At 46.2% G+C, this 72,089-nt stretch overlaps 2 protein-coding genes across 2 annotated transcripts; one reads left to right on the plus strand and one right to left on the minus strand.

Moving 5' to 3' along the window:
- The first annotated feature begins 9,286 nt into the window (after positions 1–9,286).
- Positions 9,287–40,171, plus strand: LOC142761774 (aurora kinase A-B-like). The gene is made up of 7 exons (XM_075880168.1): positions 9,287–9,416; positions 10,211–10,328; positions 23,359–23,438; positions 31,663–31,801; positions 32,109–32,257; positions 34,322–34,553; positions 39,759–40,171. Coding segments are annotated over exons 1-7 (825 nt in total). The 5' UTR covers positions 9,287–9,414; the 3' UTR covers positions 39,864–40,171.
- An 11,715-nt stretch (positions 40,172–51,886) lies between these two features.
- Positions 51,887–67,386, minus strand: LOC142775439 (uncharacterized). The gene is made up of 3 exons (XM_075876836.1): positions 67,098–67,386; positions 61,640–62,342; positions 51,887–52,046 (listed from the first exon to the last, which is right to left on the minus strand). The coding sequence occupies exons 1-3, from the start codon at positions 67,384–67,386 to the stop codon at positions 51,887–51,889; spliced, it is 1,152 nt and encodes a 383-aa protein (XP_075732951.1).
- Positions 67,387–72,089: the final 4,703 nt, after the last annotated feature.

Genomic DNA, 72,089 nt, shown 5'->3' on the forward strand with positions numbered 1-72,089 from the left:
ACCTTATAATCTTCCGTCGGCAGATGGGGCAGTCGACTCGCCTTGATGAATTGTCGAGCATTCCGCTCATTCTTCCATTTGATTCCTGGCGCCTTTTCTACAAAGGCATATTTCTCGCTGAGTCGGGCTCCCGGTCGATCTGCGTCTTGGTGCCTTTTCGCATTTCGCACCAGCCTGACCCTTTTCCAAACTCTTCCGGTGGTACATCTTCTCTGTCCACAGGTACGACCTTTATTTCGGCATCAATCGAGCCTTCGAAGAGGAACAGGGGGCCCGGAAAAGCTCCGACGGCATGTTCGGCTGAGCTCTCAACACCACCCTGGCGGTGGAGACACCAGCGTCCAGTTCGCATTCGCTGAGCTTAGCTGCTGCGTTGACATGGCGACTCAAAAAGCACGGTTGTTGCACCAAAAAGATGCAGACCACCTGTGAAAACGTGGTGTTCAGAAGATCTCCAGGACTTTCGTCGTCCACTGGGGTAAAAAATGGAGCTAAGAACTTCGATATCGTGTAAATAATATTTAAAAAAACTGCGGAGCCAGTACGACGTGATTCCGCACTCCGTGGCCCCCAAGCGGCGATCCTGCAGAACTTTGACTTCTTTTTTTCTTTTGTGCTTGCAGGAAATGGAGGCTGCCTTTGGACGCCTAGCTGCCAGCCCACCTCTCTTCTCAAGTGGCCTGAAGCTTCAGGAGGAAGAGGAGCTGCGGCAGTTCGTGGCTTCTGGCGCGTGCAGTTGCGAGGCAGGTCTGTGCGACCGCGAGGACGACCTCTTGGCACTCTGAATGGGAGCACCGTGACAGTGCAACACTGGTGCAACACTGGTACGACAATAACACACAGCAGGATTGACATCTGCATCTGCCGATGCCTCCCGCGGTGGATTTGGCGTCTTGATATGTCAACAGCAAGTGGTGGCATATCTGATAGAGACTGCAGCATTGTGAATTGTTGTGTGTATAATTTGTGCAGTTCGGTGGCCTTATTGCGGTCTGTTTCGAGTGAAGTTAACGGACGCACTTGCACGAGGCTGGGAAAAAAATAAGCACGATACCCCACTGTGGGTGGGTGACACCATGTGTAACCCCACACTATTGCACATAATGAGAAATGTGCCACAACTGACCAGTTTACCAGAGCTTTGTTTCTGTGAGTACAACCCTACATTGATTAACGTGTGCCAGTCTTCTGCCCATCATAATCGCCTTGACATGTCCTCGGGTCTCTTCAGTGACGGTACTGGGCACTGACTCTAACCTTGCTGAAGGAATAATTGCACAAAAGACGTGCTGTCGACATCACCTGTCTCCTGTGTTACACCACATCCAAGAGAGGCCAGTAATAAGCGTTGTTTTAACTAATAAAGCGACCGCTCGTTCTTTTTGCTGCATAATCGTAAATCACTTCTTTGTGCGTCGTTTCCTTTCAGCGTTTGGTTCGCTCCTGTCTGCGCGTGTTTTCAACCATAGATAAGAAAAAGCATATTGCTTGGAAGGTCATCTGGTTGCCACTTTATAGGTTTGAGTGTAAAGCAAATATTTCTTTTTGTGGCCTTTTCTTCACAGCTGTACAATATATTTTAGGGATGCGTCAATAGTGTTACTAGAGGTTCAGTGCAAGCAGAATAGCATGCAAAGGAAATTGAACTGTGTATGTAGAACACCAGCAAACAGTGTTCCAAATTATGGAAGGCCATTTCTACCCCTAATATAAAATGTTCACATCGTGGTGTTCATATATTGCATTAAAACCACGAATCAGGCGTTAGGCTTGAGTAAGTAGGTTTTCTGTGCAAAAACCTTCAGAGTTCATATCGCTGTTTATTTGTGTGCAATCAACGTTCTGAATTGTTAGGACTATTAGAAGCATATTTGTGCTTACGGGTAGCGTACATTCAAAATCTTGGAATATTTGCACCCTTCCACACATCTTGTTTTATTGTTCCAAATGACGTTAACACCTCTGTAGAGTGCAGTTGGTTTGAGCTTGCCAACTAGCACCAAAAGGTAAACGTGGCCAGCTGGTGAGTTTGGCACAATTCAGGCATGTATGGGTGCACCTGTTTGTTGTTTAAGCCGAGATTGATACTATAGCAAGGGTGCAGTACTGTCCCGAGTTGGCCTTTCCAACAGGTCATGCCACCACAATCAGTCTTATGCCCTATGAACGGTGTCTAAAAGTGCCTAATTTTTTTTCGGCGTAGCAAGCCCAGGTTTCATGTGTGTTTTACATAGCACAAGGTTTTGAATAAGTCCGGAGATGTTTATATACGCTGGCTGCTCTAGGAAGCAGTTGTTATGCAAGTAGTTTAGTCTTGAACGCAAGTAACGCTGTTGTATAAGGACAGCAGAGGATGACATCCTCAATTATCGTTAAGCATAGGAAAACTACTGAGGTATCAAAACCATTTTTTCAAACTCTTTGTACTCTCCTCGCATACCTCATGCGTAGCAATTTTTTGCCCGTCTTGGAGGCGGTGGTTTGCAGTGACTGCCGAAGCTGCACATCCGGCTGATTGTTCTGTCATTAGTTAAAACTGAGAGTTATGACTTGAAGGGCTGAGAACAATTGTTTCGTATGGAAATACCAACCTCATCGACTGTTTTTCTCATTAGCTCTTATTTTTTCAAGGATCAAAAAAGTGTTGCGCTTATCCTAGCATGATTGCCTGCTAGGTATTCTTCTTAAATTGCGCTGTGCTGTACATGCATTAATACATCATGGCAGAGCTTTGTTAGTGCTAGCATTTTGGCAGTGTCAGCACTAGTTTTACGACATTTTCGCCATTGTGCATATCACTGTTGGTCATAATTGATGCAAGAATTAAGAGGTGTCCCTTGTGACTTCGGCAAGGTGCCTCAGGTTTCCTGGGGCAAAGTTAGATGCACAACTGAACAAGATCTATGCGAATATTTTAGATAGAAATTGAGTGGGGAGGTCTGTGGTATCTGATATTGGCAGCACACGGTGCCCAAGTGGTACTTAACTTGGGTAGGCCTCATAGCCCCCACTGGTATCAGCTCTGCTTATCTGTGGCTTCCCCCGTCACAGCCTAGCCTGGTAAACTCTCTCTGGAAGTAACGCGCGGCTGTTGAGAAAGCAAATTGTCCTCTGCCACTCTAAAATTCTGAAAGCACAGCGTCTAAGGATGGCCTTGCTTGGCATGTGTCGTACATTCCTTCTTGTCAGGCGAAAGCTCTATGTTGATCAAAGGGTGGCAGTGGAAGCAATAATCTAAACAAAATGTCTTTCACTTACTGACCCTTTGTGTTCTTACATGCCTAAAAGGCAATTTTTGTTTTTCTTGGTGCAATTTTGCATTTTCTTTGTATTCAAGGCGTGTGACTGTTGCATAGTTATTGATGCACCCCGCATGTTTTTCTCTCCCGGTTGTTTTTAAGGTTGTGTTGTTCTGTTTTTACCATGTGATATAGGTAATATTATGACTGTCAACATTGTGCACTGTTTGCTTATTCGACTTTATTATTAATCATTGCAGCCCCGCAGCGGTTGAAGTTCTAGAAGCGTGTTAGCGAAGTTAAGAAGTGCTCATACCTCCGGAACAGCAACGCAAGCTCGTAACATCTGTTGATGGCCACCAGAACTGACGTCTGTTGTTGACATAGTGCTGATAACGCAGAGGGGCACATACCTGAGCTGTAATTTCTGGATTAGTCTTGTTCACACAGCATCTCTGTTGCGAATAAGAGTTAGGACTGCGACTTGCAAGCAAACACTGAATCCATGGGCATGCCAGTGCTAGACAATGCATGTTTGCCCACACACTGGAAAAGAGGTGCCAATTTTAAACCGCTGCACTGTGTCCTCTATGGGGACGGTGTTTCGAAAGTTATGCGTGCTTCCTTTACGATAGCGCTAACTGTTGGCGGGATGAGGATGGCAGTGCACTTAGGTAGTGGTGTTTTTAATAGACCGGAGCTTTGAGTGTTCGGTCTCCACCGCGTCACTAATGCGGGGAGCCAGTGTGGCTCGCTGATGGCTTTTAATGCACAACTTGCATTTGATTCTACTGCTGATACTGAATGCGCTTTGCATTCGTCATTGATGGCGTATGGGGAACAAGTACTATAATGTGATGCTGCTCACAGTGATGTCGGTATTTTGAACATACGCAACACTTAGTTTTGATTTCACGCCAGAGATTTTAACTCGTTCTAGCATCACAGCTGGTTGGAAGTGTGCCTCACGTGAAGAGGCCTTTAAAGTCTGGGATCCATTAGGCCTCTAGATGTTTGTTCGAGAAAGAAAGCTTTCATTCAATGTTGAATGAACTGTACGTTGCTCAAAAGACTGTTTTCTTGCGGCTGTCTGTAAAAATATTGTATTGCATGCGCTGAACGGTATACGATTTTTTTTACTGTGACTTTTATATTTGTCTATATGTGCTTTCTTTAAGAATGACATGACTTTTGCAATCTGGCGGTAATGTTCTGTAGTGTTTGGCCAGTTAGCGATGAATGTTGAAAGTTGTCGTGCGGAGTGAAAAGATGCTGTTTTGTTTGGTTTTACATATAAATGTAAAACAAATATATATTCTATGCACTTACAGTTTGAATTGCTGGGAAGGTTGTGTACCTCAAAGGCATTGCTGTTTTTAGTCAAGCCTACGTATAATTTACCACTCAGTCGTGCGCGGCCTGTTGCAATTTTCGGAAAGAGACGATCTATTGTCAGTTGCAGAGGAGAGTGTGCGATTGCTTTTACATTTAACTAAACTAGATATATAGTGACAATCAGGATATTGCCAATGCATAATGTACGCAGCTTGCCATGTGAGGTACTTCTGGATCAGGCAGTAACGTCTCCATTTTTCATGTTTGTGTTTACTAAGAGTGGACTATTGCAGCACCATTTTTGATGATATTTTCTATTGCCCAATGAGGGAAAAGCAATGAAACGTTTCTATTATAATGAACGCTTCATCTGGATCTAACGTTTCTGCTTTCTTTCCCACTTGGAATGAAAATCTTTATTCTCGCAATTGATGTTTCTGTTGTGGTACTGTTGTGTACGCATCTATATGTTTGTTCCTGTGGGAAAAGCTGTTGTGTTGTGATGAAAGAGAAACTCTTTATCCTTATTCATGTTGTAAAAAGCAGCCCAATGTGTTTTGTATTATGGTTAACATTTCAACTGGTCTATAAACTCTGTTTTGAAGCTTCTTTCGTTTTATCTGCAATGGGCACCTTCCTGAAGCGTTTGCTTTTGTTTAAGGAGGTTTCTTAAACATAATTTGTTTCGCGAGCAGGGCTGAGAGTTTTCGGTACTGGTTTGAACCAACTGTCGAGAGGGATATATTGCTGTACAGTGCATGAACCATTTTCACCATACACCAGTTCGTGAATGCGCCAGTACGTGCATGTATGGTATCATCTTTGCTTTGCTGCCAAATCACGTGTATGTGGACATGATGCATCTTAGCCAACTGTGACTTTTGCATATGTATGCCATATTGAGAAAGAAAAAGATATGGCTTTGCTGCAGTTGGCAGGCTTGTGCTTATCTGGTCTGCGACATTGAATGTATGAATCTATGTGCAAAGGTGTAATACTGTAATAATTACTCAGCTCTCGGAAAGCCTTCGTATGCATGTCTAATGTTGTTTCAGCCCAGGCTGTTGGCACCCAGCAAACATTGCTTTAACGATAAATATTATGCGTGTTTTTCAGTGTTAGCAACACTTAAAGCAGCTAATTTGTATAGGGGCTTAATCTTTGAAATCACTAATTATACACAAATATCCCTTTTCTGATAATGAGGTGTGTTGTAAATCTGAATTTAACAGTATAGGGCATAAGGTAGTGTTCACACCTTTGTGCTGCAAAAAAAGGTGCCTGCTTTGTTTTTTCAGAGTCATACTGACCCGTAAATGGGACATTGAGTGCATGTGTCGGCAGTTGCAAAAATTGTTTTATCACACGCCCGGTGTCGTCACATTGGGTCACAGCTATGTACATGCTGTAGCTTTTTGAATCTCGCTTTCAACTTACTGCTCATTCATTGCTACTTGCTGTCTGCAAACTGAAAGTTAAGTGCATCTGGTTGCTCGGTTGTGAAAATTGCATCGACTCATCCCAGCAAGAGGAGGTGAAGTCGGCGCTAGTTTGAACAAGGGAAAAGGAAAGATGTACGGCCCACTTCTAAACGTGGAGAATGCACATTCAAATTTCTCTCTAGTGATGTTATGAATGGTCTTCGCCATTCAGGTTTACACGTCATGCATTTTTACAGTAACCTCGCCCCCCGTTTCCACAGCTCAGTGTTATAATAGCCACTCTTGTTTTTTGCACATTGTTTAATGCTGTGTTTGTGTAGATATCAAGCGTTCAGCGTCACCATGCCGGCATGCATTAGTACTAGAAAATGCTTTCTCCGCGGTTTTCGCTGAAAAAAACGACATGAAGCTCATGTGATAATATCGCGACAGAGCACCCAATGCCTGTGTAAATAACACATGTAACTTGCTCTAAATTGTGGTAGTTGTGTTGCTTGGTGACGATGGGTAGCATTGCCTTAGGACCTTTAGAAAACAGCATTTTACAATTTTTCTGCACGCAATCGGCCGTGCTACAAAAGATTGTTTAATTATGGAGCGATGTTGATGTTGTAATATTACCAGTAGTGTCGCAGACTCGCCTCGCCCCCTAAAAATAAGTCGCTCACGTCTACCATATCTGAAATTCTGCACTGCAGCACTCTCTTGAGACGGTATTGATATTGCTTTTCATGCCCCTGTGGTAAACATTTGTCAGAACTCTATTAGTTCCTTGCATTTAGTGCTTTTCTTTTACCCATGTTTGATGTTTGTCCTCGTTATTTTTCTTTATGCCCGAGTGAGTTGCGTGCTATTTGCAGAAGCACTGCGGGTGGTTCACCCCGGTTACGGGGGGTTTTTTCGCATGATTTATTTTGCCGTTGAGGTGTAAAAAGTTGAAGATCTGTTTCTTATTATTTTTTTGAATAAAGGTTGAAAAGTTTCATGCCAACTGTGGACTTTCTGCTGATTACTTCACAACGCCATAATTTTTTGTATGGTTACAGATTTACTCATATGTGAGTACAGCCTTTTTATTAAGGCCGTTTTACCGGTTAAGACACAAGTGTGTACTCTGGAAGAACGTTATTGCGGGGAAACTGGAGGCTCAAAAGGTCATTGAGGGGGGATGAAGGGTATTCTCAACGTAACATCAACCGCGTTCAAGTGTCACTTGCACCGTGCTCAAAGTCACCACAGTCACAGAATGCTGACGTCGGTGAGTTTCACGCGGAACATGGACATAGTGGCCAAATGCTGCGTCGGCCGCGTGGCGGAATGCAACCGTAGAAGGCGCACGACCGCTTGTGTTGTCTGTACAGTTGCTGAATTAATGACGTGAAAACACTCACTGTTGTCAGTGCATCTAGCGCGCATTCTCTTGTACTTGCTTCGTTGTCGGTGAGCTGTTACTCGCCGTTAATACTCGGACGAAATTATTTCGCCGAAAGTGACACGCTGGGCCACTGTTGAGCCCTGTTCCATTAATTTCGGATCGTCACGACACGCGCGCGGAGCAGCTCACGTGCTTTCCGAGCCGGAGAGAGATTCGTGCCTTATGTGGTGCAATTATATACAAATTCCAAATCGGCACGGAGTCGGTCTGCTTTACATTCAGATGTAAACAAAAGAAAAGGATTCGCCCAGTCAAAATGGCCGACTTCCGGCTACATCGCGGCTTCACAACAAGTGACGTCAGGGCCTCTCCTACCTTTCTTTCCTCCGTGCTTCCCGCAGTCTATATTTCTCGGCGGCTGGTTGCGAGTGCGTGGCCGTGGCGCATGCTTAAAAAGTTATGTGTTTGGTGACATTCCAGTGCCGTTTCCTATTCAAAAATTATTTTTTATTGCAAATCGCGTGAAAGTGCGTCACAGTTTTGTGTGTTGACGTGGTCAAAAACTGCACACGCTAATTGGCGACAGATGAACCCAATTTTTTAAACTCTCTCAAATCGAAACTGAAACTGATTATTAATGAGGGGCCTGTAAATAATTATTTGTCGCGTGCTTAGGCAAAATGTGTCGTGTCATGACTAACAGGCCTCCAGCAACACATTGCAGCAAAAAATGCGAGGCCAACGTTTTTGTGTCAGTACCTCTTTAAGGATGAACTCTGAAGGTGATGAAAACTCAATCAGTACAATTGGAATGACCAGAGGAGGGCATGCTATAAGGAACACATTCTCGATCACAATTGGCTCTATTCAAGAAAAAGATATGCAATGGGTGCGACAAATTTGATTCTCGTCGCTGCTACGTTGTCTAACCTGAACGGGATGTAGTTATGCGCAGACGTCGATCAAATTGCGATCTCTCGGCCAGATTATGATGCACTTACAACAATATTCTTGATCTCGATCGGACCTGATCGCGATCAAGAGTGACCGCGTAGCCGCACCAGATACGGATCTGCCCTGATCATAATCAAAGCTTCCCTTTGACGATGTGCTGCCCATCACACGATACTAAACAGGTAGAGTGGCACTACAGGCACGGCGCATGTTCTATCGCGATCTAGTCCAATTGTGATTACTTTTCTTAGTCGCGATTGCGTTATTAGTGAAAACACATGAGAGAGGGGAAAGAGAGCTAGTCAGTCCAATCACAGTCGTACAAGTACCGAAAACAAAACTGCATCAAGCCAGAACTTATTTTTACCTATGCAGTTTATTAAAACTATTACATGTTGTTTTTATTGATTTTAGTTAATAATAAATTATGTCCAAAGAGTTATGCCTAATTAATGATACAAACTCGTTGGTACCGACTGGTGCGTCCCCAAGCGTCGACTTTGTGTTCATGGGCGCGGGTGCAGTGGACAGCGGCAGCCGGAAAATTCGATCTCTCTGCGAACTCATATATAACACAAGAAGATTACCTTGCTGAGTCAGCGATCAGCTCACGAATTTTACTAGTCACACTACCACTTCTTCTTTACCTGATACACTGCAATGATTCAACTTTCAGGAGAATTTCATATAACGATTCCACCACAGATATTCAACAAATTCTATTACTTCTCCCACCCCCTTTTTCTTTTTTTTCCTGACATTGCGCCAAATTAATTTCCCCAGTCAAAACACAGTAATCATATTCCCCTAATCTAGAAAATCTATATGTATTTACTTGCATTAACCACCGGCTTCTTGGCCAATCCCCCTTAGTGGGTGAGAGCCACAAAAGAAAGGAACAAGCAAGCAAGCAAGCAAAATTCGATCGAATTGGTTACTCGGTGTTCTGTGGTGGGTCTGCGGCGCATAGCAGTCTTGCTTCACTCGCCCTTCTTACTCGTGACGCCTGTTGCTGCGTCTCGTCGTCTCTCTGCACGTCATCCTTGTGCCAGAAAACGTTCTCACCGTCATGTGAGTACCATTTCGAAGCACTCGGCGAGCTCGCGCTTTCTTTTCGATGTCATCACGAGTTCCGTCGTGATGTCCTCGTTTGAAAAGCTTTCCGAAACTCAGCTGCCTTACAGAGAGAGCCACGACATTGCCTCGTCAAGGAATTGACAAGAGCAGTGTCTTACATAGAAGAAATTTAACGGCGTTTCAAGAACAGCGCGTCCTTACGCCTCGTTCGCGATCTTTGGCATTAGCTTGGTGCCACTTTTTTGCGAGCTACGTCAATTGCTTGAATTGCATCTGAATACGGCTGCGAGCCCAGACGAGATATTGCTTTTTCCAATGTCGACGGTATTCAGAAGTCTTATGTGCTTTGACTCTGCCGAAGCTCTCTCTCTCGCAGCAAGTGGCGCAGTCTGGTGGCATGTGTTTCCCATTTGATCAATTTGCCGGGTGTAGTTGTCGCACCCCAACACTTCACTTGTTCTACTGACGCCTCTGCATGGTTCAGTAGCGGAAAACGTCTGCTAGCTGCTTAGGTCACAATAACTGTCGATATGTGGCTGTTCTGTACGACTTAAATTTGTTCAGATTTCTTCGCTGATGTTGAGGCAGTTTATCGGGAGATTTATGGCTACACGCGTACAATCGCAAGGTGAGGCTACGCGCAAGGTGAGGAATCTGGGGATTTGGTACGTGCGCATAATTCATCGTGTCGCTTTCGGCATATGAAATCTTATCATCGCTGTCATTCAACTTCGTTCATCAATGTCCTACCCCCATCAACTGTACTCACCATTCTGTTATCATTGCAGGTCGGTTAAGAAGTGGTGTCTCCAGGACTTTGAGATTGGTCGGCCACTTGGCAAAGGCAAGTTTGGCAATGTGTACCTCGCACGCGAGAAGACAACCAAGTACGTCGTGGCACTGAAGGTAAGTTTGAAGCTTGTCTGCAGCCGTGTTTTGGCACTGACAAGCATGCCAGCTCAGGAAAGTAATACTTCCTGCATTCTAAAGATGTAGCTGCTAACGAACATGGTCGTCCCAGTTTAATTGCGCACTGCAGGTAATGTAATGATAAAATTGCTCACTAACAAATGTATTTGTTTACTGTGCATGTGTTTATTCTTAAATAGCACCTTCCAAGGTCAATGCATCACGAGCAAAGTAGTATGGTGCATAGATAACACCATAGCTAGAGTGTTTATAACGGCATCAAAGGAGTGCTGACACAAATTTTATATATTTTCAGATTCTTGTTGTAACTAACAACACTGGTGTCGAGTGCCTTAAAAGTAGTGATGTGGTGTTTAAATAGGCGTTGAATATATCAATACCGCTGCTGGTTGTGGAATCGTGGGGGTGATTTCCCAGTAACATGTCATTGCAGTGTGACGTCACAAGGAGACAATAATTCACGAGGCTAGCAGTGGCAGACCTTTCATGTGCTGGAGGTGCATAAAAAAAGAGATAAGTGAATTGTCATGCAGCAACACCAAATGCATGCAAGACACTCAGGCATAGAAAATGGCATTCGGTAGCGAAGGCATTAATTTCCTGAATGAAATTTTTTTTCGGCGGCGCTGTTACACGTCCAAAGCGAATGCCAAAGCTACACCTAGGCCAATGCTTGTCAGATCCACAGCTTAAAGGAAAATGGTGCCTGTCGCATTTATTTTACAGTATCTTCCAGCTGAAGATCTTACAGTATTTTCCGGCTATTGCCAAAACTCAGTTGAATGAGTTTTGGCAATAGCATTAGGTGACGAATGGCATTTGGCCGAATGCCATTTCATTCATCCGTGTGGCACCGCGCGATTGACATTCAATCTTAAGGCATTAAGAGGTAAATGCCATTTTCTCTGCCCGTGTGGCACGGGTATAAGTTCCCAAACTAAGAGAGAATGTGTTGATGGTGATATAGTCATATCGTCTGGATCGGGTTGCCTGTAGTCATTGTGTAGGGTAGTCTCAAACAATATTGTCAGGATGAGTCACAAGTACTGGGGGATTTATTAAACCACCAGGTAGCTAGCACTAGGACGATGCGTCAGTCGTGGCTGGCTCTCGAGCAAAGAAGCACGCGATCTTCTTTTTTCCTCCAGATTGAGAGCCGCTCTTGCTGTCAACCCACTACGTGCTGGTGGCATTATCCCCCCTTCCGAAAAGAAAAAAAAGAAGTACCAAAAAGAGGAAAGGAAAGTACACAGCAGCACCGCGATGCTACTACATAGGCACGTGAAAAAAAATGGAAATTCGGATGAAGTGAAAGTAAAAATTGAAGAGCGTGCCAACATAGGAAACGTCAATGAACGAGAAAGTAAGTTCACAAAATAAACAAAAAACACAAAAAACGCTGTACGGTAAAGGAAAAGTTACGAACAACGCGCAATAAATGGCTTCATGCGCAACACATGAACTACGTCCGGCCTCAGCCGTGTCCTGCTCCGTGCATGGGGTGTTGAGTCCGGAACCACTTCGTAGTTCACGTCACTGACGCGACGTAACACTTTATATGGGCCAAAGTACCGGCTCAGCAACTTTTCACTGAGGCCATGGCGGCGGACGGGCGTCCACACCCAAACTTGATCTCCGGGGCTGTAAAACACTTCTCTGTGGCGGGTATTATAGCGTCGTGCGTCTGCCTGCTGTTGCTGGCCGATGTGCAGTCGCGCGAGCTGCCGGGCTTCCTCGGCACGCTCTGCGAATTCTTCGGCGTCTGTTGCCAACTCGTCTTCGTCCTGACACGGTAGCATTGAGTCTAGCATGGTCTGCACTTCGCGGCCGTAGAGAAGCCGAAATGGCGTGAATCGCGTGGTCTCTTGCACGGCGGTATTATACGCGAAGGTCACGTAAGGCAAGATCCGGTCCCACGTTTTGTGCTGTACGTCGATGTAAATTGAGATCATGTCTGCGAGGGTCTTATTCAGTCGTTCAGTAAGTCCGTTGGTTTGCGGGTGGTACGCAGTTGTCCTTCGGTGTCTGGTGTTGCTCAGTTTGAAAACTTCGTCCGTAAGCTGCGCCGTGAATGCCGTCCCTCTGTCCGTTATTACACTGGAAGGAGCACCGTGTCGTAACACAATGTGGCGCATGAAAAATTGTGCTACCTCAGAAGCCGTGGCTCGTGGGATCGCCTGGGTTTCAGCGTAGCGTGTCAAATAGTCGGTCGCGACGATCACCCATTTGTTGCTGTCCGCAGACATAGGAAATGGCCCCAGAATGTCCATGCCGACTTGGTCGAACGGCGTGCAGGGTGCTTCAATGGGCTGAAGCAAACCAGCTGGCTTAACAGACGGTTGCTTTCGGCGCTGACATTCCCGACAGCTCTTTACGTACTTCTTTACGCTTGCTGAAAGTCCTGGCCAATAGTACCTCTCGCTCACTCTGGCAAGTGTCCTTGAGTAGCCCAGATGACCGGATGTGGGTTCGTCATGGCAAGCGAAGAGGACGTCGTCTCGCATGTCTCGAGGAACCACCAGGAGGTAAGCACGATTGTTCGAACGAGCGTTCTTCTTGTACAGCACACCGTCTCGTAGGCAGAACGACGTCAACGAGCGGGATAAATGACGTGGTATGATTGCGCCCTGGCCCTCTAAATGATCAATGATTGGACGAATCTCTGCAACATCTCGCTGTCGTTTGCTCAAGTCTGATGCACTAACGGCGCCCAGAAAGCCTTCGTCTTCCTCTGCTTCCTGACTGACGACATGAAGGGGTGCGCGTGACAGTGTGTCAGCGTCTTCATGCTTACGGCCGGACTTATGGACGATGGTGACATCAAATTCCTGTAGCCGCAAACTCCACCGTGCTAGCCGACCTGAAGGGTCACGCAGGCTTGCCAACCAAGAGAGCGCGTGATGGTCCGTCACTATCTTGAAGGGACGACCATAAAGGTACGGGCGGAACTTGGTGATTGCCCACACGACTGCGAGGCACTCTTTCTCCGTAGTGGAATAATTCGCCTCGGCACGGGATAGCGAGCGGCTGGCGTAGGCTATCACTCTTTCGATGTCCTCTTGACGTTGAACGAGCACTGAACCGAGCCCAATGTTACTAGCGTCGGTATAGACCTCCGTGTCAGCATCATCGTCGAAATGAGCGAGAACGGGCGCTGATTGCATGCGCTGTCGCAGCTCATCAAAAGCTCCTTGTTGCTCGTTTTCCCAGACAAACGGTGTGTCGTCCCTTGTGAGACGAGTCAGAGGTTCTGCTATCTGTGAAAAGCCATGAATGAATCGGCGATAGTAGGCGCACAAACCAAGTAAGCGCCGGACGGCTTTCTTATCGAAAGGAGCTGGTAATTCGGCAACAGCGGCAAGCTTGTCCGGATCGGGACGGATTCCTTCGGCGCTAACTACATGTCCAAGAAATTTTAGTTCTTTATAGCCGAAGTGGCACTTCTGTGGCTTTAGTGTGAGGTCCGCCGATTGGATAGCCTCCAGCACGCTGCGCAGGCGGTGAAGGTGCTGCTCAAAAGTGGTAGAGAAGACCACCACATCATGAAGGTAGACAAGACAAGTCTGCCACTTGAGCCCTGCGAGGACAGTGTCCATTATTCGCTGGAAAGTTGCCGGTGCTGAACACAAGCCAAAAGGAAGCACTCGAAATTGGTATAGGCCGTCTGGAGTCACAAAGGCTGTTTTCTCACGGTCTCGCTGATCTACTTCAATTTTCCAATACCCGCTTTTGAGATCGAGAGAAGTGAAATAATGGGCACGACGAAGTCTATCCAGTGAATCGTCGATACGTGGCAGCGGATACACATCCTTTTTCGTCACGTTGTTAAGCTTTCGGTAGTCGACGCAGAAGCGTAGCGACCCGTCCTTCTTTTTGACAAGTACGACAAGAGATGACCACGGGCTGTTAGATGGTTCAATAACGCCATCGTCAAGCATCTCGGTGACTTGCGTACGTATTGCTTCACGTTCTTTGGCCGACACGCGGTAGGGGTTCTGGTGTATCGGACGTGCGTCCTCGTACGTGATGATCCTGTTTCGAGTGATGGACGGCTGGCGGATCTTTGAGCAAGTTGCGAAGCAAGACCTGAACTCGAACAAGAGCGCTCGTAGTGCAGTCTGGTTAACGGTGGACAGATCAGGATTGATGTCAATATTACTCATTGACGTGTCGGCGGTATCCACTATTTCCGACGTGAAACAGTTGGTGACGTTTGCTACTTCGTGGGCAAACGCTATCGAAGTGCCACGGAAAAGATGTCGATGCTCGTTGCTAAAGTTGGTTACGAGCAATTCAGATCGACCATCACGAAGGTGTATTACACTTCTAGCTACACAAATGCCTTGCTGCAGGAGGTGTTCTAAATTTGTCTCAGCCACCACATCGCCATCGCCCAAACCACAGCATGTTACGTCGACTAGAACACTTGTTCGTGGAGGAAGCGTCACACTCTGTTCAGAAATACGGAGTACGTCGACACGCCTTCCACCATCCTGCACGTTGATTGCTCGCTGGGCTGAGAACGTGACGCGGCGCTCTTGCAGATCAATGATAGCTCCATTTTCTTGTAGAAAGTCAACTCCCAGAATGACGTCACGGGAACATTCGCGTAGAACAAGGCAGCTTGCTGTACCCTTGAATCTGTATTCTAGTTGTGCAGGCACCCAGTGGAGTAACGACGTGGCCACCAGCTGTCCGAATCTGCGAGTTATGCCACGGCGTTATGACTTTCTTCAGCTGCGTTGTCAGTTTCCCGCTCAGTGTGGAATAGTCTGCGCCGGTGTCCACTAACGCATTAACTGCACAACCATCAATTATCACTACTATGTCGAGTGAAAGTCGGCCATCCTTTGCAGCAGTATGTGATGTCGGGCCGGTTTCTGTACAGTTCTGCGTCAATAGGAGGTCTTCAGCGCTTCGACGTTCAGCGACCCCGCCCCCAGAGGTCGCTTTGGCTAGTTTTCCCGTCGGGGGCTGGGAGACCGTGTGGTGGAATACCGCTGGGGCGTTGATGGATATCGCCTCGGTGATGGCGAGCGCGACTGGCACCCGGCAGATGGTGGTGCATGCTGCTGGGAGAGGTAGTTTTCGATGTCGCGCGGTCTCTGGCCGTAACGGGGTGGCGGTGAGTACGCAGAGAAGCCACAAAGCCCAAGATGGTGATATGGGCACTGGCGGTACAAGTGATCAGCTTCTCCGCAGTGAAAGCACAGAGGCCGGCGATCAGGTGTGCGCCAAACACCAGACTTTCGAGGAGACGTGCGCCGATCGTCGATGTACTGAACTGGTTGCACTGAACGATGGGCGACAGAAGCACCAGAGACAAAGGCCAACGGTGGTGGCGTGTACGTGCCTTCGTAGTACTGTATGTGCTGCGCTGACTGTAGTGAAACAGCAGGAACAGGATGGAAGAATAATGGCGGCGTTGCAGCAGGGCGTTTCAAGGCTTCCGCGTAGGTTGTCTCACGGCGGTATTCAGCAGAAGCTGGCACAGCTGTATCATGAGGCAAGGTGTCCCGGAGGGCCTGGTGCAGCTCATCCTTGATCACAGTTGCAATAGAGTTGACTGTAGGATGAGGTGTTACACCAGCCTTTTGTAACTCTTCACGTACTATATCACGGATGAGTTCACGTAGACAGTCGTTGTTGGTTCTAGTGGCGGTGAAAATGTCGGCAGTAGACATGCCACTGACTTGCCTGTCGTATTGGTTGGATCGCTGCTGCAGCATTTTATCCATTGTCACGGCCTCGGACAAGAACTCCGCGACCGTCTTAGGAGGACTTCGCACGAGGCCGGCAAAAAACTGGTCCTTGACACCGCGCATCAAGTGACGCAACTTCTTGTCCTCCGTCATTCTTGAATCGGCCCGTCGGAGGAGGCGCGTCATGTCTTCGACGAACGTGGTCACAGTTTCGTTTGGCAGCTGGACGCGGGCCAGAATAGCTCGTTCAGCTCGTTCTTGGCGATCAGCGCTGGCATACGTCTGCAGAAGTCTACGAGAGAATTCGGGCCACGTCGTCAGCTGTTCCTCTCGGTTTTGATACCACGTACGTGCCCCGTCTTCGAGATAGAAGTAGACACGACCCAGTTTCGCCGCGTCGTCCCACTGATTCAAGGTGGCTACGCGATCGAAATCCGCCAACCAGTCCTCAACGTCCTCGTGCTCCGAGCCATGGAACGTCGCCGGTGCGCATGGGCTTTCCAACGTGTAGCGGTTCGACGTCGTGCTTCCCGTGCCGGTTGCCGAGGTTTGCACCGAAGCGCTGGTCATGTTTGTCGACGCGGTGGGAGCAGTATCGTCGGCTTCCGGAGGCAATCCCCTAATTTGGCGGCTGGTCCGATGCACGGGAGTATTGACTGGCACTGGACTCGTATCGTGGCTTCCTGGGGGGGTCTGCAGCATCCGTGAGACTACCCAGCACTTCCACCAGTTTGTCACGATGAGTCACAAGTACTGGGGGATTTATTAAACCACCAGGTAGCTAGCACTAGGACGATGCGTCAGTCGTGGCTGGCTCTCGAGCAAAGAAGCACGCGATCTTTTTTTTCCTCCAGATTGAGAGCCGCTTTTGCTGTCAACCCACTACGTGCTGGTGGCAATATTTAAGAAAATAGCAATGCTATAATGTCAAACAAGAACATCTGACAATTTTTCACATGATCAATTTTCTCTTACTGATGTTGGCACCATTACCTGCCCATCCTTGCTCCAGCAATGTGTAAATAACCATTGTGAAACTTTTTAGTTTGCAAATCATGTGAAAGATTGTTAACCCACCCCTCATGTAATATCTGCATCGGGTGACCCTTAAGGTGAATAAACTGAGTTGAATTGATTCGTTGAGGTAATGTTCATTGTGGTGGACTGGCTTGCAGAAAATCAGCGACAAAAACTTGAAGGTCAAAGTAAAATATTTCATGTGTGTTGACTTACTTCGGTGTGTGGAGAGCAATAATTTTGCTTTGTGAGAAAAGGAAAAACGTCCCTTTTGCAATGCCTCAAAATCGCATCTGTGTGGCTTCATGCAAACAGCTGTGTCGTATAGAAACTGTTGAAATGTCAAATCGAATAGCGTGCACCCTTCCAGAGAAAGTTGCAGTTTGAATGAGAGCCGAGATGATATGCTCAATTTCCCTATGCAACGCTCACTGCTTCCGTACAACAAAACAAACTCTGACCTTGACATGGCTTCATCTCATCTGGAACACACAACTGCTTTCCCTGTAAAGGTACCTCAATGAAAAAACGCCAGGCCTGCGCGGAAAGTGCAGCACAGTTACAGCGAAAGCTAGAAAGCGACCTTTCAGAGCCTTTTCTAAACACTCATTGGATAACTGCTGCAAGCACTCTTGCTGGGTACCCACTACAGCATTAATGATAATAATTTCTGGGCAGTAGGCCGGCATTCGCTTTGCTATCCTTCGTCATTCTTCTTAGAAGTTTGGTATCTGCTACACACTTGCAAGGAAATTTGTGCCTATTGTTCATGCAGTGGCTGACGATGACAAGGAATCATGGCTGAAGTGGGTATGCGCCACAGTGAATAGGTGATCAAGAAAAAGATATTGTAGTGGGTTAGAGCATTGGAGGACCCACTCGTTACACTATTGTCATTGTCGGACACCTGGTTGTTCTTTTGCTGTTATAAAACACTTCTTTACTCATTTCAATGCGATTCCTTTCCCGGCGTCAAGACTGTCAAAGGAAAGTTAGTGAACAAGTCTCAAGCACCGGCACGAATGAATGGTAGAACTATGGGCTGCTACGCAACGGACCCTGGTTCGAGCCCCACTGTGTCATTGGTGCTAGATTTTTTAGGGGCGAAGCTCCTTAGGGCGTGGGTCTGTACATCCCATGGGGTTTGTTGTTGGTGAAGTATATGGGCACCAATGGCGGTACTTGTAGTTGATTATGCTTGTATTTGATAAAGTTTAAACTAGATCGCGATACTTGTGGTTTATAAGCTTAAAACATAATAAATTTAAAACTACATGGCGGTTCTTGTAGTTGATGATGAAAGGTGTGAGATGTTGTAATTTGAATTCTGTCACATGAAGAACGTATCATTGGTGGAGTGCATTTGTTCGGCGACGTACGCTAGGGGAGCTTTTTAATGAAATTTTTTCGCTGTTGGCGCGCGCTCAGAGTCGTTGAGTGATTCTAGAAGAAGAAAGAAGGCACCTAATTTCTGTCTGCATCATGAGCCACATGGCGCAGTGCCTACACGCTCGGAGTCATTGGATGGACACGGCTGCGGAGCGTAAATCGCTCAAGGTTGCTGCGGCGCTTGCTCGCAGGTAGAATTCTAATGTGTGAACTCGCGAGGCAGGTGAGCAGTTCCTATACAGGAACCGGTCACTCTTCATTTCAAGGACCATAAAGCCATCATAATGAAGGGACATCGCAAGCCATTCATCGTCTCTAAGAACAAATAAAAGTTGATTTCTATATATACACACACAGTGTTTCTCACGATCTACTTATATCATGATCGACTGGGCGAATTACACACGGAAAATTCACGGCTTTACTGATGATACTCTCCGAAGCTTTGCCCACTCGTCATCATTCACCCCGTGGATATGCTGTGATTTTTTTGGTCTTTTTTCCTGCGAAGTGGTTACGGACACCGGCGGGAGAGGCGAACAAAGAACTACGGCACCACCCGTGACCCGAGTTGTGATCTCATAACAGCTTCCGCTTTAAATGAAAGTGGTGGTCCGCTGGGGTGGTATGGTGGTTGCACTGCTCAGCTGCCGACTCGAAAGTCGGTGGTTCGATGTTAGCTGCAGTGGTTGCCTTTCTACGGAGGCGAAATGCTAAAGACTCGTGCAACGTGTGACATCTATACACATTAAGGTTGAGCAAGACTTCGTTTTGTCGGAAAACTTGATTTTGAGATTTCTCAATCGTCTGACGCAGAATTTTTTTATCTCTCAGAAAATTTGTCACCCTTGAGTGCTCGCGGTTCCAAAAATCATTTTTGGGCCTTCTTCTTTGAAAGTGTGACAGAAAATGTGGGTGTACCTCTACGTTGTTTCCGAGTTTGAGTACCTTTTTCTGGGGAGCTTCATGACATAAACAAAGATTCTCCCACATGTTTCTTAGCGGTACTTACATAACTAAAACTGAAGCCTAGGCACTGCATTTATATATTTTTTATTATAAAAGTTAACCTTCATATGTGGCAACTGTGATGCAGTGACAAGTCTAAAAAAGCAGTTTTCGTAGTCTGCTCGCAATTTTAGTTCCACTTCAATAAACCTTCGATAGCTGCCCTTGTGCGAAATTGCAGTGATCTGCAGGTAGTGTATATTAACAAGAAGAACAAGAAAAACTAAAACAGTATACAGAACACCATCTACAATTTAAAAATATTTTTGGGTTGTAATGCAACCCGCGTGTATTTTAAAAATGTTTTGCAGAATTTATAGCCATAGCTTTTTAAAATCTGCTGTACAGTCAAATAATAAAACTCTCTAAGTCTCGCTCCATGTTAAGAGGAACATTAGATGGTGTAAATTTGTGGGGCCCTCTTCTGTGGAGTCACTCATAATGGGGCGGGGGGGGGGTATATGCTACACATCGTGAATGAATGAGAAACCATCACAGACGACGTAGGCGATCACGCTTGTGTTGTTGTGATCGCTTCGGCAGGAGCGGGCCCCTGGCTTGCCATGGTGGAAAAAACCAAACCTCGGCCACTTCGAAGTTTACTCATGTCATGTTGTTGCCAACATCTCCGCCAAATGTCGCGGGGTTGAGAGTATGAATGAAAGATATATATATATTTACAAAATATAAAGGTAGAATTTCGGGAAGCTGCAGGCAAAATGGCGGGACAACAACACAAGTGAAATCACCTTCGTTGTCTCCATCGTCCGTCTGATGGTTCCTCATTCGTTCCTAATGTCACACAACAATATTGTGGTTTTGGTGCGAAACCGTACAAATGATTTAATATTAAAGGGGCCCTGCAACACTTTTTGAGCATGCTCATAAAACACTGCCGATCAGTAGTAGAGGCTCCTGACAACACTTGAGCAAAATATTATGGCGCACATATGGCCTGGAATTCACAGTGAATTATCAAGGTCAGCTAAAAATTGCTTTCTTTTATGTCGTCAATTGACGGAAGATGCTCAAAAATCACTCGTAGTAAGCCCACCTATCAGCCATTAGCTGATTTGAACGTGGTACACTCGGTTGTTACAGAGATCGTCGCGATATGCTGCGCGATCACACTGAAAAAGCCGCAAATTCAAAAAAAGAAATTAAAAAATTCCTCAAGGTCACGACGCGTCACGTGACATATTTTGTTTGCCTTGGCCATCCCTCTGTGCTTAGCTTGTAGCGCTTTTGTCGGGACGAGAGGAGAGATAATGTAATTGTAGCATACAGCAAATTTTTGTAACTCCACTCGCACTGGACGGATTCTTAGAAATTTTCTGGCGTTGAATTTGTGAGGCAATAAACATTTCCTGTGAATTCGTTCCATGGTTACTTTAAAAAGTGTTTCAGGGCCCCTTTAAAAGCAAGTGCTGTGGTTCGGTGCGGGAATGTGTCATGAGTGCTAGGATCTGGCGCATGGGAGAATGCTGAGAATGAGCAGCGCTTCAGGGCACTGATCGTTGAGAAGTCTGTAAAGAGTAAAACTAGTCTCTGTGTGATGTGCCTACTTTTGATACTTCATGAATATTTTGAAAACTGCTGATTTACACTGCGGGATCTGCTAGGTTGCTAAAGAAAGCTAAAAATGGATGATAGTGGCCTTGACAGGCTTTCATTAGGGCTATGCTACCAAGTTTAAATGAGCAGTGGTAACGTACGGTTATTTTGTGTAAAAGTACAGTGCAAGCTGCATAAAAACTCATTTGCATATATTATAACGCTCAAGTGACCGTGACAGCTTTTGCAATGAACAATACGATTTACTAACATAATGTAGTAAGATAACATGATATGTGATGCCAACAGGCAAAAAATATTCCACGCTTGCTGTAATACCTGCTGACTGCGCTGACTGACACTCTCGTGTTTAAATGCACGCACACACCCCATAAAGTGGATGGAGGGATGACCGCTGGTGTAGCTCATTAGGTAGAGCATCAGATGCATTATTCTAAAGTCAAAGGTTTGGTCCCTGCTCGTGGCGAGTTATCTCTTCATCTGCTTTTCTTTCTCAACATGTAAATTTCAATTATTTCTAATAACATTTCATGTTAGGCTTGTGCGAGTAGTAAATTCTAGGTTCAAAGTGAATAGTGATCTTAGTAGAATAATTTTGAAGAGAATTCGAATAGTATATATGATATACAAAGAAAAATGGACATATTTATCGTCACCTAACTAACCTGTACATTATTTCTTCAAAATTGAAATAGGACCTCTATTTCTTTTGTTCAAAGAAAGTCAAAATAACTTTGAGTAGTAGCAGGATTTAACTTTCAGTAGGGTGTGAGTGATGACCTGTAAAATACGTAAGATATCAAAATTTATTTACTTACGAGCATATAAGCAGTCATAACAAGCTTTTAGGCTTAATTAAATGATAAATTGATTTGAGGGTAATATGCTTATTGAAAAGTGCCTTGCAACACTTGTTCAAGTAGCCATGGAATGGCTTCAGTAACGAAGCTTATTGCCTCGTGAATTCACCACAGCAAAAATTTTTAGAATTTGTCCAGTACAAGCGGAGTTGCAAAGATTTGTTTCCCACTGCAGTTGCATTCTCTTCTCTCGTCCTGACAAAAGAGGAGGAAGCTAAGCAAGGAGGGATGGCACTGGGAAAGAAGATCACGCTCTTTTTTTCTTTTCTTCGAATACGCAACCTTTCAATGTTATCCCGCACGTTCATGTAGACAAGTTGCGGCTGTCTGCAGCAACCCCTAGTAATGACTGAGCGCACCATGCTCAAATCAGCCAGTGGCTGATACAATGGTTGTGACGAGTGATTGTTGAGCTTGTGGTATCATTTGCTGAGAGAAGAGAGCAGTTTTTAGCTGACTGAGAATTTATTGTGAATTCAAGGCCGTGTACTGCGCTATAAAATTTGGCTTGCGTGTTCTCGTTAGCCTCGAGTGCTGATTGGCAGCATTTTCTGACCATGCTCAAGAAATGTTGCGGGAAACTTTAAATTTGAGGGGGAGGGGGGCTTCGCGGCAGAGCGGATTTCTCCTGGACAGGTACTTTTTTGGCTTAGCATTATTACACTACAGAAAAGTTGCTTTTAAAGGCAGTTGCGTGCGGAATAATATACTATACATTTATTGGTTCATTGCGAATACGTTGAAATGTTCAATAATTTGAATTTGAATACACTACTATCATTCACACAAGCCTATCTCATTTGCTTTCTTTGGCATCGTTATCTATTACCTTGTATTATTATAATTATAACGTCAAGCAGTAACTACTGACTCAGTGGAATAAAGCTTCTTTGATGCCCCGTTACGGATGTCTAGTGGCTAAGGTACTCGGCTGCTGACCCGCAGGTCGCGAGTTCAAATCACGGTTGAAGTGGCTGCATTTCGGATGGAGGCGGAAATGTTGTAGGCCCGTGTACTCAGATTTGGGTGCACGTTAAAGAATCTCAGGTGGTCAAAATTTCCGGAGCCCTCTACTACGGCGTCTCTCATAATCAAATAGTTGTTTTGAGACGTTAAAACCCACAAATCAATCAAATCAATCAAAGCTTCTTTGATGTTTTCCCCTATTCTATATATAGTGAAAGAAGCACATTTGATCTCATAAGATGAACATCACAAATTGGAGTTGTAAAACTTGTGAACATAGAAATGATTGCTGGCGCTTCGGTATTCTCAAAGGTGCATGAGCAGCGGCAATCGCTATTACTTGGTGACACTTGTGTAAATGACAGATCGGCTCATCTCGAGACGTACAGTATTGTCAAATTTTACTGCACTGTTGTGTGCATATGACCACTGTTGTTTCCTAAAGTCCATCGAATGAGAACCAAACTGAGCGTGATGCTCTTTGCTCAGGTCATGTTCAAGTCTCAGCTTCAGAAGAGCGGAATGGAGCATCAACTTCGACGGGAGATTGAGATCCAGTCTCATCTCAGGTGAGCTTAATTTTTGACGCTGAATGTAGTGCGGCTATCCTACACAATGAGACGTTGGCAGGCTTGTTACGCCATCCAATGTACGTTCTTCCGTAACAGCGATGACCGCGCCACTGTTTTTCTTTTTATCTCTAATTATGACAGCTTACGGCAGATATCTGTTTTCCTCGCCTGCGTTGTTAAGGTACGAGGCCAAGAGTCAAAAATGTTTTTTAAGGCAATAATCATTACAGAATATTAGTCTGCAATATAAAGCACACCATTTTAGGCACATGTGAGCATTATAAACAATCCCATTTTTTGTAACCTTTTCATAATTAAAAAGATTTTTTAAAGGTAGGCCTTACACCAATACTTGTAACTCAAGTTTTACTTGTAACTCAGAATATTATTTTTGTAGGGACATAGGGAAATAAAAAAGCTTTAGCCTGTGCAGTGAACCAAAACAAATGAGATCTGGTGAATATTTTGAAAAAATTCTTTTTGAATGAATACCCAGAAATTATCTACTAGTACTAAAGGCACATAAGTATAACAGGCAGCCATATTTAAGGGGGGAGGTGGCATTGAAAAAAACTTTTGGTTTGTTGACCTACAGCAATGAAATTTGGCATGCATATTCATAAGTGTCTCGAATTGGGAAATATGCAGTTTCATCATGATATCTTCAGCAGTTCTCAAGTTACATAATGCTGCACGATACAAATACATGGTCTGCTCGTGGAAAGGCCAGGAAGCTGCTGGCCTTTCCTGGCATGAAAACATGCCAGGAAGCTGCGAATGGTGTTGATCTTTACTCAAAAGAAAGCTACAGGGTATGACACTCTCAGAAGTTTTTATTAAGTACTCTTTTTTTAGAGATCATCATGGCTGCCGACATACATTGTCAGAAACAGTGGCAGGAACAAATCATCGTCTAGAAAAATAACAGGGCCATAAAACAGAAAGTCAAGATTGCTGTACCCACAAGCAGTGTTCAGGAATTCAGGGGAAAAAACAGAATCAAAATCGGTCTAATTTTTCCCGTGCTAATTTTTCCACGAGCAATGCACAATGTCCAAAATACACTTGTGAGAAAAAGCCTGTCGAAGTTTTCGACAGGCGTTTTTCAATGAACTTTTTTGTTTCTCGTTGAATATTGATGAAAATTGGCACCGACACTAACAATGACCTCACAATGCTTTCAAAAAAATTTTGAAGTGATACCACAAATATTTTACGAGAAACAAATTATTTCTTCATTGAACCATGTGGAGGGGCTGAGCATAATGTCAAAAAAAAACAGTATTGAGAAAGCTGCGCTTAAAGTTTCAACTTTCTTTACGTCTCTAAGACACCTAAAAATTGTGATCTCTGGTTTGTCTTGAGATATTTGACTTCTTTTCACGATTTACTCCTTTTCATGATTTACAAAGAACAAGTATGGATTTCAAACCAAGTTCTTTGCATGAAGCAGTGGTGTGATAGGTATGACACAAAAGATTGTCAATTGAATAAAACCATATACTGAAATTATTACACATACTTTTTGTGCTGAAATTGTAATTAGTGTAATTAGGTACTTGATTACAAATATTCACTGAACTTTTCTTTATTTGGAGAGAGGCTTATTGCATCAGAAATAAGGATCACATCATGACGGCCTACGCCTTCTTTCTCAATAACAAAATTATGGGCAGAAGACTGGTGGCACGGGGATTTCTAGCACAATAATTAATGACACAAAATAGGCATATAAAAATTCGTGCTCCTGATTCATACATGCTCTTTCGCCGCTCTTGCTGTAAAACGCATCATCATACAGCCGGTCGCGGAAACTCTAATCTACAGCAATTCATTAACCTCGGAACATTCATGGACGTTCATGGCGATATCAAGCACGCCTCCAAGCACGTCAGAACTTCATCACAAAAGCTTATTGACAGCACTCCATATGATCGTGGGGTGCGCGGCCGCGTGGACAGTGCAACCGGCACGTGATGCACTTGCCGGCGGCGTTCGATGACGATGCGCGAATTGTGTAACTACGAAGACTAAAAAGTCGGCACGCACTGCACTTGGCATCTCATTTTCGAATGACGACGCGCGAAATTGCTAGCCGCTGTTCTGAGCGACCCTTGGCAGTGAAGGGTTGGGGGGGGGGGACGAGCTTGACTGCGTTGTCCGCGGCCGATGCGTAAAATGCCCGTACGTGATTCAGAGGAGCTAGCGAGTGATGTGGTACATTCCTTGCGAAAAAGCATGTCTCCAAGAGTGCGCTTGCGCGTCGTTTCTGCCCGCAGTCTCGCTGTCAGCGGAGTTAAGCCTATAGCCGACTCCGTTGACGCGCCGCACTCGTAGACCGCCGCGCGCCCGCTCGTAGTAATCTGATTGTGCATCCGGTGCGGCCACTCGTAGTAATCAGATTGTGCCGCCGCTTTCAGCTTCGTTGCTTGCGAAGAAGCACGTCGCCGCGAATGCGCTAGCGCGCCGTTCCTGCCCGCAGCTTCACTGTCGGCGTAGTCAGGGCTAAAGAAGACTCCGATGACGCGCGGCGCTTGTAGAGTGCGCTCCCGTTCGTAGTAACCTGATCCCGCATCCGCTTACTGCTCGTAACTAAAGCGTGGTTATATCTCAAGTGATTATCAAGCCGTTAACACGTCACAAAGTGGCGATTTTCGAGAGTCATGTCCTCGCGACGCACAAGCAGCAGACGACGATCTCCCGGAGCGAGCATCGGGCCAATGGCGATGCGAGCTGAGGCAACATGGCGGCCACGGCCAATCAAGGGCCTCAAAACGACCTTCAAACATTTGCTTTTTGCTCGCTTGTTGTTAAAAAAAGGAGTCAGCTGAGGCGGGAAAATTAAAGACAGAGAAATGCTATTTCCGATGAGCTCAAGAAGCCGGCTCCCGGCCCAAGCATCGCGAAGCTAAAATTTTTTGAAAAACGCCGTTTTCTTGCCATTTACAAAAAAATTTTCCCTTCCTAGGAGGGTGAAACGAATTTTCCAAAGCACTTCTGCGCGGTTTTCAGTGTAGGTATTTTCGAACCAGATAGAAAAAGGTTCCAGAAACTGAAAACTTGAGTTTCAAACAATCAATTTTTTTGCCATTTTTCGCGATCCCAAAGCCGCGTCCCCCCCTTAATATTGTAGCATGGTGTTTGCTCATTAAGGTTCATTGCGTTGCAAGAATCGAGGCTAGTCCGTCGCCTCTTTCTGCGTTCTCATGTCCCGGCATTACTCTCCTCTCCTCCGCGGTGTGCCGCGTTGGGAGAGTGGGGAGGGACGTTTAACTCCTCTCACCCGGTTGCGGATATTGACTGTGGCACCATGCGTGGAGTCTCTCGGGACGTTTCGCGCACGTGCGTCGGGAGTGAGAGAGAACCTCTCCGAGACGACATAAGGTAAGCACGCATTTCTTTTTCGTCCGTCGACTGGTTTTGTTTGGGGCTCATCGGGACTTCACCAACAGCGCCTTGCGCCTGCAGAGGACGCTCGCCTTTATCTGAAGCCAATGCGCACGGAGTTTATGCCCTCGTTTGAGCAACCGGGCCCTTTGTCCTGGTGTCACCGTGAATCACATTTGCCCACGGAGACGAGCTCGTGGCACCCCTGTGTAGTACTTCTCGCCCGTGGCATGGATAAGCCCATTTGCTTTCCCGCTGCAGCTTTGCAACGGGCTCTGTACGGTTTTTTGATGTTGCTGCAGACAATCAAGTATTACGACCTTTAGCAGTACCGTGTTTTCGCCACAGCGACGGTTATCGCGTGCCCGGCGGCTTGCTAAGACTGAACCCCCGCTAGTGGCCGTACGCCTTTGGGATACTTGTACACTACACGGGTGCCCAACCTGCAATCAAGCGATGGGGCACTAAAGCATGCATACTAGTTTGATAAGGAATTGTGTCAAGTTTTACTCAAAACTATTTATTAGCAAAAGAGTTATGACTGTTCCCGTACGGAAAAATAGCAGGAATGTAAGTTCTGAGAATGTCGACAAAATAGACGGGAACAAGCAGATCACTTTCACCAGATAATAATCATTATCATCATAATCAGCCTGACTACGTCCACTGCAAGACAAAGGCCTCTCCAATGTTCCGCCACTCATCTCGGTCCTCTGCTTGCTGCTGCCAATCTATACCCGCAAATTTCTTAATCACATCTGTCCGCCTAATCTTATGTCTCCCCCTAACCTACTTGCCTTTTCTGGGAATCTAGTTAGTTACCCTAATGACCAGATGTTATCCTGTCTACGTGCTATGTGCCCGGCCCATGTCTATTTCCTCTTCTTGATTTCAACTATAATATCCTTAACGCCGGTTTGTTTCCTGATGCAATCTGCTCTCTTCTTGTCTCTTAAGGTTACACCTACCATTTTTCTTTCCATTGCTCGCTGCGTCATCCTCGATTTAAGCTTAACTCTTATTGTAAGTCTCCAGGTTTCTGCTCTTTAGCTAAGTGCCGGCAGGGTGCAGATGTTATATACCTTCCTCTTCAGGTATAGTGGCAAACTACCTGTCATGATTTGAGAGTGCTTGCCAAATGGGCTCCATCCCATTTTTATTCTTCTAGTTACTTCAATCTCGTGGTTCTGCTCCGCTGTTACTACCTGTCCTAAGTAGACACAGTCTTTCACAAATTCAAGTGCACTATTACCTATCTCGAAGAGCTGCACTCTTGCGAGATTGGTGTACATTACTTTCATTTTCTGCAGATAAATTTAAGACCTACTTTTCTGCTCTCGGTGTCTCACTCCGTAATCATGAATTGGGATTCGTCCCCTGAGTTACTGAGCAATGCAATGTCATCGGCAAAGGGCAGCTTATAAGGTACTCTCCATTAACACTTATGCCAAACATTTCCCATTCTAGGCCTCTGAAAACCTCCCTTAAGCCCGTGTTAAACATCATTGGGGAGATTGTGTCCCCCTGCCTTACACACTTGTTAATTGTTATTTTGTTGCTTTCTTTATAAAGCACTACTGTAGCAGTTGATCCCATGTAGATTTCTTGCAGGATGTTTATATATGCTTCGTCGATGCCCTGATTCCGCAGTGTCTGCATAACTGCTGATATTTCTACTACATAAAATGCCCTCTCGTATTCTATGAAACCTATGTGTAGTGGCTGGCTGTATTTTGAACATTTCTCTCTTAGCAGATTGGTAGCATGAATGTGTTTGATTGTTGATTAGCCTGTTCTAAATCCTGCTTGTTCCTTTGGTTGATTGAATTTTAATGTTTTCTTAATTTTGTTAGAAATTACCTTTGTAAATAGCTTGTATCCTATGGAGAGCAAGCTGATCAGCCTGTATTCTTCAAGTCCTTGTTATCTCCTTTCTTATGTATTAGGATGATGTTAGCATTCTTCCAAGATGATCAGGAGTCCTGAAATTTTTAATATTTGCAGCCACTTTTGTCGCGGACTTTACTGCTGTGCGCCCTCGCTCGAGTGGCAACTCTGCATTTTCGTTTTGTAGCTGACATTGTATGGTCAGTACAAGAACCACGGTGTTTTCAGGCTGAGGTGCTAATTAATATTGAGGCAAGCTTTTGCAGTGCAGAGACCAGGCTTGATTCAGATTTGCTTATAATATCAAATGTTCTTCTTCTGTCATTATTGAAATGACACGCAGCGTCAACCAGAGCAAATTTGATGGTTGACAAGTTCACATATCAGTGCTTGAGCACGAACAACACATGTAACATGTTATATGTTTATTTAGTTAGACGTTTATGATTTTTATGATAAAAAATGAGGGGTGGACAAAGCTTTTAGAGCACTGTTACGTTAGCACTTGATATCATAGCTAAATAACGAAGAAAATACTACATAACAAGCTAATCTTATGATGCAGACGAAGCTCGCAGTTTCAGTTTCGTGGGTGATCGGTGGTCTCACATTTTTGCCTGTAACTCTTCATAAAAAAACAAAAAACTAGGCGGAAGCTTTCTGCAGCTAAATGTTGGGCGAAAAAGTGCACATTTCTCATGATAGAAAACCAAAAAATTGACATTTAGAAAAAAATCAGTTTTTTCCTTGAAGTAATATGCATTAACAAAAACATTTCACAAAACATTCCCTTATGAATCGATCGCCCTTAGATTCTTTGGAATCTGTGAAGTATCAGCAAAGTCGAACATTTCTTGCACACTAAATTGCTTTCTCTCTTCTCTTGTCTCGACAAGGACGGTGGAAGCAAAGCAGGCAGGGTTGGCATGGTAGAAACAAGTTACGTCACGCAAATCAGGACCTTGAGCACATTTTCTTTTTTTCTCTTCGAACACGCAACTTACCTTCAATGTGGTCACGCACACGGCCGCGTGTCTGTCTTCTACGGTGACCTCCGTAACTGTGCAGCTAACAATGCTCAAATCGGCCAGTGACTATAAATTTGGGCATAGAGCATCATTTGTACAAAGAAAAAGGAACGATTTCTAGCCTACGTTGTGAGTTAGTTCTAAATTTCTGGCTGCATGCCGAGCTATATCGTTTGCCTCACGTGTTCATCATAGTCTTGATTACTGGATAGCAGCGTTTTCTAAGCCTGCTGATAAGGTGTTGCAGGTCCTCTTTTCATTCCCACTGAGGCATGTGCCGCAACTGTGCAGCGAGCAGTTCTCCAATCAGCCAGTGAACATAAATTTCGGTATGTGGCATAATTTGTAGAAAAAGTAGGGAACGAACTCTAGCTAAAGTTTCGAGTGAATATGCTGCGATTTTTGTTTCCTTCCCCAGCTGTTACACCCACTGTGGTAGCTAAACAGTCCGGCGCATAGCCAGAAATTTTTTTCAGGGGGTGAAAGGGGGGCCACCAATTTTATTTTGGGAGGGGCACCCTCTTGCAAGGGTTATTTTTCACTTTCTGTGCCTTGGTGAAAAAAACAATTTGGGGGGGCAGTGGTCTTGTGTGCCACCCCCTGTGTAGGTCTCTGGGTCATGTTGGTGATATTTTGAACACAGATGTGACTTTTGGCCATGGTTTTCTAGTTTCAGGAAGGATGGAACTTGAAAGGGGTGAGGGCCATGGATATGTAAATGGCATGTATGTGAACTTAAATTTAGGAGTATCTTGGATAATCTCACGAAATTGATTTGCTCTCCTTGTTATGGCGTATCTCGGTTTCGACATGTAAAACCCCTAACTTCATCTAAAGCCTGTGACCGTGCCTGTGTTGTTGGGAACACTTTGCTGAAGACTGTCAATAGTGTCATATTGCAAAGACAACTGGCATTTTACAAAGACCTGCGATAATACTCTTCATGCCTTTGTGGAACTTAGCCTGATGGCTTATGAATTTGAAGCTTGCTGAACGTGTGCTTTTTTGTATCTCTCAAAAGGTTTTGATTTGCTGGTTTATTGACATTTGCTCCTAATTTTTGCTGCCATATGCTCCTGCTCCTGTATTCGACTAATAAGCAAACTCAATGTAATAATATGCATTCGAACCTGTGGAACCATGTTCCTTAGTTTTCTTGCCATGGTAGCCCAACAGGCTGAGGCATCTTGCTGCTACACTGATGAACGGCAATGTGATTTCTGGCCACTGGCTAGGTTTCAGTGGAGGTGCAATGAAAGAATACCAACATACTTAGCATGCAGCATGACCACCATTCGTGCGCATGCGCCAAGTATCTCCTTACGCGTGCGCGAGGAAAGGGGAGAGTTGGCGCATAAACAGTGGGGGAGAGAACAGTCGCCAAGGGCCCCCTCTTCATGTGAGTGCAACGTAGGAGAAGGTGGCTCAGTGCTGCTTCCGCTTTGTTTCTCTTCTCCCGTTTATCTCTTTGCCACAGCTGTGCGCTCATATACTGCTGCACATGCTCGCTCCGTTGCCCTCTCCTAGAAGCGCTGGGTGTTCACTTTGTGGCACTCACACACACACATTAATTCACACAAATGGGGGGGGGCAACATAAGCGGTACACAACATGTACACAACTCCACACACAAATGAAACCTACACGGACACATACAAATGGAAACGCAAGTGAACACCAGTGCTGCTTCGCATACCCACATGGTTCCCTTTAGTGGGAGACGATGTAATTATTTTTCTGTAGTTTATTTTATGAAATGCAATAGAGGGATTTTACAGTCTCTAAAGAATTATGCGGTGAAATGTCACGTCTGCGTAAACTTGGAGCGATAGCAGAGTTAAAAAGCTTGAGCTGGCAGATCCGTGTGCACTCGTCATTTCAGCAGCATGTCTTGTCTGTTGTTGCAAAATGTTTTTCAGGCACCCGAACATCCTGTGCCTGTTCAACTGGTTCCACGATGAGACGAGGGTCTATCTGATCCTGGAATATGCGCCTCAGGGCGAACTCTACAAGCAGCTTACTTCGGCCAGGCGTTTCACTGACAAGAGAGCTGCCACTGTAAGAACATAGCCGAGCCTTTCGGTTGTGAATTTGCAGACGGGTGTGTCACGTGTCATTTCATGCTGTGGTAGGCAGAACTTTTGGGAGGGTGATATGCCAAAGTCTCTTATCCCTGGGCTGATAGTTACTGGAAGATAATGAAGTAAAATACTAAAGACTTCAAACAGCCCCTGGAAAAAACGAGTTTGTACATGGGTCCTGGTTCAGTTTCTTTATTGTCAATTAAAAAGTGACACAAGAAATTCCTATCTAAAGTGTTCACCTTATGATGTGGTTTCTCTTTTCTCACTATTCTTGTGTTCAGTACATCTACCAGCTCTGCGATGCGCTCAAGGTCTGCCATGCACAAAACGTCATCCACCGCGACATCAAGCCGGAAAATCTTCTCGTCGGCATTAATGGCGAGATTAAGATTGCAGACTTCGGCTGGTCCGTGCATGCACCTTCATCCAGGTGCGTTCGTCTGACTGTTAAATTCTTTTACACTGCGATAGGATGTACAGCAGTCTATCGAGAATTGCTTGGTGGCAATTTATCACAGAAATGGCGTCAGTAAAATTGTGCACAAACTGGTCAAAAAAGGAAAACTGTGCTTAAGCGCTTGACCAGGTAATCAAAGCTACAGTGCGTTACTCTGTGGAGACAGACGCCAGGCACTCCAGCCACTATGCCGTCAGCACACGCACCCAGTGTGATGGGAATGTGTTTAGCCATGTTCCTCATATTGGTATCGACTCATTGAGTGGAAACGCTAGACAACCCTATCGGAAAAATTGCCATGGTGGATACTGGAAAACATGGTGGGAGTAGTGGAAATAATAGTGGGCATGGTGGAAATAATAGTGGGCATGGTGGAAATTATGATGGCTATGGTGGGACGTAGTGGAAAATATGGTGGTTATGCTGGGGCATACTGGGTGGTATGGTGTACAGATGATGGGTAAAGTGGAAATGATGGTGGAAAGCACAGGTTAGATAGTGGGCAATAATGGGACACTCTTCCCACCATTGCGATAATGCTGGGAAGCCCTAAGCATATGGTGGGTGGTGCTTATTATGGTGGGCTACATGGTGTACCAAGTTGAAAAACTCTTGCCACCATTGCGATAATGCTGGGAAGCACTAAGCAGATGATGGGTGCTGCTTGTTATGATGGGCCACATGGTGTACCAAGCTGAGAAGCTCTGCCCACCATCGCGATAATACTGGGAAGCAGTAAGCAGATGATGGGTGGGCTTATAATGGCGTGCAATTTATATAGTGTACAAAGCTGGGATCTGTACACTACATGTTCTACCACCATGATTTCCACCAAAGGTTAGGCCTACTGACCGAGCCCGTACAATTATGTTATCCGTGCTTCCGGGTTTCAAAATACATGATTACGACGATTATAAGTATGACAATACAGCGCAGCCATATGGCATCAATTAACCTAAATGAAGCATTTTTCTTTGTGTATGGTGTCCGCTCAAGAAGCAACAAACATCGATGCGACGCAATTAAAGCACTCCCAGAGAACGTAATTAAGTGTCTTCTCACCGACAGCCGCCGGTCACACTCGCCGGCACTTCTCTAGCTTTTGTGCGAGAACTCAGACGTGGCAATTCGTATGCTTGGGGAACCAATATGATAGCGTAATGTTTCCGGCACACTGCATTCGTTTTGGCCAAGCCGTTATGTAGTTGTTGCTTTAGCGAAAGAGCTACAGCATTGCGCTGGCGCGACCGCCCTCTACATTGCGCGAAAAGCATCCCAATACTCAATCAAATAAATTAGGCGGGCGTATCTATGGAATGAGCCTAGAAGCGTCATAAAGCGTGAGCAGATGTCGCCCTTTAGAACGAGCGCAAAATGGATATTAAACTTGGCAGACCCCGCCGGTAAACTGTCGCTGCTCCCCAGTTCACTTGTTTTTTTTTCTTGAAGTTGTGAATTGCAAAAAAAATAGCACTAGTGTCATTAACATAGTGGCAATCGTTACAGGCCGCAGTTGCTTGTGTTTAATAAATGTGCAATATTTAAAAGCAGGTGTAGATCTTGTCTATGTTGTGTACACGACAAACATAACCAAGTTGAACCTTAAGTTTGTATGGCAACTAAGTATTTAACACGCATTCAACATCATGTTGGTGTGGTGCAGTGGTTAGCGTCTTCGAATGGTAATCCGCAGGTTGCACGTTCGATCCTCCGTGGCGCCTTGTTTTTTTTTTACGGGACGGGTGTTTTTTATACTGTTTTTATAGAATTCTTTTTTATTTTTTGTGGCAGCTCGTCACGGTGATTCTGACGTCATTTCGCGCTCAAGTGTTGCCGGCACTGCAGCACCCACCATACCCACCATGCGCCATGGTGGGCGTTTCCCACCATTCACCCACTACATTAATCCACTATAATGGTGGGTGGTGGTTTCCACCATGCCCACCATTGGTTTTTTTCCGACAGGGAAAAGACGAAGGAGAGAACAAATGTGCGGCTGCGTTAGCCTAAATGTGAAAGCATGCGTTTATGCCGCAGGCGGGCCACAATGTGCGGCACGCTGGATTACCTGCCACCTGAGATGATTGAAGCTGCCCCCTACAACGAGAAGGTGGACCACTGGGCCCTCGGCATTCTCATCTACGAGTTCTTGGTGGGCAAGCCCCCCTTTGAGTCGCCCACGATGCACGAGACGTACCGGCGCATACGCGAGTGCAAGGTGCAGTTCCCTCCGTACGTAAGCGCCGAGGCACGGGACCTAATTGGCAAGGTGAGCACCATTCAGTGTGAATAAACAGTGGTCATCCTCATATTCAAGTAAGAGCATTGCATGGCGAGTCAGTTGAGAAGCAATAATGTTTGGCGTTATGAACACGAATGTCTAGGGACATTAACAAAGGATGCAGCCCGTGAAAGCCAGAAATCTACCCAAAAACTGTTTTCAAACTTGTGCCTCAGAATGGGTCTGTGAATTCTTGCTTTGTCTATTTTATAGTTTACACTGATCAGAATGGCAACAACGTGTTCTTGAACATTATAGTAGTTTTATTGCTCTAACCACTATCTTGAGGATTTCTGTTCGGATGGTAATTTCCCTTTGAGCAAGAAAGCAAACTTAGACAGTGACGTTAGAGCATGCTATAAATTATTTTTTCTGCCATAAAAGTAGTTCCTTTTTGGAATCAAAAGGTGAGAATACAAACGCTGTTAAAATATTGTTCACATCTGTTCATGAATCAGTTCTATTGAGCATAGTTTCCCCTCTTAATGAGTGGCATCATAGAGATGCTGTAGTACCTTGAGGAATAATTAATGTGAATTCAGTGAATCGAAACTGAGCCGATGTGTGCTAAAGTGAATTGAGACACTGACTTTTAATTCACGTAGGTCGAAACGAATCAAATGCATAAATTTAAATCAATGTACGTTGAAGTGAATAACGCCTTCAGGCATGAATTACTGTATTTACTCGCCTAATGAACGCACTCGCACAATAAACCCACCCGCATCTTCAGTCGTCAAAATTTAGAATTTTTCCCCACGTAATAAACGCACCCCCTAAATTCATCCGCTGCAGTTTCACTAACCACACCTGGCGCCTCCTTACCTGTTGCTTCCTTCCGCTTTTTATTATTATGCCAATTTCCCTCGGCCACCTCTGCTCGCTGCCTCCTCCCCTTCGCCCGTTGCTGCGCGCCGTATTGTTTTTTCTTTCTATCTGTGTGCGGCACGTCCCCTGTCTTTTTTATCTGTGCATTACAGCGGGGTTCATGAACGGTGTGAGTGTAGAGACGTCGCAGCTGATAAGCAGACGGCAAGCGAAGGTAATGAAACTTCCCGTGCCAACCGACGGTCGCTTCGTGCAAGTATGAAACTTTAAGGCCCAACGACGTGCACGCGATTTTATAGCGACGGCAACAGGACTTATTGTCGCTATCGCGTCGCAGGTTTTCAGATAACCTGAAAAAATTGTTTGTCGCTCAAATAAGATCTTGACAATTTCCACAACATGGTAGCACCCTCAATTCTCACTTTGCTTGTTCTCTGCACGTACAGGAACTTCTCAAGTAGAAGCGAGGTGGCAGCTGTCATTTGTAATTATTATTGTTATGAACTGTTTGTTTTGATGCTTTGGGGTAGCTTCTTGCAATGTTAGTTACTTGCTACAATGTGAACGGCATCATTGTGGTTGTCGTGCGAGGCTGCCATGATGTTGTCAGAGTGCGCGTCGTAGCGCACGCTTCTGGGTGCCCCTTGAGATCAAAGCAGATACCACTGTTACGGTTAAATGATTGCAAAATAAGATGGTCGCAAAACGCTTTTATGGCATGCGTGGGCGATGCGGGTACAGCTTGCACAAGATGGCGTCGTCAACCACCGAAGATGCATAAAATGCAACAAAGAGGCTGTTTCGGAACAGTGTATGTGTACATCAATTGCGAAAGGCTCAGTGGCCTAAATTTTTTTGCATGACTGGATTCTTTGCTCATCCCAAAAAAGTTTTAATAAAAGTATCCCCGCAATATAAACGCACCCCCAACTTTGCTTTGATTTCTCGAGAAAAAAAGTGCGTTAATTACGCGAGTAAATACGGTACGATGCTCTGTTTACGTATGTCTCAAATTATCACAGCATAATTCTGAGGCACTTAATCTTACAATCCAAGAAAGAAAATGAAGCAATGTGTTGTTTTGCATGAGTTTGTCTTTTACTGTTAATAGTGTGTAATTAAATATTTAATTAATTTTTCTGCAGTAACTTGCTTTCTAACGTTACATGAAAATAACGAATTGTCTTGTTCCAATTGTGTGTGTAAGTTGTTTTTAGTTGTGCACACTCATTTTGAGGAAAGGAAAGTAGTAGTTTGGCTTGGGTCCTGAAGTGTGGTGTGCTGAACGACTAGTCGCAGCACCTACACCAAAAAGATCGATCAGTCATACGCAGCACACTGTAGTACAAGACATTCTGAATCAAATGTAAACGTTTTGCAGAAGCGCACTAGGTTGGCATAAAATGTTGAAGAGAAAACTCCAACCAAATTTACATCATTAAGTCAAGACATACTGGATATGGATAAGGTTCAGTTCATTCAATGAGACGTGCATCTAGCTCTCTTTTCCCTACAAGTTGACACAACTAGCATAAACGAGTTGCGTACACAAGCATAGTCACCACCGCTGAATGTGATGAAGGGAAGTTAGTGCTTTGCAGAGCAATAACCTTTGCTTGTGATTTGCTTAGAGTTAGCTTAAAGTTGCCATGACACCAAATTTTCAATCATAATCTGCGTCATGTGGGTAAGTCTCTAGGTATTCCCTTATAAGCTGGTTTAGCTTTAGTGCATTTCTTCAGGTACTCAATTTTAAATTTGATATTATAAGCACGCGAGCTGCCTGTGAGTCGGGCTACACCGGGGCACACGCCAGCTTTAATGTAAGGAGCAGTTGACTAAGCGAGTGCCTGCATTCGGCAGCTGATGTTGTTCCATGGTAAGCTGCGCGTCAAATCAAGATATTCTATCTTTCTTCAGTTTGGTGCTGAAATTGAAAAATTCGTAACGGTTGAAACTTCAATAGGAGGCGACGGCTCTGCTCCTTCCAACTTGTGACGTCACAGGTGCCATAGCAAAAGAGCAGTCACTGGCGGTGGGCGGGGTTTAGAGCTGGCCTCATCTCGGGCTTGTTTTGCCCTGAAATATTCTTTTACAGCCCACTTTTTAGACCTGTGTATGTATAATAGGCTCTCTACCAATAGTTTTTGCTGAAAAACACAAATTCTTGGATGACCATGCAATGGCCTCTTAAGGAACCTCGTTGCTTTGTCTTACCAGAAGCTGGAGATGGGGGAAGGCAGGCTGTACAGTTGAAGAGTAGTATAGTACAATTCCAATGGCTGTCTGATGTGGTGAACTCGCCAGGGTACAATAAACTTGACAATTGGACTACTAGCCGCAGTAGCTCTTTGGCTATGGCACTGCGCTACTGAGCTCACTTGTGGGTTTAATACTGAGTGTTGTAGCTGCATTCTGATGTGCTTGAGAATATCAGAAGGAGCATATAGTTTGCAAGATAGTGCTTAGCAATGTACATAGGCAATGGCAAGCAGTCCTAAATGTTGCGCCAAGTTAAAAACACATCACTTATCAGTCTTTGTTATTAGCACTACATGTTATCCAAATTGTTTCCTTGTTTGAGGATAAATGAAATTAGGGGACCCTAAAGCTTCACCTTTAGGAGTTAGACGATAGCAACTACCTGTTCCTAGTGTGCATTTCAGACACTTAGTTCATGAAACCTTTCTGAATTTGCTATGCACCCACTATGCATGGCCTTAAGGGAATAGGTGCAGTAGCATGTGTGCCTTTTGTAGTGGCGTACCGGCTTTCAACCACGGAGCCATTTTATTAACCACATATTCTGATGCCCTGATGCCCGTGGCTTATACCACGCATTATTACTGCAATATTACATATTGTATTGTGAAGAATTTAACAAGGACGCGTGTGTTTGTGGAGCATGTAAACTACTCTCAATGCATTTCCAAGCAGAGGAAGTTCTCACTGTTTTCAGAAACAGAAGTTTGGCTGTGTGGTCGAACATCTGCTTGCCACACAAACGACCCGATTTCAATTCCAACTCGGACCCAAATGGCTCTGGTTTAGGCCCCACTCTGCTTCACGAATATTTAATATATTTATTTTATTTCTGTCGTTTCATATTTTTTCGTCATGCATAAGATGATGAATTTTCGCTCACAACCAACGACGCCGACACTGGAATTTCTGCGAAACGAGCTCTTTAACGCTATCACATTAGTTTGTTAGTGTATGTAGATCCCGCAAAAGGCACTTTAGCCGGGGCAAGTGTTCAAGACATAATGGCTGAATACCTTTTTATGTACGTATTATTTTCTAGATGCGTAGTAGCTCTTCGACTAGCCTGTGTAACGCTGTCCCTCCGTACGAACGCGCTGCACGGTCCAGGTGCTGGCACGGTGCCAAGTAGGTCCCGCTGCTGCTGCGCGTTGATGTCACGCTCCCCTCACAGTGTGCACTGACAACACTTTCTTTCTCGCCTGCCGTGCGCTCGCTCGGCGCCTGGAGCTGCCATCTCGTCCGTTTGCTTGTGACTGCCGCTTGCTACGCCGCGAACTCATCAGTTCAAGCTCAATAAAGCTGACATACGCCTAACGTACGCGTTGAAACATTTCTGTACGTGTCACCTACAAGACGTACGCTAGCCATCGCTTCAAACGAATCTTCCAGTGCCCACTGGAGCACGCGCATTCGCGCAATTCAAGCCGTTACGTCACTCGTGTGCAACGCTGCTGCTTTGTATCCCATCAGGGTTCCCTTCGAGAAGATGGTTCAAGCTTTTTTTGTGTGGGTAAAGTGAAAACACTTCCCCTCTAAACTCTAGAAGCATACTGCTACAAAAGCCCTAGCTGTTGCATTTTCGGTGGAGTCTAAAATGTGTGAGGTCCATGTACTTAAATTTCGGTGCATGGTAAAGAACCCATGGTGTTCGAAATTGGGCAGTTGCGGCAGTTGGGCAGTGCCTGAAAAAGTACTGTTATGTGGGAGCACGATATAGAATTGTACCGCCATGCCCTTGTTCTTTCGATTGCCCCTTATGATGCTATTTGTTGTAACAAGTGATGTTGCAGCAAAACTGGTAGAGCAGTTAGAGCATGCCTCAGAAATAAAATAAAAAGTGACTGTGGCAAGGTTCTAACATATTGTTTAGGGTGCTCTATGATTTTAGATGTGCTAAACTACCATTACACGCAGTAGACGGAGAGAAAAAGGGTATCATTAGCCTTCTGAAAAAAAAGTTGATGCGCCCTCTCTATAGATGTAGAGATCACTCAACCTTTAGAAATCTTTGATTTCTTGCATGTGCCAGTGATATATAAGTATAATCTTAGTTCTCTCAATGAACTGTCTGTGAACTGTGCTTGTTTTTGATCACAACAGCTTCTGAGAAAATGCCCGTCTGAGCGCATATCCCTGGACGAAGTCAAGGTCCACCCGTGGGTTGTGAACAACGCAGACACTACAGTCGTGTGCAAGACCTTGTAGGAACGGACGACTGTGGCAAATGCATGTATATAAACATGTACAGGCACACCCGGGGCTTCTTGTCACTCTACTCCTGTAAAATTCCTTCAGACATTAGGTACATTTCACCATGTGTGACTTGGACCTCATCAATGTGAAGCTAACTTCAAGGCGTAGTAACACTTCAAGAACTAGATGCACTGCACATTAGAGTGTGCGTCTCACTTTTTTAGCCACTTTTATTCTACACATGTTGATCATTCAAACTTTGCAAGCTTTTATTTGATATACATTGGTTCAGCATGTATAAATGTTTTGAAAGTTTTCAACTTTGTTTCTTCATTGACACGTGCATGACACTACAGGTATGAATGTGAAATATAACTAATACACCGACATTGAGTCACACTTCGAGGTGGAAGAAATATTACGAACGTACCTGCAGTAAACAACCCAGGGTAGACTATTTGTGTCGCAATAATTGCATATTGTGTAATCTGAGGAAGCTGCCGCTTGAATTGTACAAATAAGTGCTGCGGCAAGGAAGTTGCAGGCTATAGAACCCATATCGGCTGATTTGGATTTCTCACTCTGCCTTCTCACCCTTCTAGTTTGCGAAAGAAGGTAGGTTTAGGCTGTTGTTGTGACAACTCTTTTTTTTTGGCTGCGCGATCTCAACAATGTCGTGGGTGCGCTGTTATGCCTGCGAGTCCACAGCGGACATCCGTGCCTCTGAAAAGGCAATCTGTGTCAAGGCCAGCCCGCCTGACGCGAACAACTCAACGGCGTAAACACGCGCGGCGCCTTTCTGCCGCCCACGTGCAGTGAGTCACCTCAGCAAGCGAGCCCGTCGAGTAAACAACTGGCGCCTTCCTGTCTGGCGGGTCTGACGCAATGCCTTGCGACGTCACTCGTCCTTGGGTGCAGCCACCTGCAGGGCAGCCTCTCCAGATTTGAGGAGAAAGAAGGACGCGGCCCAGCGGCGACCTCATTGAAGAATTCGGACCTCGCGACCAGCGGCGCTTCAGGTTGGACGTTTGGTTGGACCCGGGGCATATAAAAGAAGCCCTGCAGCGCGTCGAGAGAGACCCCCTTTTTACAGCGGATCCATTTTAGAGCAGACCTATGTGTTAGAGAGGACAGCTCGGCTCTTCGAGTCTCTGTCGGTCCCAGTGCCGAATTTGTAACGCCTCCGTATATATGCTGTACATAAACCTTGTTTAACTCACCGTCGTCTCGTCCGCTCATCTATCAGCTCTGCGCAGAAGCAGTCGCGAGCTGAGAAACCTACGCTACCAAACGGCTGGTGACCTTCCCGGTGGAGTTCGAAGCAGTGGCGCCTTCTGGACCGTGTTGGCGTCGCCGTCTTTCGAAACAGTGGTTGCAGCGGTGAGATTTCTAGGCGCCCTTCGTAACGTCGTCGGAGGTGCGCTTCGCAACAGCGGTGGCATCGGCGGGATTGGCCGGCGTCGCAACAGTGGTTGGCAGCTGCGGGATCGGCCGGCGTCAGCGACATCGATGCGGTGAGTGCCTGATGTTTTCCGCTCAGTTCACCAGACTACTCTTGCTCAGGTTATAGTAGTTTAGAGAAGGGCTGTGTGAAGCATTAGAGTGAGTTTTGATCGTTTCAAGCCAAGTCGACGCGCTTTGAAACCAAAGGTAATGCGGAGGGTGTAAACACAGGAGTGTTTAAAATTGCTTGCGCGTCTTGCTAGTAGGCTTATAGTGGGTACGGCAAGTAAATTGTTAACAGGGGCAAACAGCAAGAGGCTAGTGCGAACGATGGATAACCTTAAAGTGAAGGAACTCATCGAAATTTGTGAGGAACTCGGCATTACTTTGGGCCGTGCGAAACGAAAGCAAGCGATCCTTGAGATCATGAAGGATGAGGGAGTGTCGGCTGAGGAAGTCGATGAGGCCTGGGTGGATATCAAAGCACGCCGCGAGGAGGCTGGAGGGCGAGAAGCTCGCGAACGTGAAGAGGCTGAAAGGCGAGAAGCTCGCGAACGTGAAGAAGCTGAAAGGCGAGAAGCTCGCGAACGTGAAGAAGCTGAAAGGTGAGAAGCTCGCAAACATGAAGAAAGGCCAGAAGCTCGCGAACGTGAAGAAGCTGAAAGGCGAGAACGCCGCGAGGAGGCCGAGAGACAGGAGCGCCTCGAGTTGAAACGAATAGAATTGGCAATCCTACAGTGTTCGCAGGCGCCTAGCGTAGCTTCTCCGACGATTCAGGTCAGTGGTTTTAGAATTCGGGACCAACTGCCACCATTCGTAGTAGGCAAAGACATGGCGAAGTATCTCGTCAAGTTTGAACACGTGTGTGAGCGAAACGCTTTGAAGCAGTCTCTTTGGGCGCAGAACCTGTTAGCTCTTCTTCCCGGCGAAGTGTCCGACGCGACAACTTGCTTGTCGAGGGAAGCGTTTGAGAGCTATGTCGAGGTTAAGGAAGTGCTCTTGAGACGTTATAAGTTGTCTCGCGAGGCTTTCAGGCAAAGGTTCCGGTATGCTAAAAAGGGGAATGAGTCACACGTTGACTTCGCGTTTCGTCTTAAAGCTGATTTATTTGAATGGCTCAAGGGCAAAGGTGCTTATGACGACCGCGATAAAGTGGTGAAATGCGTTGCATTGGAGCAATTCTACCACTGCATCGAGGAGGATGTCAAACTTTGGCTGCAGGACAAACTTGGTGAAATACAGCTAAACAAGGCAGCAGAGTTAGCTGAGGAGTATTATACTCGTCAAAAGTTGCATAGCAGGCAGTGCGCGTTGAGAAGGATGAAAGGAAAAAGGGCTTTTCGAAGAAACCTGATCAACGAAAACCCGCTCCGCACCGTAATTTCAAGAAGGACCCGTCTCTTACGAAGTAGGGCAAGGGCAAACAGAAGCGGAGAAATCGAGTGAGGTTCCTAAACAACGCACTAATACCACACGGGCGTTTGAATCACGGAAGCCACTCATCTGCTACAACTGCAAAAAGGAAGGGCGCATTGCGATAAACTGTCAGGAAAAGTTTGCTTTCGCAACAATCCGAGAATCAGAAAAAAACATGCGGTTGTTGGAGCCGTATCTCCAAGAAATTAGAGGAATGGGTAAACGTGTCGAGCACTTAGAGACTCAGGGGCAACCATGGACGTTGTCCATCCTTCACTGGTGTCTCCGGATGACTTTACAGGAGAACGCGCGTGAATCAGGCAGGTCGCCGAGGAGCAGAATGCTTGCTTACCAATAGCTAGGGTTGTCATTGAAGGCCCGTTCGGTAAGCTTCGCACCAAAGCGGCTGTGTCTGCCACGCTTCCCGATCGTTTTCCTTATCTTTTCTCTAACAACTCAGAGCAGCTTCTCAAAGAACAGGGTAAATCGTTCTTCCCCAACTTAGCGTACATGGCCCTCACGCCATCGCAAGCGCGGAAGCTTTCGCAGGGGCCTGATCTGGTTCAATGCGGTGAACTCTCAAGTGACCTTGTCGGCGGGTCGACGGAACCTCAGAGAGGAAATTTTCCGCGTGAGTCATGTGAGCAGTCACGCGAGCGGCCCGTCGCCGAAGTGACCGGCGTGGTTTCCGTAGCAAGGGGAGACGACATGGCGCCATTAGGTCAGAGCGAGAGGGCTGCCACGCTCTCGCCTGTAGCGGAAAGTTGGAGCGAGCTGTCGAGGGTTGATCGAGAGACGCTTATTCAAGAGCAGCGTGAGGACCTCTCGATTAAAGCGCTAGAGGAAAGCCACATGAAAGCTTCACAAATGTTGTCGAAGGAGTACTATGACAAATCGGTGAAGAAGCGCGTTTTTGAAGTAGGAAGTCAGGTAATGCTGCTGCAGCCGTTCAAAAAGAACAAAGTTGAGGTTTAATGGAAAGGGCCCGCCAAAGTAATATCTAAGCTTTTCGATACGAATTATGAAGTGAAATTGGGAAGGCGGCCGAACAAAATTTACGACAGTAACTCGAAAGCAGTCGTAAATCTGCATTTGAATGCTTCAGAGGAAGAGGGAGCAGAAATTTGAAGTTTTAGTTGTAATCGAAAGGGGATCGGAGGTAATTTTGAAGCAGTTGAACCTAGAGCCTAGGTTAAGTGAAGTCCAAAAGGAGGACCCGAGAAAGATTGTTTCCAAGATTGGAGACGTTTGTTCGGACTGTCCCGGAGACACGACGGTGATCGAACACGATATAGAGCTAACTTGTGAGGAGCCGATCCCTAGCAAACCGTATCGTTGTTACCCTCTGCAACGTCGCAAGTATGAGCCGCTCTAGGTACCGCATAGGTATCGTCGCCTAAAAGTGACCGGTTATTGAGATGGAGCGTGATACTCGGAGAGCGCAACTTTGACGTTCGCTAAAGAAAAAAAGGAAAGCTAAACGGTATTTCAGGTGCATTTAGCAGTGCGTTCTAGCTAGTACCTTCTCAACCTTTCGGATTCTCGCTGGCGATTGGGGGCAAACTTTTGACCTCATCACGACCTGAGCTGAGCGCTCTCGTCCAGAGTGGGCTCAAGGGGCCAACTTTATGTTGTATTTTAATTCGTTGCGTTGTTGCAAGTGGGAAAATTCGAGTTCTTATTTTAAGAGTCTTGTGTCCCACATGTGCCTCTTGATGTAGAGGGAACGAAATTCCGATAGACACGTAGCTAGGTATATGTTGTACTATACTTTGTCTGGTGTTCTGTCGGGTGAGCGAGGGCACTTTCTTGTGTCATGTGTTGTCTGTTGTCGAACCGTTCTTGACAAGTTGCAAAACCATCGACAAGTGCTGAAACCAAAGATTGTCAGAAGAGACGAGCGAAGCTGGTCAACAAGTTGTGGCGACAAGCCAGCGGAGCTGGGATTCGTCCTCAAGAATGGGATGTGTTCCCGGAACGGAGTCTGGAGCTGCATTCTCCCCATAGCCCTGGAGGCGAACCTGGAAGGACCTGGCAAACGAGCGCGCCTGTCATCCGAGCCACGTGGAAGCAGCTCGTCTTTTCGGCGCATTGTCTGGCGGCGGGGGTGCTGTAATGCCTGCGAGTTCACAGCGGACGTCCGTGCCTCTGAAAAGGCAATCTGTGTCAAGGCCAGCCGGCCTGACGTGAACAACTCAACGGCGTAAACACGCGTGGCGCCTTTCTGTCGCCCACGTGCAGTGAGTCACCTCAGCAAGCGAGCCCGTCGAGTAAACAACTGGCGCCTTCCTGTCTGGCGGGTCTGACGCAATGCCTTGCGACGTCACTCGTCCTTGGGTGCAGCCACCTGCAGCACAGCCTCTCCAGATTTGAGGAGAAAGAAGGACGCGGCCCAGCGGCGACCTCAATGGAGGATTCGGACCTCACGACCAGCGGCGCTTCGGGTCGGACGTTTGGGTTGGACCCGGGGCATATAAAAGAAGCCCTGCGGCGCGTCAAGAGAGACCCCCTTTTTACAGCGGACCCATTTTAGAGCAGACCTATGCGTTAGAGAGGAGAGCTCGGCTCTTCGAGTCTCTGTCGGCCCCAGTGCGAATTTGTAACGCCTGTGTATATATGTTGTACATAAACCTTGTTTAACTCACCGTCGTCTCGTCCGCTCGTCTATCAGCTCTGCGCAGAAGCAGTCGCGAGCTGAGAAACCTACGCTACCAAACAGCAGGTGACCTTCCCGGTGGAGTTCGAAGCAGTGGCGCCTTCGGGACCATGTTGGCGTCACCGTCTTTCGAAACAATGGTTGCAGCGGTGAGATTTCGAGGCGCCCTTCGTAACGTCGTCGGAGGTGCGCTTCGCAACAGTGGTGGCATCGGCGGGATCGGCCCGCGTCGCAACAGCGCCCTCAAGAGCCGAACGAGGCATCCTCTTTGTATTGAGAGTGACATGGGGAAGAGGCACGGTGCAAGGCTTTGGCAAACTAGGTGGTGCATATCAATTATTGGTGGCGAAAGTTTTCTTTAGGTTGCTTTTAGATTGTTGCTAGCCTTCAGCTAGGTGATGCTAGGTTGTTTTTGTGTTGATTTTCAGCACAAAGAGGTTTGAGTGAAAGAGGAGACAGTTGAATTCAACACTGATGTCAAACTGCAGAAATAGAAGCTTGCGATGAAACGGAGCATTTGCAAATCTCTTGCACTTTATGGGCACATCATCATTGCTGTAGACCGTCTATTGCATCGGGGTCTCGTCGCAGCCATCGTTGCCTGTCTCAGCCCCCCAGTACGTTTGATGACTATAGTTCATTCTTTGTGGACCATCGGTCAGGCGCAGAAATAATTTAATTTCTATGGCATATACCCCATTGTGATGATGGTTTTCTGTTAGACTACACAATGGGACATAATCGTTTGATGATGATAGTTCAATTTTAGTGAACCACTGGCGAGTTGTGGGATTTAGCCAACTTCTGTGGCACATATTTGTTTATGAGGTAACTAGGAAATCACTAACATGAAAGAGTTGAAACTACAAGTTTAGTGGTGCACCGCCGAGGTGGTCTAGTGGCTAAGGTACTCGCTCGGCGGCTGCATTTTCGATGGAGGTGAAAATGTTGTAGGCCCGTGAGCTCAGATTTGGGTGTACGTTAAAGAACCCCAGGTGGTCAAAATTTCCAAAGCCCTCCACTATGGCGTCTCTCGTAATAATATGGTGGTTTTGGGACGTTAAACACCACATATCAATCAATCAATCAAGCTTTCAGCTTAGCTGAGCTACAAACATCACTAAACTCCTGCAGTAGTTTTGCTCCGGTTCTGATCATGTGGTGCATAAAATGTTATAAAACCTACCAATGGAAACACAAAAAACCTTACTTGTTTTGTACAATGCTGTCTGGTTCTCTGGTGCTATCCCTACTTCCTGGAAAGAGGCTATTGTTGTTCCAATTTTGAAACAGGGCAAGTGCCCTCCTTCAGTTTCGAGTTATAGGCCTTTTGCATTAGCAAGCTGCCTGTGCAAACTTTTAGACAGAAATAATAAAATGCCAACTTGTACATTTCCTTGAAACAAACCATTTGCTCGACCAATTCCAAAGCGGGTTTCAAGAGGGTAGATCCACCACCGACCACTTTGTTTGTGTCGAGGCACAGATCAGAAACACTTTCGCTCATAAACAATACTTTCTGTCGGTGTTCCTCGATATCGAAAAGGCATATGATAGAACATGGCGCTTTAAATTAATAGGAGACCTGCCCCATCTTGACACGCTTGGCAGATTGTTTACTATAATCGAAAGTTACTTGCCAAACCAGACATCCCGTGTTCGAGTGGGCAGCGTTCTTTCCCAAACATTTGTCCAAGAAACAGGCGTGCCACCTGGTGGTTTACTTATTTGCACACTTTTTCTTATCAAAATGAACTATTTGCGTTTGTCTATCTGTTGCATTATGTTTTTTTGTACATATGTCAAGGGCATCCAGCTCGGCTTTAGATCTTGCAATCTGGCCATGTGTGAGTGGCAGGTTCAGCTTGGTTTGAACAATGTCTCCGAATCAGCAGAAGAAAACAGGTTCTGACTGAATACACAGAAAAGCACGTGCGTTTTCTTCTCCAGGAAGAGAGGCATTTATCTTGAACCCGGTATTCAACTGCATGGGCAACGTCTTTCTGTTAATACCGAACACAAATTCCTAGGTCTAATCTTTGACATCAAGCTAACCTTCATACCTCACATCCAGTATTTAAAAAAACAAGTGCATTAAAGACAATAACATTCTAAAAGTGTTGTCAAGCACTACGTGGGGAATTGACAAGAAGTGTCTAAAAAATTTATATAAAAGCCTCATGCGTACCCGCCTACACTATGGGGCAAGAGCATATCAGTCTGCGACACCTACTGCCCTTAAAATGCTTCAAGCTGTTCATCATATACACATCCACCTCTCGACGGGTGCTTTTCCCACTAGCCCTGTGGAAAGCCTGTACGTGGAATCAAACGAATGGTCGCTTCACCTACAGAGATGTTACATGTCTTTTAAATATTATCTTGTGAATGCAGACAAGGATCGTACATCACATTCGAGAATTAATGACACGTCAAGTTTTGCTGTCTGAAAAACGGTCTTCTATGAGACAGCCCTATTCACTCCTTGCAAGGGGCCTAGCGAAGGAAACCGGTGTGCCACTTCAACACCGTTTGATGGCTCCCACAGCATGCCTGCCATCGTGGCAGTGGCAGGTGATAGATTGCGACGTGTCTTTCTTGAAGGTTAGGAAGCACACACCGATTGCACATATTCAGACATACTTTCAAGAACTACAACAGAAATACTCAAGTTCTTAGTTCTTTACGAATGCCTCAAAGACCAACACTTTTCTCTCGTATGCAGCCGTTGGCCCATCCTTTTCAAAAGCCGGCGTTCTGCACCCTGATACAAGCATTTTCCCTGGCGAAGCTTATGCGATACTTGCGGCTGTTAAACACAATAAACAAATAAAACTACAGAAGGCAATAATATATACAGATTCCCTAAGCGTAGTAAAAACTCAGGAAACTCTTAAAAAGCACCGAAACCCCGTCCTTGTCTCACTTTACTCACTTTTATGCCAAGTCTACTAATCTAAACAGCATGTTGCAGTCTGCTGGGTGCCAGGGTACCGCAAAATACAAGGTAACGTTTTGGTATTCCAGCTAGCTGGAAATTCCAACGAAGCCGCTACCACTACATAGATACCAATTCCTGCACTTGACTTGAAACCTTTTCTAAAACGAAAGCTGAGGGGTTATTGGCAGAGCACATGGCACACACACACAGGTAATAAACTGCATGTTATCAAGCCGCATCTTGGACACTGGCCACCAGTATCAAAATCACGCCACAGAGAAGTAATACTTGGAAGGTTAAAAACAGGACATACATACACTACACATTCATTTCTTTGGTATGGTGGTGATCCACTTTTGTGTGACAGATGTGGAGACGTACTCACCGTACTTCACATAATCCAGTGTAAAGAATAAGACAAGATAAGAAGACAACACTTTCCGTAACCCTACTGACAACAGATACCATTTCACCTTGCAATGTTCAAGGGTAGGGAAGCATTTTTCACACATAAAACGTTAGCTTTTTCGAGAGATGTACGTACCTTTCACGTGATATATCCGGGCATTCCGTAGAACGACCTCTCCAGAGAGGTTTCCGCTGCGATGACTACACTGAACAACGCACTTGCCTCGCGGCCCTTGGACGCAAGGGTTAGAATGATCAAGGCATTTGCACAGCGCAAGACTAGTAGTAGTTACGACGTACCCACAGAAGAAGAGACAAGGACAGAAAGACCGCTACAAAAGAAGAGACAAGGACAGAAAGACCGCTCTTTCTGTCCTTGTCTCTTCGCTCTTTCTGTCCTTGTCTCTTCATCTGTAGTTACGTCGTAACTACTCGTAGTCTTGCGCTGTGCAAATATATTGCTTCCCTATCACCAACCAGCCCAAGCATCTGTCTTATCAACGATCAAGGCACTTGTGCGGATGCCATACATGCCCACCATGGTTTTTATTAACATAAACTTTCGCCATCCATTGACACCACACATATTTCAAACATAGTCATGATTTGATTGCTTCTATGTTTTTACCTGCCTTAGTGTGAGGAGTTTTAAGGCCCTTATACAGCCGCTTATCACAATCATTGTGCACATTTCTAGTCCCATGAACTGGCGCTCTTTGCCCCATGAAATGGCCCTTGAGCCACAAAACACCAAACGTCGTCATCATCATCATGAGATAACTTATAGGATATACTTGTATGTGCACACGTATTATGTACGAAATGCCAACACGTAAAATAGCCTAGATTTGGTGGTTGCCAACCGTTTAAAACAGAAGGCATAGCTGCATGAAGCCGACACACGGGGGCGGTGCGAAGAATTGGGATGGGGGAGGTTAAATCAAGAAACTTCAGCACAGCGCCAAGCGAAAGTGTCGCGTTGCCCTGTTAAGCGCGGCCATCTTGTTATTTGCAGCGAAAGCTGTTATTACATCAGAACACAGGTCACGTGCGGTGCCGTGTTCAGACACCACTGCCAGTGTCTGTAACCTATATCGCAGGAAACAAGAGAAAAAGTCTCAGAATATCTACTGGCTGAATGATGATGATGATGAGTGGGGCAAAGCGCTGGAGGGTTTCATCGCTAAACCATGAGCAATTCACCAATATCGCCCACTAAATCATGAAAGACGTCACAAACACTGTATATATTTATTCAATAAATTTTATTTTTCGTAAGTGCTAGCTATATGTTGCTTCCGTTTCCCTTTAATTATAACAGCTTTATGGTTAGCGAAGTGGTGGATCAGTCATGGGGCGTAGTGGGATGTTTGCAAGGATGAAGTAATGGGCAGTTTACAAAGGTGGAACTATAGGTGGTCACGTACTAACAAGGGATAGACACAGTGGAACAACCTAAGGTTCTTTAACGCGCACCTGGATACAAGTAAATGACCATAATGCATTCCATATTGGCAACTTCTCAATAGTATTTACTTTATGGACTGTGAAGTGGTGGATCGGTAATGAGGCATAATGGGATGTTTTAAAGGACGAAGTAGTGGGCAGTCGGAAAAGGTGGAACTATAGGTGGTCACGTGCATACCTACAAGGAATGGACAGACCCACGCCAATAGGAGCTTCGTCCCTAAAAAACTCGGTAGAAAAAAAACATTTAGGTTCACAATGGGACTCAAACCCGAGTTCACTGCGTGCCAGTCAAGTATCCTACCGCTGAGACACGCCGGCGCTGGGATCTGATTTTAAAACAAGCTGTAGGCACGCTTAATGTTTTAGAACATCAGAGGTACAACCAGGTGTCACAGATTGCGAATTGCATAAAGAGTGGGTCACCCAGTGATCCAACCCATTACAAAAGCTTGTTCACCTATTAACTTCGGTGCATACCCACTTCAGGCATATTTCGTCGTCAGCCACTGAATAAAATTTTTGCACAATATTTCTAGAAGGTGTGTTGTGGATACCACGCTTCTCTGGCATAGTGAATGCCAGAATACTACACAATTATTTATGACATAGTGGGTACCCAGCAAGTGTGCTTCTAGCAGTTACTCCGAAAGTTGAGAGAAGGCTCTGAAAAGCTGCTCTTCGAGATTTCGCTGTGACAATGTTGCGCGTTCCACTCAGACCTGGAGTTTTTTTTGACGATGGTTACCAGCACGCCGGCAAGCAGGCCGGCAAGGAGAGAGGTTTTACGTTACGAAAAGAGGGTGGCGCTGGGGTGGGGTGTGGAGAGGGGACTGACGAAAGAGTCGCCAAACTCTACCGAAGAGTATCCATGGCTCTGGGTCACCCCTAACGGTGGCGGCGCGGTGGCCTCCTGGTGCACTATGCTCGTTACGCCGTGTCCATTCCATGCAGAAAGCCTCACCACGAGTTTTCATCGAGTGGACATAACAAGTGGTGGTAAGAAAAGTAAGAGGGAAAAGGTGGAGAGAGGGCAGTACAGAAGTAAAGAAACTAGAGAAAGGTGAACTGAATGTGCTTTCGCCTGGCAATGTCGCTTGCTTTTCCAAAAGCTTGCTTTTCCAAAAGGCTTATCCAAAATCTCACGAAGGACCGCTCGCTCTGAGGGCAGCCGGGGTAGAGTCCCTCGAAATCGAGTGAGTTATTGACAGTCACCGGCGGCCAGAGGCGCACGACAGTTGACGCGAGCTGCCGCTTGAAGAACTGCCTGGCGGCGTCGTCCAGCCAAGACATCCTGCTCACACCGTCGATGGCCTTCTGTTTGAGAGTCCCTAACAGGGAGGCCGCTAGCGCCTCTCCCTTCTGCGTGATCCGAGAAGACATGTAGAGCTTTGCTAAGACCGGGTTGTAGACGGCCTCGACCTGCGCCGCGCACAGCAGAGCCAAGTAGCTCGCCGCGTACGTGCCGCTTCTCAGGACGTCTTCGAGCAGCTTCTTGTCGAGGGCAAGCACGTACTACTGAACGAATTCCCAGGACACTAGCATGAGGGTTGCGACGTCGCCGAGGTGCTCGACGTAGCCTTTGGTGACGAACAGGGCCGCCGAATAGGCGACTAGCACGTCGTCGCCGGCGGCCACCGACTGGTCAATTTCTCTGAGCGCCTCCAACCACATGTCCACGCTTCCGTGGGAGGACGCGTTGGTTTAGCGGATCAGTGAGGCATTCGTGTAAGACCTCAGCATGGCCATCGGTATGAGTATGGCGACCACGTCGCCTTGGGATTCGGCGCTTTCTTTGATGACCATCTCGTACTCGGGACCAGGTTGCTGACCCATAAAGAAATGGTAGATGAGACCCCAGTACCTGGGCATACATAACTTCCACAGCAAAAGCGTGAAGTGCAATCAGAGCGTGTATATAGCGAATAACCCGAGCTATGTATCTATTTACTTATATCCCCCGTTTGCAATGTCAAGTCGGCAGGTCCTTTGGAAGATTGAAATGAATAAATAAAGCTAATTTTTGGAAGGCGTTGGGTAAGTTGCTCGCATTAAAATAACAAGGAAAGCCTGAGGCTGAAGCCAATGTTTCAAGAAATGTTTCGACCGAATAACCAAAAGTAGAAATCTAGCGTGGGTCGTTAGCCACACAGCACATACGCAGCGTGGCTATTAACATGACATGGCCTGCGTCTAGCTCAATCCTAATTCGGCGACGTGTGACGCATTGTGCATTTGCGACTACTGTGAAATGCTGTTGGTCTTTCGAACACGCACACTCAAAGTGACTTGAGAAACCAGTGTTCTGAGCTCCCAATTCCAGAACCCTCGAAGCGCGGAGTGACGACCTTTAAAACATGCCCTTCTAGTAATCTAGGGTGATACTGAGGCCCATCCAGGCTTTTCTTATCACCTGCGGTAAATGGTGCATATGATTAGCTCGTCGTTAGTACGCTAAAGGCTGTATGCTGCGTGGTCGAATTGTCTAACGCGGGGCTCTGTCTGCAGAGCAAGTGTTTGTAGGTGCGCTTCACTAAATTCCTATTTTGAAATATTTTGTTTATGATATATATATATGTATATATATATATATATATATATATATATATATATATATATATATATATATATATAGGAGATATGGGATATATATGGGACATTACGGAATTGATATAGCATAGTAAAAGAAGCGCAAACGCAACAGATGGAAATCTCAGATTTCTTTTAAACGGGTAGTTGCAGGATTCAACGTTTTGTCATAAGTGTGATTCTACGTAAGGTCCAACAAAGCAGTGTTGCTTCTTCATGAGTGGAAAGAAGAGATCCGTAATTGGTTTTACCGAAAAAAAATGTTGAGGCACAGGCAATCAATAATTTCAAAGAGGTGGGGTGCCACACTTACCTGCTCTGCTGTTTTTCGACCGTGGCGAATAATTACACAAAATATAATAAAGCGACATACCTCGAATTCGTTTAGCTAATTATTGGTGGATTTGCGCTCATGTTTATATATTTTTCTCTTCTATGGGTATACAGTGTAGATGTTTTTATTAAAAAATATCAAAATTGAGCCAGCAAACATTCTTTTGCTATTTTGCAGACCTTTATTTCAAAAAGGGGCTTCGACAGATTGGTCAAATGTTCCCTTTTCCTTTCTGAGATGCTCATTTGTAAAACAGCGAAAGTTTATATTATTAACACTTTTCAATAAACAGATAGAATTACGCCAACTTCAAGAAAACAGCATGCAAAATAAATTTCCAACGATGATAAAAAACATTTTTGACATTTTTAAAACGTTCCCCTTATTATATAGCACGTCAGCTTTCACAATCAATAAACACATGCTGCATAATACATGGTTTCACATGCAGTTACGCCACGTCAAATAATGCCTGTGTGCAAAGATAGCAAATCGTAGAATGAAGTCCTATACTTCAGTTTCTCAAAAGGAAAGCAGCCTTGTAATGGCTGTCGACTCCACTGAGGACCCCAATTTTGAAATGATTTTGTCACTGGAGCGGCCATTACCGCAGAAAGAATTAACAAGCAAGCAAGCAAGCGCAGTCCGGCGCATTCCGGTGTAAAGAGGGCTCGTTTTCGTGTAATCAGACGGATAGATTGCGACACTGCGGGGCGTAAATTCCACGAATGTGCGTAGGAGTGTCGCGATTTTATCCGCCCTTTGCTCGCATCACAGCCATGCGCTGCTAACACGTCATATCAGAAATGCAGACGTAGCAGAGATCGATTTGTATTTAAAAACTATAGTCTTTCTTGGGGATCTTTGGCGCAAAAACTTTGGTCTGTCTGTCTGTCTGTCTGTCTGTCTGTCTGTCTGTCTGTCTGTCTGTCTGTCTGTCTGTCTGTACATTTGTCTGTCCACCGTTACCGCGAACCGGGTAGTCTAAACAGCACCTGCCGATACCTCGAACGGCCAACCCCGTCCCCAGCGCCCACTAATGTTGCTCAAGGATGAGTGTTCATACGTGTGTGATTGTCAATAAAAAAGCAATTATTGCGCATATCTGAGGTACCATAACAACACGTACATAGTCTGCATGTTCGCATTTTACTAGAAAAGGCATACATAGGTAATTTTAAGGACCGTAGCACTCGTCACGCTGCAGTGACCATGCAACGCTTGCACGGAAAGGCGAGCGCTTCAAACGCTTAGCTAAGACGACATGGTGGTGGCCTCTGCCCGTCGCCTTGCGTTCTACACCTTATCACCTCTGAGACGGACGCGCACGCCCGTCTGTCTAACGCAGTGCCGCCAGAATAGCATTCACGTATTTTCTTGCCCAGAACATCAAATAAATGTTTTGTTCAAGCTCTCGAGACGCAACACTATCGTCTTTCGACGACATTTGCATTCTAACATGCAGATACGGGGCCAATTTTTTTTTGTGTGTGTGTATGTGTTTAAAGGAAACACACACACAAAAAACGCGTCTACAATGCGTATACTTACATATTCAAATAAAAGCTTCCCGAGGTGACTGATGTGGCATGGTGGAATTTCAGCGCACGTTATCGGCGCGTAAACAGAGGCAGTCGGCTACAGTCAGATTCGCCGTCTGTAGCTAAGGTTCCCCGACCGCATCCGGCGTCCACAAAAGAAACGCTTCAAGGCGTCGACGGAGAAGTTGAAATTCGCCTGTGTTCCCTCAATGGGAAGTACCATGAAAATTCTCGTCGGGAAGCTGCGAGCGCTCGCTTCTCACAAGCGGGTGACACCGCTTTCGCCAAAGAAACTGCGCTGCGTGAATTGATCTCACTGAAATGCCGTGAAAGTGACGCCCCAGGAGACAAATACAAATGGAACAAACGAAAAAAATATGGACAACCGAATCCGCCTGCCCATCTAAGATGACGTCGGCAGATGACTTTTGCTGGCCGTGCTAGAATGACCTAAGGTCACTCTAGACGTGCGCACAGTCCGCTGCTCACACTTCATCTGATTCCGACAGTGCTCTTGGTTTTCTCTGCTCCTGTGCGTTTCATGGCGATAAATTATACCCCTTAACAAAATTATTGTTCAGACTACCATTCGAAGCACAAGAAACTCATTTCAAAGAAACAATATTTTCGAGGAGTTGCCAACTCATACGTCACAGCTTGATGTCACAGTGCCTCAAGGAAGGCCACGAGTACAACAATCATTTCTAATCATTCACTATACCGTGTTTATAACTGCTAATTTGCAGTGGCAAGAAGTAATTACTCAATACGATATCATGCCAAATTTCGGAGTCCTACGCACTCACAAACAATTTTCAGACCCACATGTTAATTGTGCCCAGTCTTGCACAAGATGGCTGTCTTCACACCGGAAGACGCCGGACTATGCGCACTTGTTCGGTAATTCCGCACTCATGACCGCTTCCGTGACGAAAAAATCTCAGAATTGGCGTCCTCAGTGCAGTCAAGATCTATTTCAGTGCTGCGCTTTTTTTTAAACTGAAATATTGGCCTCGAGATCGGACTGGTGTGCTCTCGCGTGTGACGTCAGTTTGTGGACTCCCCTCTCAGCCGCGCTGCAGCAGGCGCTGCTCTTCTGTGCGGGTCGTCTGGTTCGGGAAAAAACTTTGTCGAACGAACAGCCTCGCGAAGGTGAACTAACGCCCTAAAAAAATGTTTTTGAGTGAAATTATCCATTTGTTCAATTGTAGCCCAATCTAAAGCGCCAAACTCCTCCCAGATGGCCGATAAGCGTGCCGATGCCGCCAACCACATTGCTGGTCAGAAAGTGAAACTGTGTATGTCTTCGCTCGTCATCTGTAGTTTCCGCGGTGTGATACTCGTTATTTCGGGTGTGCAGCATCTCTTTTTGCGCTCAAAACTGAGCTGCGCTTAAAGCAATATTTTAACATGGCTCGCCCAGTAAGCAGTACTTGTGGATTTCTTCCTTAGCTTCGGGTCTCTAAGATAGTTGTGAAAGTTAACGTCACGGGTGGGTGATCACATAGAGGCACATAGCAGTACTCCATCATTGCGCAGCACACGCCGAGACAAGCGGCCGCAGTTTTAAGCAATAAAGCACTGCGCTTTTAAAATGACCGTTGAAAGCGGACATCCACCGTTGTCGGAACAGCGTCAGTAGACACCACTCACTAGATAACCAGTTGAACTGCGTCTCTGCCGAGTTTTACCACGACGGTGCCTCAAGAGCGCGCGAACACTCGAACTGACGTAATACTACAGTGTCTAGAAATATACTGCCTAGTGTGTTGAGCGCGGGCTAGGAGACGGCCCCGCAGCTGATGACTGCCGGCGGCGCCCGCATGGCGCGCTGCTGTGCGAGTGGGTGCATTCGCGTTCAATGCTTGCGCTCTGAAAGCGCTGCGAAGCTTTCAGGAGGCAGAGCCGCGCGAGGCCAACTATTTTCCTACCTTTTCGGAGTGTTTTTTACACAAGGCTTTATTGTACATGAACTCCTCGATTGCTTTCACAGTTTTGGCGCTTTGCAATACCAAATGAAGATCAGTTCGTGGCGTACATTTCGCCATCCTCTACTGCCAGCAAAAAAAAAGAGGCAGATCCCACGTAACTTGGGAATCAATGCTGATTGAAGGCGACTCTGTTGTAATTTTTTATTAAGCGAAACATTACGAAGTGGCGCTAAATATATCCGAGAAATTGGAGAGTCAACCCTGAAACCTGCATTGGCGTTTCACGAACATTTGGCTCTTCTTGCAAAGTATTTCGAAGACCTGGCGTGGCTCTGCAACAGAATACTTAGTTTCCATGCAGATTGCTTGGCTTCGATTCCTGTAGTATGACACCAACGTTTGTTATTTGCATTCGTAGGGTCAATGTTGCCAATGCCAGCTCAACGCTCACGCATTAAAAAACATGTGGCGAGAAAGGTTTGATGGCGTACGTGACGGGATTGTGAATTATTCATGTCAGGACCAGCGAGTCATATTCATTGAATCATCTTACCCACCCGCACTAATTTTGGTTTACCCTAAGTTAAGGGGGTGATCGTGAGGGCACTCAAAAACATATCTATAGATAGATAGATAGATAGATAGATAGATAGATAGATAGATAGATAGATAGATAGATAGATAGATAGATAGATAGATAGATAGATAGATAGATAGATAGATAGATAGATAGATAGATAGACCGACAGGTGCTCAAAGTGGTGCAAAGAAATTAATTTTAAAAATCACTGACAGGATAACCACCAGAGTCATTTTTAAAAATGTGCCTTGTTCTTGAGAGCAGGAATTATCACAGAAGATCCCAAAACCTTTACCTCTTAGCCTGCATTTCATTAGGATTAGAGCAAAAACAAAGAATCATAACATGCTAATGAAGAATCTGACACTCGCAGGATATATTAATACGTTGTTGGAAAGGGAGTCTGACGTTGAAATTGGGGAATGGGGGGAGGGGAAGTGTGTGAAAGAAATTTGAAAGGGCATTTTCAAATTTTAGGATAAATACTGATATTTGAAATTATGCTTATAAGGCGAATTCGTTCCCGACACCGTTCACCCTAACCCGAAAAGATAGTTCGATAGAGTCACTCTCAAAATGCTTTTCTCACACGACAGCGTTTGGCTTCGGCCTTCTGTCTGCCCTCTTGATCCTACTTTTTCATTCACGAAACCGTGCTGGATCCGTTAGTGCGGGGAAAAAGACTTTTCCTTGTTCGACCGATAACTTTTTTGACACAGTGGCACAATACACGTCCGTTATTTGCATTGTCGCTTAGATTTTAACACCTCAGGGTGTTGCAGTGCACTTTAGGCGCCGTCCAACTTCACAGTAAATCAGATGGGAGCTCTCACTCTCTGATTTTAAACGTGGCGAGGCTCCGGCAGCAACAGGACAAGGACACTCAGGGCACTCAGATGCCAACAGGTTACTCAGATGCCACAAGCAGCGCTGCGTGTCGAGAGGGTGCACAAACGCGCGAAATTCCTCTCGTCCTGTTGCTGCCGGAGCCTCGCGACGTTTGAAATCAGTGTGTAGCAGCTGCCATCTGATTTACTGTGAAGTTCGACGGCTCCTAATGTGCACTGCAACACTCTGAGGTGTTGAAAGCTAAGTGGCAACGCAAATAAAGGACGTGTATTGTGCCGCCGTGTCAAAGAAGTTATCGGTTGAACAGGGAAAAGGTGTCCTGTTCCCCACACTAACAGATCCAGCACGGTTTCCTGAATGAAAAAGTAGGATCAAGGGAGAAGAATCCGAAGGCTGTCGTGTGAGAAAAGCATTCTGAGAGTGACCCCACCAAGCTATTTTTTCGGATTAGGGTGAACGGTGTCGGGAATGAAATCGCTGTTTAGGCGAAATTTCAAATATTCATATTTATCTCAAAAATTAAAAATACCCTTTCGAATTTCATTCACACAGTTTTTCTCCCATGTCAACGTCGGACTCTCTTTCCAACAACATTTTGAGTATCATATGCGTCGAGTGTCAAATTATTAATTAGCATGTTATCAGTCTTTGTTTTCACTCAAATTCTAATGGAATGCAGGCTAAGAGGTAAAGGTTCAAAGGTCTTCTGTGATAATTATTGCTCTCAAGAACAAAGCACATTAAAAAATAACTCTGGTGGTTATACTGTCATTAGTTTTTAAAATAATTTGCTTTGCGCACTGTAAGCACTTTGAGCATCCATCTATCTATCTATCTGCCCGTTCGTCTGTCCATCCGTCTGTCCGTCCGTCTGTCTCTCTGTCCACCTGTCTGTGTCTGTCCATCTGCCTGTCTATCCGTCCGTTCATCCGTCTGTGTGTCCGTACGTCTGTCTGTCTATCTATCTATCTATCTATCTATCTATCTATCTATCAATCTATCTAATCATCTACGTCTACTTAGGGTCTTCGAAATACTTTGCAAGAAGAGCCAAATGTTCGTGAAACGCCAATGCTGGCTCCTGTGTTGAATATGCAATTTATTGCATTTATTTAGCGCCACTTCATAATGTTTCACCCAATAAAAAATTACAACAGAGTCACCTTTCTTAGCATTGATTCCCAAATTATGTGGCATCCGCGTCTTTTTTTTTGTGGGCAGTAGCAGATGGCGAAATGTATGCCACGAAATGATCTTCATCTGGTGTTGCGAAGCGCCAGTACTGTGAAAACAATCGAGTAGTACCTATACAATAAAGCATTATGCAAAAAACACTCCGAAATTGCAGGAAAATAATACTTGGCCTCGCGCAGCTCGTCCCCCTGCAGGGTTTGCAGCGCTTGCGGAGCGCAACGATTGAACGCAAGCCCCGCCGCGGTGGTCTAGTGCAGGGCTAAGGTACTCGGGTGCTGACCCGTAGGTCACGGGATCGAATCCCGGCTATGGCGGCGGCATTTCCGATGGAGGCGGAATTGGTGTAGGCCCGTGTGCTCAGATTTGGGTGCACTTTAAAGAACCCCAGGTGGACTAAATTTCCGGAGCCCTCCACTACAGCGTCTCTCATAATCATATGGTGGTTTTTGGGACGTTAAACCCCACATATCAATCAACGATTGAACGCAAATGCACCCACCCGCACAGCAGCGCACCATGCGGATGCTTCCGGCAGTCATCAGCTGCGGGGCCATCTCTTAGCCGGCGCTCAGCACACTAGGCAGTATATTTCTATACACTGTACTGTAGCAAGCGTGCACATGGTTTGCAGCGCGACGCCATCGGTCGCACACTTTGACGGGTCGTAACTGCAAGCGAAACCACATTATGTAACATTTTTTTATTGATTGTGAAAGGTGATGTGCAAGAAAATAAGTGTAGAAAGTTTACGAATATCAAAAGTGTTTTTTTATTGTTGCCTTAGGTTTCCTTTGCATGCTGGTTTCTGGACGTTCGCGTGATCGTGCCTTTTGTTGGAAACTGTTATCAATATAACCTTTGTCAGTTCCATGAATAAGCATGCTGAGAAAGTAATGCGGAATTTTCACCATTCTGTCGTCAGCCCTTTTTGAAAGTCCTGTAATGTAGGCAAAGGACGTTTTCTGGGTGAAATTTGACAATAAAAGAAATATCTGCGCTATCCAGATAAGCGAAAAATAATTTAACATCAGCACTAATACGCCTATTTTTACCTAAATGAGATTGAGATAGGTAGATTTTTATATTTTGTGTAATTCAACGCCAAAGTCGAAAAAACAACAGCACAGCAGGTAAGCGTGGCACTCCATTTCTTCGTCATTATAGATTTACTGTGCTTCAAAGAAAAATTTTTTTTGGCAAAACCAATTGCGGATCTCTTCTTTTCACTCATTGGGCAGTAATATATAAAAGTGTGAGAAAAATTTAAGGGGTCGACTGGTCATGCATTGTTCGATCTTACGTGGAATCACCCATACTTCGCTTTTTTTTCAAGACCACCACGTCATGTTGCAGTCTTGATGAAGACAAGCGCGCTTGCCAAAATGCTGCTCCAGTGGCTCTCCGCATTTAACAATTTTCTATCTTATCGAGCTTACATGTTTCCATGGGTTTCTGTAGTTTCTGTATGCACGCCGTAGGTCGGAAGAAATCGTGAACTGATACAGACTCACTCATGAAATATATTTTACACTTTGGACTCAATCGTGTTCAGACTCACTAAAATATGCCTGAGCCCCACCCACTGAGACTCAAATTCACGAAAGTCCTACTCATTGGAGTCAGATTCTCAGCTCAAACTGAGTTCGAGTTCCAGAGATCGACTCACGAGTCCGTTAGCCTATAACTAGCTTGTCTGACTGTGGTGTCAATACGCTTTAGTCGGTCTGTCATTTATAAATCTTACACAATAAAATATTGTTATAGAAAATTATACAGGTTCCTATTACCGAAGACTGCAGCGGGACCCTGCAGTGGAACACAGATATTTAACGTAATCGATTCTCGTCTGGGTACCTTTTGATATAGTTGCTTGGAATACGAGTTCCGTGTGGTCGCATAGAATTATAAAGACATTTTTGACCAAGATGACAACATCTCATATGTTTATCAAGAACTTCCCTAAAGAGTTGGCAGGGGGGGATGTCAAGGAACCCCTTCAACGTAATTCACGCATCTGACGAGTAAATGTCGAAATGGTGTATGAACGATGTTGCTCTTTAATGCGTTAGAATAGGTATGAGTACAAATGTGAATTCACGTATGACTTATAATAATGCTGAAGATGAGTAGGCGCGACAATAGGTCGATAAAAAATGCGGAACTCACTCGGACTCACTTAAGAATTGCATCTTGTTCTTTGGGCTCACTCGGAGTTAGGCTCGTCAAATTTTCTTCAGCCGAACTCACTCAGACCCGCCAAAATATTAGTAATTCGGACCCTCTCAGACTCAGGCTCATGGTTTGATCCAACGTTTTTAGATACTAAAAACGTTGGTTTGATCTGAGTGCGTCCGATTGAGTCGACTCAAGAATGAGTTCGCCAGCCTATGACGTCGCACGCATAACGTTATGATACAAGTAAAATCAAGATATATGTACCTTGCGTAGTCGCCTGTAGACATGACGTACTCGTGCAACGCTGCGAACAGCCGCACGTCGCTCCTCCGACCAGGTAGTAGAAGGAACCGCCGTGCACCGGGCGTGAACGGATGCTTCAACACGCGGACGCGCATCCACAACGCCATCTCCCAATTCATGGCTAAGTCAACGAACACGGTAGGCGCACGCACGCCGCCACGTGGTTTGTCGGGCCAGGCCAATTTGCGATCCCTGAGAAACTCGAGAAACAAACCCTTGTCCGCCTCGCTGGCGCCACTGTTCTCCACGCACGAGGAGTACATGGCCAGTGGTTTAGCGGCCAGCGACGCAACCTTGGCTCCCTCTTCGAGCAGCTCAGGCAAGCCGTCCAGCCAGGAGATGCTGAGGTCACCCAGCAATGTCTGGGACACCCGGGGAAACCGGTCGTCAGGTTTCCACGTGGAACAGACGTACGCGTCGAAGTCGTGGCACGGGTCAACGCTGCGGTTAAGCTTGTGCGCGAGCAACGTCACATCTGGCGACCGTCGCTGGTGTCGCACCAGCGTGACACGTCTCCCTGCGGCCTGGTTGACGGTAGCAGAAACGACAGGATTGTGAAGGCGCACACCATGGCCAGTGCCAGCGTGGTGATCGTGATGAGCCTCTTGGTGTCGTCGGGCCGTATGTGGGCGGGGCCGTGCCGGGCAGAGCCGTCGTGCGCATGCTGCGTGAACAATCCGACGGCCGCACGACGAAACAGAATATCATGGCTCAAATGAACACCAACGGCAACAGTAATTTACTTGCGAAGTCCTGTTGCACGCTTCTAAAGTAGCAGAGTAGTAGCGAGAGGGGAATATTCGAAATGGAATGAGATTTTTTTAGCACATATACGCCTTAACCGGTAAACTTGCGCTGCACGACCGATGCACACGCATAACTCTTCTATGCGCAGTTTTTGTGCAGTACATATGATGAAATATATATTGCGAAAGTGGCACTATTTGCGTGATACTGCGGACATTTGTGCTCTTAAATGATTATTTCAACATGAAACAGTTTTATATTTCCGTTATGGAAACGACGTTGGTAAATTGACACTAGCGAATGAGAAAGAATGAAAACTAGAAGAAAAATTTCTGCCGCTGGGAATCAAACCCGCATCTCTCGGTCAGTGATGATAGGCGCACGGCGCTCTGTCAACTACGCCACCGAAGTATAAGCGCGAAGTTTCGCAAGATGCGTTTTATATCTCTCATATTTTTTCTCCCGCATGAGCCGAATTTCCGAGCACGAGCCCGGCCCGATCCATGCTATCTGCTTTGAAGACCCGCCAGACCTCGATACTAGAGGTGCGGGCCCGCCCGGTCCGACGTGCAAACAGCCCGAGCCCAGCACATAGTCTGGTCCAATAATATGAAGAATTGTTGCGGAAAAGGATTATCGGTTTCAATAATGTGGCATCATATTAAATCTATAAAAGTTAGACAAACAAGGGACCCATGACAGCCGCATATTAGAAGTTGTCGTGTACCAATCACAAGCTGTCTACAATGATCCGGGCTTCAGTGAAATGCAGTGCTCCCGTATCACATGTCCCGTCGAACCGAAGTTCCGTTCGCTGCTCGCACAGTAGCAATAGTACAGCCGCAACTGCCAACATCTTTTTGTTAACGTATAGCTATAATTTGGAATTTTAAGATCTACTTGTTCCATCAGGAGTTTAGAACCTCAGATACAGGACAGGAGCCTGGTTCTATGGGTCAATGGTAGGCAATAGCCTTTTGAAGCGGAGGGCCAAATTTGCATTAAGCCGACACAGTGAGGGTCGTATGGCGAATCGGGGGGAGGGAGAGTCTTGCAGACAAGGGGTGAAAATTTAGGGCATTGAGAATCTACAAAATCGAAATGAAAATCATGCTTATTTTGTGGACGCAGGGGCAAGTGTGCAATTTTACTAATATAGATTGCAAAAGAAAACACCATTTGAGGTCAAAGCTGCCATGTCGGCCTTCAGATACGTATATATGACAAGGTAAGGGGGTGGGATGTTCTCATATATAGTGTTTGAAACAGAAATGTGGCCCGCTGGCCGCAGGTTGCCAGTCATTGCCATGGATTATCCCAACACCCATCTTGTACGCTATCGCTGCATTCTGGAAAACAATTCTGGTGAATTGCTTACATCCAGGGGTTGATTCGGGCTTTGTACTTAGTTAGGCCCTCACGATAACGAACAAAGCAGCCCGGACCAGCCCGGGAGAGGTGAGAATACGACAGCCTACCCGAGCCTGATTTACGGGCTTGATTGGACTCGGGCTTTTGGGCTACCCAAAGCCCTGGTACACCTGTCTCCTTCTCTTGACGGAGCGGAGTGGTGCCCCCGTCTATGAGCAGAAGAGTGAAAGACTCATGAAACTACGTAATGAGTTCCGTGGGGCTATTCGGTGACGATGCAGGTAGGGTGTCTCGGTGTCAGCGAGCAACGCTGGCCACAGCGTGGATATGCTTCCCGTGTTGCTCTGCCTCCCGTGTTTCTCGGCCTCCATGATGTTGCGAAAGCACAGTGCGGTAGCGTAGAGCAGAGGCTGTGTTTACCGTATTACTCGGCTTTGACGCGCACAACATGCCGTGCCTCTACTTAATTAACGGTGCTTTGAAAAAGTGCATATCGAGTACCAGTTCAATAATGTGCTTGGTTGGGCGCGCTGGTTCACACTGGAATCGATTTGAGCGCAAACGGACAACACACAAGAAGAGAGGAAGATATATGAGCGCTCACTGCCAACTGGTTTTATTCCGAATAAAACCAGTTGGCAGTGAGTGGTCATAGTCGTCCTGTCTTCTTGTGTGTTGTCCGTTTGCGATCAAATCTATCCGAGTACTAGTGTTTATTATATGCTTGTGTTTTATCTTTGCACTGAATTCAAGGTATATGCTGTCTCCAGGCATAATATTTACATCTTCAGCTGCCACAGCGCCTAAAACATGATCATGAGCGTTAATTGTTGCGATGTAGATGTGCCACTAGACGTCAACGTAGGCACATCCATGAGAAATGATGCTGCAGCTGTTGCCTACCCATAAAATTTTTACAAGCTCTGAAAATGTACAAGCTCTCATTTCTAACACTTACGCTCTGAGAAAACTACACTCAGCGAAACTTGCTTCTCTTCGTGGCATGTTCTGTATTCTGTTTACTCTTACTCTAGGTGTAGCCGATTTGAAGCACACCAAGAGAGTATGGTTTGTTACGCTTACCGATTCACATTAAGATAGTCAAATGGGGTATATACGTGATTGAGCCGCTTTTCATAGTTTTCGTCATCATCATTAGCCTGACTGGGCCCAACGCAAGGCGAAGGCGTTTCCCATGTTTCTCAATTAACCCGGAACCTACCCTTGCTATGGCTACGTTATGCCCACAAACTTCCTAATTATATATACCCACTTAACAATCAGGTTCTCTTGTCACGCTTGCCTTCTTTTGGAATACAACCTCAGTATTAGTGCGATAGCAATGATAAGAACAGTCGCCGCCACCGTCATGAACCGTATGTGTATACGTATCTATATATATGAAAACTTAAGAAAGAAAAAAAAAGACGCCCGCACTCGGCACCCAGCTCGTCGCAATGCGCCAACGCGCGCTTATCTCCCTACGCGTACTTTGCCCGCAGATTAGGGTGGGGGGGTAAGCACTTGTGTGCGCGCGCTTATTCTTCGTTGGGCAGAATCATGTACCTTGGCCTTTCACCGGAACGATTGCGTTAGTTGTCTGAGCCACAAAGGTCACTTCGCTCGCTGGGCAGACCCGGTTTGAGAAAAGAGCGCGCTTTCAAGAACAGTGAAGTAACAAGTGGGGCACTCGTTAGTTCACACTCATATCAGTACCTGTGATTATGTTTCGTGCGTCGTTTTTGTTCAAATAGCGCGTTGAGCGTTGAGCTGTAAGCGTTGTTAGATAGCTTTCGTCCTGTGTGTGTTCTTTTCGTGCTTCATTTGTGCGTGAGCAGCGCGTTGAACGTCTCAATCTGCTAGCCGTTCTCAGCATTAAATTCTAAGCTGCTATCGCATTCATTGCTTCGCCCCTGCGGCGAAACTGTGACTTTTTATTAACCAGCAGTTAGCTTTGTTTTCCGCTGCAAGCCTGTGTATGTGCCCATTTTACTTGATTCCTTAAAGCATTTGCTCTTTCACCCACGTGGTTCTCGTCTTTTCCCTCAACGCTGGGCGTACCATTTTCCCCTCCATGGCTCGCTGCCTGATTTCCACTGTTGGAGTTCCCTGTTAGGCGTGGAACTCATAACGGTGAGACAGGTAGCGATGCGCAACTGATGCACCACAGAACACCGTTCACCCAAAGAAAGTTAGAATAAACGGCATACGCGAGAAAGTTGATCGTAGCTAGTGTGTCACGTCACGCTGACTGCGTATCACAGCCTGTCGAGTTCGCACGCCTTCTTAGTCCGACTCGGAAAGAAAAGGTCTACTAAGCACGACAACCTACTTAGACTATTTAGACCGGGCCTACTTAGGCCTACTCGCAAGGCTGTGCAAGTAAGAGTAATTCAAGCAGGATCACCAAACGGCGACTCATATTACCACCTGCGGAAATTGCTTCCGCGACGATACATTTGTCCCTGTGTGCCAAAGGCATTTCTGGCAGCTCGCCATATCAAGTCGCGCGTATAAGCGACGTAGCTATAGGACGTGGCACACTGGGCCCGTTGCCTCTCCCCACAAATTGGTTTCGCCCTGGCATACAGATTGCAAAATTACCATTTTCCTGCTGAGCCCCACTTCAGACCAAAGAGGTGCCCCTCCCCCCACTCCAAAAAAACTTTCTGCCTACGCTGCTCTTATCCATGACCCGCGACGACCATCACGACACAGTCTCGCCGCCTACCGTAGCAATTGGGGTGCTTCATATAGCTTTCCAACATCAAATACCTCATGTGTCAATTTTACAGCTGGGACGGAACAACAATCAGTGAGTAGTTCGACTACCGCGAGACATCTGTCGGCGATTCCTTATGACTCAAGAAGTATGGCCGAGTGGAGGAAAAAGAGGGGCACTGGGTTTCAGAAGCTCGCACGCATGAGCGTGAGGACAGAAGAAAACGATGGAGGAGAGACCAGCTGGCCAATAGAACAGGCGTAATCGGGTGAATGTGGCATTTTCAGCGTCCGAGATATATCGCTTGGTGACATCTCTGAGTTGGCGCAGTCCACGCAGCTGAATATTTAAGGCAATTACCAAAAGAGTGGCGTTTTACGATTGCAGAGAAATGTACTTCACGACATCTATTGCCAGAGTACCGGACAAGTTTTAAAAACAGTCGAATAGGTCTGCCAGTAACGTCTGGCATGTGGAGGATGCGGACAGCGCGGTGAAATATTAGTGATTGAAGGATCGCCAGCGGCATTGTTCGCGCAGCGTGCATTCGGGCAAAACATGGCAAGAGATATAGCTTACCGTGTATCGCACCAGCGTTGAGATGTTTGCAGTCCCCGTTGGAGCGTAGGATGCGTCGGCATGCTCCAGGCCCTGCTTGCACCCGAAGTCTGGCAGGGCTGGCGGCGGGTCTTCCGAATCGTTCACCCGAGGTGCATCCGAAAGACGCGACTGCTGCTGGGTGCGGTCGCGTTCGACAATCGTTCGCACTTCGGTGGATGAGGGTTTGTGCATTGGCACTGTCCTGATTGATTTGCCCTGCTCCAAGGCGGCCACCTGGCACAGCCCACTTCGGGGGATCGGCATGCATCTGATGACGATGATGCCTCTGCAATGCCTCTGCTTCTGGGATGTCAAGGGCATTGACAAGGAGTCGAGCCTGATGATGATAATATCTGCTGCATGATGGCGCTTATACCCGCAACAGAAAATGGAAGTTTATGATGAAAAGAAAAATAAATCACCTTGAATATCGCGGTACAGTGGCTTGGGGGTCGAAAGAATGCGCGTTTGTCGTTTGAATGTTTTTTACTAAAATGGCAAATACCTACTCTGGAGGGATAAGCTAAAAACCTACTCATACCCAAACACCCACTCTGGAGGACTCAGCTAAACACACACACACACACACACACACACACACACACACACGGAGGATGCTTCAACTTATCTTTCAACAGTAGAACGTTACAGTGTACTATCGGGCTACTTTCACATCGAGGTATACGCTAGCCAGCTTTCGCTTCTCGGTGGACAGTTTAAACGGACTGCTAGAAAAAGAACGTCCGTGTGCGCAACATGGGCTCTTTAAAACAATCCTACATTGCCTACCACGAGTACTTCGCCATGTGCCCATTCGGACGTAGCTTTTCCTTCTGTAAACTGCCATAGTACCCACTAGCCATCCGTAAGGCTATACGCGCCCATGTGCAGCTGCACACTGTGTAGATGTTGCTGCTGATAATGTTTATTAATTGTGCCTGTGCGCTTTGTACGGGTGGACCAACTACTCGTTGCGCATTACACGTTTTGACGCCTCGTGTGATTCCACGCTTCTGCGACGCGATACTGCACGCCTTAAAGGGGCTCCTCGCACTAAATGGGAATGCATTTCTTAGTGGGGCTATGTCCATCTGGATCCGTCTGGATCTGTCTGGATCCGTCCTCCGCCGTCTCGCATATCAATAGCTGTGGGCGCGCCCGCGCCAAGAAACCCGAGCCACCACCATGTCACGCTTCAGCGTCGGCAGCTGTCAGCAGCAGCTGCGGGCGCGCTCGCTTGTCCTCGCCCAACGGAAGTCCTCACCTCTTTGACTTGAACGTTACTTGCTACAGCCTCAATGCAGTGCATTTAAAACGCGTTTGTAGCGTCCGTGCTGCCAGCTTTTGTGTAGCGTTTTTTTTTTGTTAAAACGCTGACAGCATGGCCGTCAAGAATGACAGGTGCAGTGCTTGACCGCTCTTTCTCTCGCCATTCGCTCTCTCTCCTCCCTGTGCCCCACTTTCTCGTCCACTCGCGCCTCACTCTCGACCGTTCGCTGGCTGGACGGCTCTCAAGAAGATTCGAAATTGTGTGCCTGAGATGGTGCTGTGAAACGCCAACGTCGAGCCGAGAACGCTGTTTGTGTTTGTTTCGTTTACTTCATAGTGCTGCTAGGGCCTTCGCTCCTGGTTCCATGTGCAAAGAAGTTTCTAGAACTTTCCCTCACAAGGAACTCACCCACCACACTATTATTTCGACCCTTTTCACCTTGGCTTGAAGGTCGGGCGCCTTCCCAATGTCAACGAGCTAGCCCTTTCTAAGGCACGAGGCTTCACTTACCGCGCCGGGACTTTTGCTTCCCAGACAGAGTAATCAGCTCCCAACCTTCATTATAGGGACGTTTTGACTACCTTCAACGAGATCACGAAACACTATCAATGAGGCCGTAGGTCCTTTCCGTTGCCGGTCGAAAAATTGTCTAGGCCACAGGCAATCTCTCTTCGCATGCTTCAGACGGGAACATACCGTAGCCTCGTAACTTATAGCAATTATTCCGATATTTCAGAACTTTGTCCGGACTGCCGCAATCGCAGTGATTTTAACCACATGCTCTAAAGGTGCCCCTTATTACAAAGAAAAGATGAAGAATTTCCTCAAAACTCCTTTCCTTTAACTCTCACGAGTCCAGTTCTCATACAATACTATAGGCTGTCCAGAATGCCCACGATGCGACGATGAGGCTGGGCCTCCCCGTCCCTGCGTGGGAGCGGTCCACGATCCTACCCCTATAAAACGGGGGTGGAATCCTTCAGGACCCCAATAAAAGTTTTCATCCATCATCCAACCGACTTCATAGTAGTTTTTAACCGTGCACGCTAGCTACAATAAATGTACACACACACACACACACACATACACACACATACATACATATATATATATATATATATATTGCAACGAGCGAGTTCACGCAAAAAACACTTGTTATTAAACAAGAAGCGTTAGCCGCAAGAAGCTGGTACAGGCAGAAACCCGGCAAGCACGAGCCACACACGGACGTCAACGTCTTTTTCACGCTGGCACAGAGCTGGCGCCACTATGATCCGGTACAATTACTCCCCGCGCAGAAAAGTGCCAACCTGGCGATCTAAGGAAATGACACGACAGGGGGGTCATAGCATGGTTTGAGTCGTGATACGTGAACCGATTCACGCCCTCGGCAGCGTTGGTTCGGAGGTGAACCACTGGGCTCAACTTCATAGTTGACGGGAGATGTTTGTCGCACCACACGGTAGGGGCCATGGTATTTCGACGAAATCTTTGGGGAAAGACCGGGAGGGGTAGACGGGACCCAGAGCCAAACCAACAATCCTGGGTTATAGTGGGCACTAGATGCAGATGCATCGTGGTCAGTTTTTGGGCGCCACTGGTCTTGCGCGGTAAACGAGCGAGCGAGTTGACGACACTCTTCGGCAAAAGCAGCTGCTTCGGAAACGGGCGTCGCTTCGGAAACGTCAGGTCTGTACTTTAGAATGGTGTCCATGGAGCATGATGGTTCACGTCCGTACAGGAAGAAGAAAGGAGAGAAGCCGGTGGTTGTTTGTGGCGCAGAGTTGTACGCGTACGTTACAAAAGGGAGCACTTGGTCCAAATCAGTGTCGTCGTCAGACGCGTACATGGCAAGAATATCTCCAAGGGTGCGATTAAAGCGTTTTGTCATTCCATTGGTTTGAGGATGGTATGCCGAGGTTTTCCGATGAACAGTGCGACATTTCTTGAGCAGCTCGTCGACGGTGTTCGAGAGAAACACGCATCCACGGTCACTGAGTAATTCACGAGGTGCACCGTGCCGCAAAATCAGATGGGGCAGAAGAAAGGACCCAACGTATTTCGCAGTGGTAGCAGGCAGCGCAGATGTTTCAGCGTAGCGTGTCAAATGATCGACGGCGACGATAATCCACCGGTTGCCTCGAGAAGTGTAGGGTAGAGGACCATAAATATCAATTCCGACGCGGTCGAATGATCTCGCTGGACAGGTTAAGGGTTGCAAAGAACCAGTAGTGCTGCGAGAAGGCGTCTTGCGGCGTTGACACGTGGCACATGACCGAACGTACTGGCGAACGTGCCGATACATGCCGCGCCAGTAGTATCTTAGACGAAGGCGAGAGTAGGTCTTGAATACTTCAGCGTGGCCACACTGGGGGTGATCGTGAAAGGCAGCGATGCCCGAGCGCAAATGACGGGAGATGACTAGGAGCCACCTATGGCTATCAGTCTCGTAATTGCGGCGATGCAACAAGCCTTCACGGACAGCAAAGTGTCTTGCTTGATGAGACAGGGACCGTGAAGTCGATTCTACCAAACCCTTAGAGAGGAATTCGAGCAGAGAATTGATACAGGGATCCCTGCGCTGCTCGGCTGACATGTTGGTGATGCTCAGCGATGAAGAGTTGCAGATGGCAGATGGTAAGCAGGCAAGATCAGAAGGCAGCGCAGAACGGGATTGGGCATCGGCGTTTCAATGTCTGCGTCCTGAGCGATAAACAACATGGATGTCGTATTCTTGAAGGCGTAAAGCCCAATGAGCGAGACGACCAGTAGGGTCTTTCATGGACGCTAGTCAGCATAAGGAATGGTGTTCTGTGACAACATCAAACTGGCGTCCGTAAAGGTAAGTGCGAAATTTTCCTATAGCCAAAATGATAGCTAAGCACTCCTTTTCCGCGACGGAATAGTTGGACTCTGCCTTTGTTAGGGTACGGCTGGCATAGGCGTCAACATACTCTTCGCAGCCATCCTTGCGTTGAGCGAGAATGGCACCGAGGCCGACACCGCAAGCATCCATGTGAACTTCAGTAGGTGCATTGGGATCGAAGTGGCGGAGAACTGGTGGAGACGTGAGTATCCGGCGCAGCATCGTGAATGCGACATTGCAATAGGAATTCCAGCCCGAGAGGTCTGCTCTACTGGAAACAAGCTGAGTTAGGAGGGCGATTATAGAAGCAAAATTGCGGATGAAACGCCGAAAATACGAGCACAAGCCTACGAAGCTACGGAGCTCCTTTAGGGTGGTAGGTTGGGGTACTCGGCAACGGCACGCAGTTTGGCAGGGTCTGGCGATATTCCTTATTTTGAGACGACGTGGCCGAGAATTGTGAGTTTGCGTGCGCCAAAACGACATTTTTTGAAGTTGAGTTGCAACCCGGCTGCTGTAAGGCACTGGAGAACTTGTTCCAGACGGGAAAGATGAGTTTCAAAACTTGTAGAACAGACAACTATGTCATCTAATTAGCAAAGACACATATGCCATTTATGTCCCCTGAGGACACTGTCCATCATCCTTTCAAAAGTTGCCGGCGCATTGCAAAGACCGAAGGGCATAACATTAAATTCATATAAGCCGACTGGGGTCGCAAACGCCGTTTTTGGATGGTCTGGTTTGGCTATTGGCACTTGCCATTATCCAAAGTGCAGATTCAGTGAAGAGAAAAACTCCGCACCTTGAAGGCAATCCAGGGCGTCATGAATGC

Source organism: Rhipicephalus microplus, chromosome X, assembly GCF_043290135.1.
Source record: "Rhipicephalus microplus isolate Deutch F79 chromosome X, USDA_Rmic, whole genome shotgun sequence".
Classification (NCBI taxonomy): Eukaryota; Metazoa; Arthropoda; class Arachnida; order Ixodida; family Ixodidae; genus Rhipicephalus; species Rhipicephalus microplus.

Coding starts and splice junctions, on each gene's coding strand:
- LOC142761774 (XM_075880168.1), top strand. Junction 31,802..32,108: donor CTGACAAGAGAGCTGCCACT/GTAAGAACATAG, acceptor TCTTGTGTTCAG/TACATCTACCAGCTCTGCGA. Junction 34,554..39,758: donor CACGGGACCTAATTGGCAAG/GTGAGCACCATT, acceptor TGATCACAACAG/CTTCTGAGAAAATGCCCGTC.
- LOC142775439 (XM_075876836.1), bottom strand. CDS start 67,386: ATGCATGCCGATCCCCCGAAGTGGGCTGTGCCAGGTGGCCGCCTTGGA. Junction 62,343..67,097: donor CAACGCTGGTGCGATACACG/GTAAGCTATATC, acceptor TTGTTCACGCAG/CATGCGCACGACGGCTCTGC. Junction 52,047..61,639: donor TCTACAGGCGACTACGCAAG/GTACATATATCT, acceptor ATGTATGCCCAG/GTACTGGGGTCTCATCTACC.